Source organism: Nicotiana attenuata, unplaced genomic scaffold (assembly GCF_001879085.1).
Source record: "Nicotiana attenuata strain UT unplaced genomic scaffold, NIATTr2, whole genome shotgun sequence".
NCBI lineage: Eukaryota > Viridiplantae > Streptophyta > Magnoliopsida > Solanales > Solanaceae > Nicotiana > Nicotiana attenuata.
The window spans coordinates 66,768-138,856 of NW_017672666.1; the positions used below are offsets into that span (position 1 = coordinate 66,768).

Here is a 72,089-nt window from a genome sequence, read left to right on the forward strand (position 1 = left end):
GCTTTAAGGCCGAAGCAAACCATGCTCGGAAACCTTACCCAGCTCGGACTCAAAAGCCCCGAGCCAAAACTTAGCTCGAAGATCGAACATTAGGCAATGACCTATTATCGATCGATGATCAAAACACAAAGATTTGAGGGTTCTACTCTACCCCAAACTTGGCTCAACACTCAGAGGTCAGAGCACCAAAAATTTAACGAACGTTGAAGGAAAATCGAAGGCAAACAACCAAGGAAACTCCTTTTTATATATACAAAAAGATATTAAACGGGGGTCCTACAAAGCAAAATATACAAAAAGATAGAAAAAATTCTACCTACTCCAGAGGGGTGTTTCCCTCCCGACCTGTCGTTTCCCCGGGACCAACCTCTTCCCCGGGGGTAACCTCTTCGACAGCCCCCTCCTCTTCATCATCTCCAGCATCATCGTTGTCATCGGAGGAAAGGACAAATTTGGCATCAGCCTCATCCACCTTAACTTGCTTTATCACCTCGGAAAGATCAAAGCCCTTAGCATAAATCTCTTCGAGGGTCTCCCTTCGAGATTGGTGTCGAACATAGTCATTACTTTTTTTTTCCCGATCGGAAGACTCCCTCAACTCCATCTAAGCATCGGCAGCATCTTTCAAATAGATGTCCACCGTCCTGTCAGCCTTGGCCTGTATTACGCTGGCTTCGGCCCTGACTTCCACCACTTCTGCCTTGGCCTTCGCGAGACCGGCCTCGAGCTCAGTTATTCTGCCAGCTTGAACCGAGATGCTCCCTTGAGCATTTCAAAGTTGGACCTCGAGGGTCGTTGCCTTCGCCAACGCATCATTTTTAGCCACAAGAAGGGTGTCCATCTTCGTTTTCCATTCATTGCACTCGGCTCGGATTTGATCGACCTCCCCCTGGAGCTGCCCGATAGTATCTAGCTTTTGTTGCAGCTGAGACATTGAAGTATTAGCCTTCGAAGACGGGAGAGGTAGCCCGTATTTTTTCAGAACAGAGGTTACCCGCTTTTCTAGATCATTCTCGTATTCACGAGCTTAGGTTACCTCTAATCGAAGGTGTTTTAGTTCTTCCTCCTTTTCATTAAAGAGAAGCCTAAGTGTTTTCTCCTCACTCGAAGCCTTACGCAATTCGGCTTCACAATGGCGCAATTATGTCTTCAATTTGTCAAAGGCCTACACAAAAGAAAGGAATAACTAATTAGATAGGAAAAGAAAAGTGTGGAAGTGGAGAAATATCAGGGCCGCTAAAGCTTACGATTAAACAAACGCTGAGCCTCCTCGAAGACTGAACTCGCATCCGCTGGGTCGGTCTCATCTACCCCGGCAAAATAACCCTAGAAGGGGTCGTTTTCACTCGGGATTCTGCCGAGCTCAGACGTCTTTACATTCTGAGCATCCCTGATGGTATCCTCGGAGAATACCGGAAACGATAAAGGTTGACATGCTGTCATGGCCTCGGGGATATCACCCGACGCGTTCTGTTCAGGCAAAGGAGCTTCGAAGCTCGCTCCTTTTGGGGTATTTCCAGAAGTCTGAGAAGTTTTTTCCACATCAGATGGTGCAGGGCCTTCACTCCCCTTTTCTTTTAAAGTTCCTCCCTCGAGGATAGGGGCCCCGGTCTCAACAGGGTTGATAGCCTCGGAGGATTCCCCAGTTCGAGTCACCAGCGTCTAACCTTCCATCTTGTCACCATCCTCATCCAAGAATTGGTGGGCCGAGTCAATGTCCACACCGATAACGGCGCTTCTCCTACGCCTCCGAGCAGGCTCTGTTTGGCTTCGAGTGTCCTCTCTTGTCGAGGACCTTTTCCTCTTGTTGTCCTCCTTAGGCTTGGGAGCCGAAGATCCTAATTTCTCTCCGGATGGGGGCGGCCTCGTCTCGAAAAACTCACCAATACCTGCGATAAAGGAATCAGGTCGTACGAACAAAAACATTCTTAATGAGGAAAGAGACGTTATGGCACATACCGTGATGTTTTGCTTCCTACTTGCCCTTCGACAAGTCCCGTCATTTGCTTTTGTCATATGGTAAAGTAGCATCTAGTTTGCGAACCCAGTCCTCGAGGTCGAGGATCGCATTTGGCATCCACAGAACCACTGCATAGAGAGGAAAGGAGTAACTACGCAAAGTTTAGAAAAATTTATGGAAGAGGATTGAGAGAATTCCACTCACGTTCAGAGTTCCATTTCTCGGGTAATGGCAGGAATTTCTCGGGGATAATATCGACAGTCCTCACCCGGATGAACCGACTCATCCAACCTCGATCATTGCCTTCGTCGTTACTGGCGAGGAAAGACTTGGTTGATCGGCGTTGGAGTTTGATTAAACCTCGGAAATGTTGAGGTCGATATAATCGGATGAGGTGGCTAAGGGTGAACTCGAGCCCGGCCTTTTCACTGAAGAACCTTATCATTATTACGATCCGCCAAAACGACGGATGAATCTGGCCCAGGGTTACTTGATATCTTTGACAAAATTCGAGCACGAGCGGATTAAACGGACCCAACGTAAAAGGGTATGTATATGCACTCAGGAATCCCTCCATGTAAGTTGTGATGTCTTCCCCTCGAGAAGGTATTTGCAGAACGACCTCCTCTCCCCACTTGCACTCCGTCCTCATGGTATCGAGATGACTTTCCTCAATTGACCTTATGTACCTCGATGCATGCTCTCGACGGCCGGCAACGTCGGGAGGGTTTTCGACTATAAAGTCCTTCTCTGAGGAAAATCTGCCCGGTACGATCTCATGAAGAGCTGGCGGTTTACCACCGGCCTGACGAGAAGTAGAAGTAGAGTTCTCTTCTTTCTGAGGAACATACTTGGAAGTTTTCGCCATCAATGCCTTAGGAAAAGAAGGAAGAAAATGAGGGCACCAACAAGGTTTTGAGATGATGCAACGGAGGAACTGGGGAAAAGTATAGAAGAGAATAGATGATGTAGGGTGGAAAAATCCTTAATGAGAAGAGAAATAGAATATATATAGTAGAAGGCGGTGACGGTTCACTAGTATTGATGGCCGACCGGCTCTGACGTGCATTTATTATTTTTGGGGAAAAGAACTGACGGGACACTTCGATCATTTCAATGCTTACGTCATAAGAATGGTGTCATCATAAATGACTTCGGGAATCCAAATCGTTTCATATCATTTTATTCTAAGAAATGCGGGGACTATCTGTATACGGTCAAAATCGATGAGCATGATTTTAAAGTCTTAAATCGGGCTTTAGGTTCGAGTTCGGGAGACCCGAGGTGGAGGTCAGATCCGGCTAAGGGATACCCAACTCGAGGAAGTTGATTGAAGGCCTGGCATGACCTGTATCGAAGGCAGCACAATCTCGAAGTCAATCAAGAAAGAGCGGGAATTTCTCAAAGGACACGTGGACCAGGGCATTAGTTAAAGGATAGGGTTTGTACGAAATAGTACATGTCCGTACTAGGACGTTATACACCTGTACCAATAGAATTTTTTACCTTTATGAGGAATGTACTATATTGGGGTTTTCTCCTCCTATATAAAGGGGACCCCAATCATTTTGTAAGGCATCTGAGATCATTCACTGCAATAGAACATTCTATTCTTCTCTTTTTAACGTGCTCTACATTTATTCTTCAGCTTTATTGCCTTTACTTTATTGTTCATACTTTATTGGCCTCAGCTAACCTCGAGGTCCCTAAATAGCCAAGCTCGAGGCCTCTACTGTTCCAACAACATTGATTTGGTTCATTATTTCTTCTTACTTAAGCTCAATATTACTTGTATGATCACTAGTATTAGAATATATCACATATCTTTAAAACCACAAAATATCTTTAATTGTTAAACCCGTTTTTCGAGGTAAACAAACATAACAGATAGAAGTACCATAAACAACCCTGCGAAACAGTTAACAATTACTAAGAGGAATCACAATAGAGAATTTTTAATCTTTCCTGGTATAAGAAGTATGTCCAAAATAACATATCAAATGGCACGGTAATACCTTCGTGCTTTTATCTCTTCCTCCCCATATATGAATGATGAAGTTTCAATTAACTAGCACGGCAACACCCTTCGTGCGTTCATGTCATCCTCACCAAGTGTACGTATAACAGAACCAACCAGATGACAGAAATACCGATAACAGGAATTATAAATTAGTAGATACGCAAGTATCAATAATGAATGAGGATATACATGTGGACAACTGTGACAAACTAGGCGAAAGGCATGTGAATAATGACGGCAAATGGAAGACAAGGAATATCAACTTCATCTAACTAACATGGTAGAGACCTAAATTCAAGCATAACAAATAAGAAAAGAACACATGATCTTTACAAGCTAACAAGTAGAGGCATGACTAACTAGCATGGTGGAAGGCTTGTACTAAAGTGCAACGGAATAGATACGACATGAGTATAATTATAACAGTAGGAAATATGCATGGCATGTGCAATTTAAACAAGTAAAAGACATGGTCAACACGACAACAATTAAGATAGAGGTCAAGTACAGGACAATAACAATAAGTCACACAAAATATATAATTATGAAATAACAGCTCAAGGTAAAGGCATAAACATATACACGGATATCACATCATAATGCATGTCCCTCATCCTGACATGCATGGAAACACCCTTCGTGCCATGACCTCACAATAATAAAAGCATAACAATATAAATAAAATGGAACATCATCACCCTTCGTGCTTTTACTCTCACATGATATTGCACGGCATCACCCTTCGTGCTTTTACCCTCAATAATATGGCACGGCATCACCCTTCGTGCTTTTACTCTCAAATAATATGGCACGACATCACCCTACGTGCTTTACACTCTCCCTCACATGATAATGTATTAAAAATGGCACAACATCACCCTTCGAGCTTTACGCTCTTCCTTACCAAGTATATGTGTATCAGACAACAGGGTAGGAAGCATAAGTAAGATCAAGAAGAGTGTGCAAACGAATATTCCAAACAATTTCTCAATCCCAACTTTCCAAGCAAACAATGATTCAATAAACCCTCAAGAGTCGTATTATTCAAGTACTTCCACAAATCTCACAATAGATCAACAATACAAGTATAGTATCTAATCTCTCAAAATATCGGCCGTAGCAATGTATTAATGATTACGCATAGAGATGACCAAATTGGACACATCAATGTATTCTCAGAATTCTATCAAAATTTGATCAAGTTATATTAGGCTAAGTCTTAATTTTGTAACATTTAATACTACGTCCTTAATATCAAGAAATCAAGTGAGGCATCAAGCAAGGAGGTTACGTAATTCTGCAAGATAAAATTATAACATAATCTACCCCCGAGCATGATTAGCCCTGGCACATACATATACGCTCGTCACCTCATATATGTATCACCCCCGTATGTAGCAAACAATGTCAAATAGGAGGAAAAATTCTCTCAACAAATTTAGGCAAAACACTTACCTCAATTCGGCTAACTCAATACCCAGATTTAGCTTTACCTTTACCAATTCACCACCGCACAGCTCAATCTAGCCAAAGACGACTTGAATACATCACGCAATGCAAGAGAAAACAATTTCAATTAATAAAGCTGTGATTTTTATTCAATTTCTAAAAAGTCAACAAAAGTCAAGCCCCGGGCCCGCTCGGTCAAAACGCGGGTCCAAGGGTAGGTCTTGACTACCCATAGCCTCGCGAGTCCAAATATGTGTTTTGTTTTCAAATCCGAGTCCTATTTGACTCTCAAATCCCAAATTTTCACTTTTCAAAACTTTGCCAAAATTCCCAAATTTTTCCCGAGCTTTCTTATAAATTTGATATTAAATCTTATATAAAATCATGAAATATAGTTGGAAATTGATTAGAGGCATTTACCCAATGATTTGGTATGGAAATTCCTTCACAAAATCGCCTCTTATCGAAGCTAGGGTTCAAAATATATGAAAATGAAGCTAAGTCTCAGAATTCTCAACACTTAACAGGCTGCAGATGTCGCTTTTGAGACATGAATGCGAAAATCTTATCGCAATTGCGAACTAAGAGAATTTCTGTCAAGGTTGCATTTGCGACCAAAACTTCGCAAATGCGAAGACCAGCTTTCGCAAACGCGGCATGCTCATTGCAAATGCAAAAACTGCCCAACAACCCAGGCTTCGCAAATGCGATGGCCGGATTTGCGACCAAAACATCGCAAATGCGACAAAACTAGAACCAACACTCAAAAATCATGAAAAATTATTCCGAAACCAATCCGAAACTCACTCGAACCCTCGAGGCTCCAAACCAATCATGCGCACAAGTTTGAAAACATCATGCGAACTCGCTCGCGCGATCAAACCATCAAAATAATCTCTAAAACAACGAATCAGACGCCAAAACACATGAAGATCAACTGAAACTTCAAGAACGTCTAGAATCGCAACCGAGCGTCCGAACCATATGAAATCAACTCCGAATTGCGCCAAATTTTGCAGACAAGTTCCATATGATGAAACGAACCTACTTGAAGCTTCAAATCACGCATACAACCTCAAAACGACGAATCGCACCTCATGTCAAAATCAATTAACCTTGAAACTTCCACTTCTACAACTGATGCCGAAACCTATCAAATCACGCCCGATCCAACTTCCGGAATAAGAATCTGACCTCGATATCAAAAAGTCCACTCCAGGTCAAACTTCCCAAAGATCCAACCTCCGTTAATCCAAGACTAATTCCACTATGGACCTTCAAATTACAATTCGGATGCACTCCTAAGTTTAAAATCAACATACGGAGCTAACAGAACTGATGAAACTCCATTCTGAGGCCTCACACTACCGCGCGAAGTGCAGATTCCCAAAACGACCAGTCGGGTCGTTATGTCCTCCTCCACTTAAACATATTTTCGTCCTCGAATGTGCCAGGAGTCGTCCCAAAGCTGTCAATCCACGATGTAACCTTACTAAGCATAAACCAGAGGATGATCCCACGTCACCCTAATCCATACAAGCCTGCTGACGCAACATAACTAGAATCCATACTTCATTTTTTGTCCTTAAACCTTAAAACCCAATCTCTAACATTCAAAATTCGTACAAAACCTAAATCTCACATCTACACATTGTATAAGCCCGAACAAGATGTATTAAGCCATAACCATAGCCCCAAGATGTAATCACATGATATACCCCATCACTCAGATACTCACAGCAGGAACTGCTGACCATCATTGCTGCCTAAAAACAAATCTGGTGCCGGTAGCAAACCTCATATCGATTAGAACCTCATTCAAAATCTTCAAACCCTGTCGATGATGAAAGAAACAAGCATAACCTCTTAACCACTCATATGATCCCCAAACCAAGAAACTAACTCGTCCGACCAGGGCCATTACACGAGTCCTCCCCAGAAACATGGTATCATTCCTTCAAGCATTCCTTATCTCAATACGTTTGTGCAAATCTCAAGTCTGGAAACCTCGTCTCAGCCAATACAAGCAGCCCCACCAACAAGTATCAGTAATAATCACATGGAGCCCCCACACAACTCGGTTCCGAACACCAATAAGTAATAATTAAGACAGGACAGGTAACAGCAAGAGAGCTAATAAGAAGCCTACTAAACAAATTAAGCAGGTAGGAAAATTTTAGCACTTTCTATGATCTAGTTTCAACAAGGTGAAAGAAAAACTACACGAAGTAAACATCAAGTGTTACATTTCATCACCGTACCGTTGCGGGGTGCAACTCGATCCCATCATATCAATCCACATAGGGTACCCGTCGAGCCATAATACTCGGGCTCACTGATCACATATACGTCAATATCAAGCACAATAGAGTGCACAAAATATACCTGTGGGAGAATTATTAGGAACAAACAATACTGAGAAGGACAAGCACAGCTATGGTGCAATAAGCAAATCAACATCACGAAGGCCATCTCGCCCATAGTGCCATGAAGCCTAAACTGAATTACAATATGCGTGCGAAGAATCATGTAACCCTCATAATCCGTCATAGTATAAGAGAGAAACATATAACATAAACCAAGGCGCGAATAACATCTTTTTCGCCCGATGATATACATGTGGTAACAGCTGCGCAGGAGCAAGCAAATACGACCCGATAAAAAATACACATCCTCATTGGGCCTACTAATAGTCCCCCAAATCAACTCCGGTCATCCCTGAATGGGCAAATATCCCTCCAAAAATCCACAACGGCATATCCATAACACACACTATCATCTAGTTAGCTTTGGCCATATTTCACAGTCCACAACCACGAATCAATCTACTTATGAGAAATCCCAGTCTCCAGTCCATAGAACACACGAACCACCCTATCAGATCTCAAACTCCACCGCCCAAATGTCTAACACATCTCTTGAACACAATCATCCCACGAGGAATACTTCTAAGAATTCTTCCGTGCCATGTCGCGCCTCCTTTTTCCTCGCGGAGTCCGGGTTTCGACATTCATTGGGAACAACTGATTACCTTTTGGGAATTGGGTATGGAATTTGAAGAGTCACCACCTAACGAATTTAAGGTGTGTTAGGGCACCTAAAGCAAATAACTCATAAACCAGTTTGCATTACCAGAGATTGGGTAAGGGCTCGAAATAACCTTGAGGGGAAGGTGTTAGGCACCCCTCGAGGTCCACAATGGTGGATCCCGGCTGAACTCAAATTAGGTGAATTAGTCTTAAGCAAACAAAGTAATTAGACAAACAGACATTTTGTTTAAAACAAGGGGTAAAGGGGGTCCTAGGTTTTTTAGCCTATAGAATCACTTCTGTGCAATGCTTGGTAATCGTCCCCGAGTTGGGGTGCTACACATAGCATTAGCGCACAGGTCATCATATCCTTTACTACCCGATTACCCTCCCCTTAATGGTTATATAAGCGATTCTAATTTAAACGTACCCTATGCGTGCAATACCCGTCCCTTACTTATAGTCCTGGAGGTGTTTAGGACTTCTAGTTAAGGTGGATCTAGACTCTCCTATAGTGTTTAAAAGGAGAAAATCTAAGCAACAAGAAAAACAAATAGGACTGTCAGATGAAGGAACAGTTAAAGGCTCATATTTACCTCCACAAATAAGCAAAGCAACTGCATGTCTCAAACAGCAGTATTTCAGACACTTTAAAAGTCCTATAGCAGGATATCTAGGTGAGCACAAAGCAGAGCATATGCAGTGTTTCATTAAAGCGAAGCAGAAGGTACTTAATCAGTTGCCTACTGATTTTAGGACTACCTAAATCTGGGCAGTAAACAAAGCACGGTTTTATAATTTCAAGGTTTTAGTCGCTCTAAAGGCTTGCCTAGGCGTGGATCAGCGATGTCTTATGAACATGGTATCTAGTCATTAATCAGAAGTGCAATAAACCAGTAAATAATTTTAAGCAGGCAGGGTTCATTAGGTCCTGTAGGCATGCTGTCTAGGTGTGGAAACTAATTTAAACCTTGTTGGCATGTAAAGACTGATTTTAAGCTTGCAGGCATGGTGTCTAAGTAAACAAACGTAGCAGAACCTATAGGCATGGTATCTAGAATGCAGGACTGATTTTCAATTCACAGGCATAGTATCTGAATGTACACAAGCAAACAAACATCATAGCAACCTATAGGCATGGTATCTAGAATGCAGGGATGATTTTAAATCCTATAGGCATAGTATCTGAATATACATAAACAAACAATCATCGTAGCAACCTATAGGCATGGTATCTAGAATGCAAGACTGATTTTAAACCCTATAGGCATAGTATTTGAATATACATAAACAAACAAACATCGCAGCAACCTATAGGCACGGTATCTAGAATGCAGGACTGATTTTAAACCCAATAGGCATGGTATCTACCCTTTCCCAACAAACTATATATAAGAATCCCTCCCAGTTTTACTAATATTCCCAATATATGTTTACAAAGAAATTATTATTACAAACCAACATAAATAATGAATTACAGAAGTGGAACTGCTAAAACTATAGGGAGCCTGAACAGGCCCAAACAGTAAACCTGAAAAGTCAGGCCTTCAACCAAGTATGAACGTGCCAATACTCTCATATTGCACCCAATGGTATCTTGGTGTGTCAAAGTTCCCAAGGGCCTCAGGGACCCCGGGCAATGCTCACACCAGAAAACTTTCAAAGCAACCCTTTTGTGAGCAAGTTTGGAAAGCCAGCCCCAGTGTGTCAAAGTTCAGAGGAGTCTCATGGACTCCTAGGCAATGCTTGCACTGGAGGGGCAGGACCCTAGGTTTAAGAAAATAGTTTTGGATTCTCAGAAAGTAAGGAGCAAACAGGGTCATCCAATTCTTGTAACTCAAATAAAGGTCCCAACAATGAAACAGTATACAGAAACAGGATCATGTAAAGTTTCAACTTAGCTTACTAGTTGTTACTAGGTGAGCAAACACAAAACAAAGACATGGCATGCTGGGATCAATCAGACAGTCGCATACAAAGGGGGTAGCAGGGATCGGGAGCAATATTGTGAGAAGTCTGTGAGAGGTGAATATTTTAAAAATAAGATAGAAAGAACATGCTAGTGGAGAAGTAGACAGACATAGGTCTAATTTAAATATGAGCAAGCATGCAGATTTGCTGAAAGCAGAAGCACATAGGTCTAGCTGAAACAAAAGTAAACAGGTTGAAAGCAGGATACTCATAGGTTTAATCAAACAGAAGTAGACATGCTATTGTAGTAAACACATAGGTTAAATAGAAGTAGACATGTTATTGCAGTAAACACATAGGTTAAACAGAAGTAGACATGCTATTGCAATAAACACATAGGTTTGATTAAATAGAAGAAAGACATGTTAATTATAAGAAAACGCATAGGTCAAATTGAATAGCAGAAAACATATAGTCTAATTGAATAGCAGTAAATATGCTAATTAGGAACAATAAACATGAAGCACGGGGATCTAATGAGATGAAGTAGACATGCTGATAACAGAGCACATAATTAAATCGAATAGCAGTAAACATGCTGAGTAGGGAAACACATAGGTTTAATCGAATGGCAGTAGTGGAAGCATACCAGTTAAGAGATAGCAATAGAAGAGTGAAGCAAACAAAGTCCAAAGGTCTAGCCTGGGCTTCCAGCCGGCTAGACAATGTAATACCAAAGAGCAGAAGACTGTGATAGAGGAAGAGAGCAAGAATTTTGTGTACTTTTCTATATATGTGTGTGTGTGTATTAAAGAAAAAGAATGAGGCTTATATAGCTTTGAGCAGAGTAAACAAATAAGGCAAGGAAAATTAATGGCACATAAATAAAGTATGCAAATCAATTAACCAGTCAGTTAGGGCTAACCTAATCAATCAATATCACTTAAATTATGGAGAATCTCATATGAAATCAGTCAGCTGGCATGATTGAAGTTAAATAAGGTAAGCAATAAGTCTAAAGACCATAGATTAGACTGATTAATCTAAATAAGGCAAGTAGTACCAATTAAAAGTTATAAATGAGAAAAATAGGTAAAATCACGGGGAAGTACTAATTTCTAACAGGAAAATATGGTTCGAACCCTAAGTAAAATCAGTCAATCTATTTTGATTGATAGAGATAAACAATAACGGGAAAAATTAAAGCGGACAATGGGAAAAATGAACAAACAAAGTACTAGAACATAAGAGTAAAGATAATCAGCTTCAAACACTTAGAAACTTTTAGAAAAGTTTTTATTTTTTTGCAGAAACAAGAAGAAGTGGAACCCTAGTTCTGGGAAACCTTAGGATCGATCATCAGTAAAACAAAATAGAAGGAAAATGCTACAGAAACTCGAAACCTTTTCAGATCTACAGAGATCTGGCCAACACATAATAAGGAAGCAAAAACCCTAATATAACAAGATACTAAAATCGATTAACAATAAAGAAGACAAGAGATCTTAAAAAGAAAACTACTGATAAACTCAATCACTCAAGATCTACAAAGATCTGGACAGATTCGCGTTTAAAAAGGTTAGGGTTTTGAGAAAAAAAGGGTGGGGTAAAGAAAATCTGATTTTGAACCAAAGATTTGAACCATAAACACAAAATAATAGCACTCACAAATGGAGATGAACGTAGGCAGACTCTTAAGCGATTTCGAACAAGCTCTGGGTTGGATCTCTTAGAGATCCCTTCACGAAATAACAAAATCGAACAACCAGAAGAAGTAAGAGGCCAGTAGGGGCCTCAATTCACCAGGGAATCCCATGGAGTGGGTAAGAATCGAAAGGTTTGGGGAAGAATTTAGGTGGCGGCGCTAGGGTTAGGGTTGGTCTTGGAGAGAACCGGAGAAGAAGCGGGATTCAAGGGCGGCTGGGTGTGAAAAATGATTAGGGTTAGGGGGTCTTTATGAGTTAAAAAAGGAAACAGTGAATGGGGGTCGTGGATCTCAGAGATCAACGGCCAAGATTAGAGGGGTTTGGGGCCGGGTAGAGTTCTTTAGGTTTGGGTCGGGGTGATTTGGGCCTGGGTTTAATTAATTGGATTGGTTGGGGGGTCCGATTTTGGGTATAAATTAGGGGATATTTGTTAAATACCCATTTTTACCAAATAAAATAATTTAAAAAATAGCTAATTAAATGATAAAAAATAATTTTCATGCATGAAGGTAATTTAAAATAATTACTTAATATTTAAAAAATATAAAAATTTATTTTTTATATGGATAATGTAGTTATGCATATGTATAGGCTATTATTACAAAATATGCAATTAAAGTCTAAAAAAATGCAAAATGTAATTGTAAAAAACGCAATTAAAATATTTGAACACCTATATGAGCCTAAATGATGGATTTAGATGATTAAATCATCATTAAGTAATATGACGGATGATTTTTGTATATTTATATAATAAAAAATGCAGAAATAAATTGATTTAAGGCCCTTAAAATTATAGAAAAATCGTAGAAACATTTGTGCATGTATGCACAATATTTTGAAAGTATGCATGCACATTTAAAAATATATGAGGGAAAAATTGGGTATCAACATGCCACATAACAAAATCTAAATCTCAGCAGTCGACTAACCAAGCGAGCACCGCAATATCAATGATGCATCCGTAAGTCAAATCACAATGTGCCCTATGAAATGTACACCCTTCTTAGGCAATACCAAGTAGTAATAACATCCATATAGACATCTGAAACTGTCTGTGCTGTCTAATAATTCATGACCTTCCCTTCAAAATGGAACCATGACCTTGCACATGCAAAACTCAATCCCGATTAGTCGAAGACCTCCTATTTGATCTCATCCCGAAAGAAATCCCAATACACAACATGTTCCTCACACCAGTAGGAAATATCCACCTCGAACCGTGATAGAAATCATCGAGAACTCCTTGAAATCCATTTGCACCTAATCAATCTATTAAAACTGAATCCCTCCAACTCAACCAGCCACTCAGTTGCCCAAAACCCATTAGCATTGCCACGAAACACCTGTGGAGACTAACCACATCGCAAGTACCCAAGGAACTGATCATATTATTACGGTGTTGACCCATATTTACTATCAAACTGCCCTGTTTCCTCCGAGTTCCTTTCAAATTTACCCTCAAGTTGATACCCCTTCTTGCGAGAACACCATGATCCTCACCTCAAAGCTCGCCATAAGAGATTCTAGCATAAAATCGCACCACCCTAAGGGCCATAAGTCGTTGCATTCCCTCTTAGCACCCCCCAAAGTACCACAACCGAGGCACCCGCTCTGAAGAGACCTTCTGTGAATCTAAAGCAGTTTCCTCCACCACTTAGTTTTCCTGTTAATGAAATGCATAATCCATAATGATATAGAAATATCGCGAGGCTCGACACCATCCAATGTAAATCTTAAACTCTAGCCACAACCATTATGTTATCACTTAAGCTTCCTAAGTCTAAACTCATCAATAATGCATGAGAATCAAATTCGTTCCACAACTAAACAACATGAAAACCTTTCAATACACTCATAACTCGAGACTATACGCCACATCAAGACAAAAATCAACACCCCTTAGCCCTTTTTACACCTCAAACCGACTCTTTTCGTCACATCCAAACCATCCGATTATTGCCCGCAGTCACCTCCTACTCGTCATTTAGTCATCCAACCATCCGCCTGCCACAATTTCCACTCATAAGGACACTATCGGGCATATAAGCCCAAAAGCACATGCTTACCCAACCGAAATATCGGTGCTCAAGCTGAAGTTAAAACTCGGACTCAAGTTCCCCAGACTGACCCATCATCAGCACACAGGCCACATCTTGCATCTCACCCGGGGACTCACAAGTCGTCGATGCTCCGTCGATATCGAGCGCTCGCATGTGCATACGGATGCGTGGAAGGAATTCAAAGAGTTACGCTCCAAGCTGAATCAATGTCGCACGATAAGGAAAGAAAGACGAAAAGTTTATCCTAAATGCCCTGTAGCCTCTCAAAGATAGGCATGGACGTCATCATACCGATCAGCAAGACTCTACTAGACACTTGCTCATGACTTGTAGAACCTATGAACCTAGAGCTCTGATACCAACTTGTCACGACCCAAAAAAATCACAAGTCGTTATGGAACCTAACTCGACCTGCTAGGTAATCCAACTAACAAAAGATACAATCCAAATGAAATTATCGGAGAAATAGAATAGGATTATCTGAACTTTTACAAATTTACCCAAGGACTAGTAGTACAAATCATGAGCTTCTAAGACTTAGAATTTACAAAGCTGATACAAATAATTACACGATCTGTTTGAAAACTACATGAACAGATTAACAAAGTCTAACACTACCAAGGATAAGTGGCAGCTTTTATCCAGAATACACGAGCATCTTCAGGGTCAGCTCCCGACTTCACCAGCAGCTCCGCTCTAAAAGTCTGCACGCAATGTGCAGAAGTGCAGTATCAATACAACCGACCCCATATACTGGTAAGTATCTTGTCTAATCTCGTCGAAGTAGTGACGAGGTTTTCAGTTAAAAGATGTTTATTATTATAACCTATACATTAGACTAGCAGTATAGGCAGTACAAAACATAACAGATAGAAGTACCATAAACAACCCTGCGAGACAGTTAACAATTACTAAGAGGAATCACAATAAAGAATTTTTAATCTTTCCTAGTATGAGAAATATGTCCAAAATAACATATCAAAATTGCACGGTAACACCCTTCGTGCTTTTATCTCTTCCTCACCGTATGAATGATTAAGTGTCAAATTAACTAGCACGACAACACCCTTCGTGTGTTCATCTCATCCTCACCAAGTGTACGTATAACAGAACTAACCAGATGACAGAAATACTGATAATAGGAATTATAAAGTAGTAGATACGCAATTATCAATAATGAACGAGGATATACATGTGGACAACTGTAATAGACTAGGCGGAAGGGATGTGCATATAACGGCAAATGGAAAGACAAGGAATATCAACTTCATCTAACTAACATGGTAGAGACCTAAATTCAAGCATAAAAATTAAGAAAAGAACACATGATTTTTACAAGCTAACAAGTAGAGGCATGACTGACTAGCATGGTGAAAGGCTTGTACTGAAGTGCAATAGAATAGACACGGCATGAGTATAATTATAACAGCAGGAAATATACATGGCATGTGCAAGTTAAACAAGTAAAAGACACGGTCAACACGACAACAATTGAGATAGAGGTCAAGTACATGACAATAACAACAAGTCACACAATATGCATAATTATGACAATAACAGCTCAAGGTAAAGGCATAAACGTATACACGGGAAACAGATTTCGCATCTTCCTTAAGGAAACACTGTGAATTCAGTAGGCTCGGATTAATTTTTGTTCTTCTACATTTTTGTTTATACGTTATTTTTCCTTCTCCAAAATTATTTTACAAATACAGTATACTAACAAGCTTAAGGAACTTAATTATTTTCTGTATCTATGTTATACTCACTGTTCTAGAGACTAAAACCTTTGTGGTTTTCTACTCCCGTTTTGGAGATTAAAGCCTTCGTGGTTTTCTACTCCATTTGTTTACTTTAACGTTTATTTTATTTTGGTTTATTATTTGTTATTCGGAGATTAAAACTCTAGCTTTTTTCTACTCCGTTTGGAGATTAAAATCTACGTGATTTTCTATTCCAGTTTTATTCGGTTTGAATATAAAAAATTTGCCGTTTATTAAACGTTTGTTTGTGTCATTTTTTTTACAGAAATGACGACTGAGAACGGAAATCAGGTTGTTCCTATAGTGACTGCCAATGCATCGACAAGCCGAACAACACCGGCATTGGCACCGGCAGAAAAGCCTGGAAAATTTGCGGGATTGATTTCAAGTAGTGGCAACAGAAGATATTCTTCTACTTGACGACTTTAAGTCTACAGAAGCTCATTACGGAAGATGTTCATGTTTTGCCCGACGAAACTCCAGACAATGAACGCTTTCTTGTGACTGAGGCGTGGATGCATTCTGATTTTCTGTGCAAGAATTAAATTTTTAGCGGACTGGAGGACGATCTGTATAACATCTATAGTAACGTGGAGACGTCAAAAGAACTATGGATTGCGCTTAAAAAGAAATACAAAACTGAGGATGTCGGGTTGAAGAAATTTGTTATCGCTAAATTTTTGGATTACAAAATGGTAGATAGCAAGTCTATTATTACCCAAGTCCAGAAATTGCAAGCGATTATTCACGATCTCCTTGCTGAATGTATAAGTCGAATTAATACTTATGTTGAAAGTATTAATTATATTATTATTACTAATAGAATTTTCATGAAGGTCTTGTCATCAATGAAGCATTCCAAGTTGTAGCGATGATTGAGAAGTTGCCTCCTTTGTGGAAGGACTTCAAAAATTACTTGAAACACAAACACACACTACAAGAAAGTATGGAATTTGCAATAATGTTTTAGCAACAACTGAAATATTGTTGGCTAAAATGGATAAATGGAAACAACTCGATAAAATTGTTGCTATAGCATAGACTTTTGGCAACAAAATTTTCTTGTTGGAAAATATGTTAGTTTTGTTGCCACATGATTTAGATAATAAACTTTAAATTTTAAAAAATAGCAACGACGTTCTAGCAACAACTACAGTATTGTTGCCGAATTTTAATAAATGGCAACAACTAATTTTAGTTGTTGCAAAAAATTAAACTTTTAACATAATAAAGTTAAATTATAAATAGAAATAGCAACAATAAAGTTTTTTTGTTGGCAATAAATATTATTTTAACATACGTGGGTTGTGGCCTAAAAATTTTTGATTTTCCGCCAAAATCAAATGCGGCAAACCTTTTCTTTTTAATTACTTTTTCCCATTTTTTTTAGCCCACACTCTAATAACCATTTTGGCTAGGGTTCTTTTTATCAGCTCTACTTGAAAGAGCTCCTCCCATGCTGCGTCCTCTTTGTTGCTTCTTGTTGCGGCTGATCGGAGAAGAACCGGTAAGAATTCAATCTTTAATTGCTTTACCCGATTGCTTCACTAAATTATGAAAATACCAACTTTTGTGATTTTATTTTGTCAGTGAAGTACTTAATGGTTATGGGTATCTTAAAATTTTCTATGCTAGATAATGATTTGCAATGTTTTCTCCTCTATTTCCTTATGCTACAGAAAGAAACTTTGCATAAGTTTTTCTTTTATTGTTGTCCGATTTGTTTTTTTTTCAATTCATCTTCTGCTAACATCTTTATACATGTTACTCTACATATAACAGAATGAAACTAGTATTGAACATGTATATTTTCCTGTCATTCGTGAAAATTTGACAAGTAAAACGAAGTTGCAAAGAGATTTTTCAGACATATAATTTGATCAGTTTCCAAAGGTCATCATTTGGAGGTTATCAGTTTATGCTTAGTGTAAATACTTATCCTTTTTAATTTAATAATTAATTTGATTGTATAAATATCTTTCATTAGATAAAAAGTAAATAAAAGATATATTGAATAACTTATCCTTTGATGTAATCAGTTCGATTTTATGTTTCTTACCATTCAATTCTACGACCTTGTGAGGGAAACTGGAAACAGAAATGAACCATGGCATCAATCAGAAATTTATGTGAAATATTATTAGAGATTAAATTGAAGGTCAATAGTTCCACACTTCTAGTTTTAAATACCAATTTCATGACAAGTTTATCAATTACTTGTTGTTATTTCTGGTATTGGATCTGTTTGGTTCATCAAAAGCTTGCTTTATATCCCCTGTCCAATTTTAGTTCTTTGAATATTTTATTCATGTATATGGCTATTCGTTGAATCCGAAGAAAAGTAAATTTTGGATTAATCATCAGATGCATAAAATTATTACTAGAGTCTGGTTGCAGTACAAGTGATTTACAATGGTAGATGATTTTCAACTTTGGGAAGAATGCATTGTTTTACTGGAACGGGTTTACGTTTTGAACAATGGAATCTGAGATAGGTTTGAATACTCAAGCGGTATAGTTGTAAAGAGTGATGAACATACAAAATTCAACTTAAAAATAGTGGTATACTTTTAAGGTAACTAATTACGAATATGCCAAAAATAGATTTAACTTTGCATATAATTTATTTTCTTATTTTGTTTCTTATAGTTCATAAAAATAAATATTTACGAATTCAATCCCAATGTAGAGAATGAGTGAGCAGAAAATCATTCCAGGCAATATCTTTTGAACAGGTAACATATGTCTTTATTTTGACGAGCTTTGGTTATTCTTGATTTAATAACAAAATTTGATTTGCTTTGGTATATAAATACAAACACTAGTGATAGTAGACTATAATTATGCATTTAGATACTATTTACACTCTAATTTGGCTGCACTTTATCAATGTTTGAATGATAAAAGATAACAAAATGCTCTAATAAAGGTTTTATGTTTTGCAGGAGCCACTCTGAGCTATGAGGAAGCTAAAGAGTGTTTTGGATTCAATAAGGAGCGTGGAAGGTCAATCGGAGGTTAGCACAGTCGAAAAGGAGAAAAAGCAAGTGGGAAAGTCCCCTCCAGGTGCGCGGCCGCGTATTGAACCGTGGATTGGCCGCGCACTGAGGTAGAATACTGGGCGAAATCCGCCGTTAGATCCGCGGTCCAATCCGCGGCCGCAGACGAGTTGATGGAAGCCAATAACCCAGGGTCAATTATGTAATTTTTAAGGCGACTAACCTAAACCTATATGAAGCCTAATTCGCCCAGAAGAGAAGGATAGCTATTTTTAGAGGGATTTTGAAGGCAAGAAAACGGGAGAAAGACAAAGAATTTTCTTAGAGTTTTCATCTTCTTCTTTTTAATTCCATTGTTGATTATGACTTTCTATAGTGAATTTTTATCTATTAGTATGAGTAGCTAAACCCGTCATCTAAGGTTAATGGAACCAATTGTTGGATGAAATCTTCACTCTATTTTGATACAATTGAGCCTTTTTTACTCTATGATTGTTTAACTATGTGTTGTCTTGTGATTAATTGAAAGGGCCCTTGATTAATCGTGTCTAGTTATCTTGTGTTGCTTGAGAAAGAAAACTTGGTTAGATTTTTGTTGAACAACATCACTTTCGGGTAAGTTAAGAGATTAAACTTGAATTTAAAAGCAGGGTTAGAGATAACGAAGCTTTGGTGGGATAATTCTGAGTTGCATAAATTGTTAACTAGAGTAGTTCGAGAGAATGCTTCTAGTAAATTATCGTAATTGATCGAGAGATAATTGCGGTAGCCCAGAACTCATATTCCTTATAGAGTGTTACGACGAGATTATAGCTAACGTGTCAGGAATTAATCCGACAATTGGGAAAATCAATAACCCTAGACCATTTTACCATTGAATTCAACTCTATTCTTGATTATTGCTAGTTTTATTGTCATTTTTCCTTAGTTAACTAAATTCGACTCGTTATCCATTAAAAATCTTGCATCCGGGAATTGTTTGAGCTTATCATTAGCAATGTTAAAAGTTGTAGTAAATAGGTTAATTCCCTGTGAGATTCGACTCCGCACTTGAAACGGATTATATTTGCAGCGATCGCTTAGTCCTTTTTATAAGGCATAGTTGGGTGTGATCAAATTTTGGCACAAGAAAGTTGGTTTTTGGGCAGGTTGAAGATATACAGGCCGCACCATAATTGTGCGGCTGCAGGATGACAAGTGCGGATGCACTTACAATTATGCGGTCCGCAGAAGAGAAGAATCAGAGAGTCATGGTCCAGTTCAGGTTCAAGTGTGCGGTCGCACTCAGAATCGTGCGGTCTGCACAATCAAACAAAGTGCGGCCGCATTCCACTTTTATGCGACCGCAGAAGGCCCAGTTGACCAGTCAAGCTCAGAGTGCGGACCGCACACAGAATTGTGCGGCCGCATAACCTCCGCAGGGGCATTTTTGTCAGATATTTTCAGCTTAGCATAAATAAAACTTTTTGTCATTTTTAGGGTAAGTTGTATCAGTATAGATCACTTGAGTCGTTTTCTTTACTGTTTTGAGTAATATTGTACTAGATTAGCTTCTAAACATTAGATTTTCTTTCCCTAATCAATTATTATGCATTCTATCTTAATTTCTTCTTTAATTTCTTCATTTTTCATCAGTAGCTAAATTTCTAGCCAGGGTTGTGCCCCAACCCTAGTGTGGGAACTTAATGGGTGTTTGATTTAGGGCTTGTTTGAGATTGGGTTAGTGATATTTAGCCTAGTTCTTGCTTTAATTCAAGAATTAATGGTTGCAAATATTGATTCATGCCTAATTGACTTACTCTCTACTTGAGAAAGAGAGACTAAGTATAGGAAAACTCGGCTAACAAGAATTTAGGGTGAACTTAAGAAATTGATAGCCCCAATTAAAGGGTCAAATCTAGAGATAGTAAGACCCATCTTGAGACATATATCACTTGTTTTGTGCAATACCCATTTGGACTTGAGAAGGCCAAATTGGGCAAAATCACTCAAACTACCGAGAGGTATAGAGTGGGTAGTTGCATGTGATTGCTATATTACAACCCCGACCAATCAAACGTGCCCTAGAGTTTACAACCCGTTAGATAACCACCTAGGTGGAAGTCACGACCCTAGATCTTTTACCATTTGAAAAACAACCAAAACCAAAAATATTGTCTTCTAGTTTTATAAATACAATCAATAGCTTAAGTAGAAGTAGAAACAACAAACAAAAATGTGGAAGTCTAATTTGAGGCACATCATCCAATTATACTAAATATATACCTAATCCCAATTCTAACTTTCTGTGGATTCGATCCTGACTTGCATTGGGTTTTTATTATTGCTTCGACCACCTCACAACCTATATTTGTGGTGTGAGTTTGGGCGACATCACAGTTCCTTATATATTGTGAGATATAAGCTTCCAAAGTCAACCCTGTGTAGTAGAGATTTTTTCTTCGCGATTTCAAAACTCTTCCGGACAACCTCTAGTATAATGATCATAAATTTTTGTAAAAAAACTCCAAATGACAAATGGTTTAACTTTCTGAAAACTAGACACAAAGGGCTACAACTTTCATTTTGGATCATCTCCAAATTCCTTATAGATTGCGAGATATAAGTTTCCAAAGTCGGGTCAGTGCAGCAAAACTTTCCTCTACGCCATCGCGAAAAGGCTTCCGCGATCGCGATTCGCAGTGTCCAAATAGCAAAATTGCTCTTCGCCATCACGATTGTTTGTCCACGATCGCGATGCATACCCCTGTAGCCAAACACCAGCAACTAAAAATGGCCTAGAAATGGTCCGAAACCACCCCAAAACTCACCCGAGCCCCTCGGGCTCCCGTCCTAACATACCAAAAAGTCCTATAACATAACGCGGACCTGCTCGAGGCCTCAAATCACATCAAACAAACATCAAAACTACGAATCGCACCTCGAATCGAATTATGAGTTTATGAATTTTCCAAATTCTATAATTTGCGTCGAAACGTATCAAATCAATCCGGAATGACTTCAAATTTTGCATGAGAGTCTTAAATGACACAATGGAATTGTTCCAATTTCTGGAATCGAAATCTGACCCTAATATCAATAAAGTCAACTCCCAGTCAAACTTTCCAAAAATCTTCTATTTTCCAACTTTCGCAAAAATGCGCCGAATTGTCCTATGGACTTCCAATCCAATTCCGGACATACGCCTAAGTCTGAAATCACCATACGAAGCTATTGGAATCATCAAAACTCCATTCCGGAGCCGTTTGCTCAAAAGTCAAACTCCGGTCAATCCTTTTCATTTAAGCTTCAAAAATGAGAATTGTTCTTTCAATTTAATTCCGAATCTTCCAAAAATCAAACTCCACCGCACACGCAAGTCATAATACATATTACGAAGTTGATCAGGACCTTAAGTCGCTTAATGGGGCGTTAGTTCTTAAAACGACATGTCGGGTCGTTACACCCCGCCCCGCCCTAACCTGCCCCTGCCCCATTTACACCCCTAAAAGTAGGAGTTCATGCCAATTTACCAGTACCATAAGCTCGTTTTACTTAAAAGAATGAAGATAGAGGTTTAAAATAAAATTGAAGATAGAGATTATCAAAGCAAAATCTATCTATATGATTTAAAGGGATCTTATGTAAGCAATAACTTACTCAACTTATATGCCGCATTTTTTTATTTTAAAAATATAAAAGGACTATTGGTATCTTCAGTTGACAATAACAACTTCGCCTCATGGTGTTATGTTTGGGCAATTTGTTTGTGGAAATCCTATGGAAATCATAGAAATAAAATGGTTAATGTGGTTGTTATGTGATTATGTGTGTCATTTTAGGAATGCCATTATTAAAAACTCGTTATTCCACACAAAAACTTCAAGTAACACATTGATTATTGAATTCAATGAATTAAAGTTGTCTATGCCAAATATGAACAAATGTTAAAGAAGAATCCTTTTTTTTTCTCTAGTGTCTGGAACTCGCTTTAAGATCCGAATAGTCTGAATTCGCATAAGAAAATCTCACTTGAAAGGTAAAGAACCAAGAAATCCCATTTGCACGATTTCATTCCGAGGAATCAAACCCAATTTTAATAACTTAAAAGTTTTCAAGTTAACTGTTGAAAGTTTAAGTCTCGTGTTATTCTTGAAAAACCAATATGTGACCAAACTTAATCAAAATTCCTGTGCTTTGGCGCCCAAACAACCTTTATTTAAATTTTCCTTAATAAAATAGTACTTCAATATGATTGGAAAGATCAGAAATTTTTAAAGGATCCCTAAGGTAGCTCTTTTAAATTATTACTCAAATAACGCCAAAAAAGCAAATCTAATCACGTGATTATGCATGTGGTCATCATCAGATTTCCCACTTCTGCTGTTCTCTACGAATTTCCAAATCTATCCTCACTGAAGCGCGCGGACCAGAGATACAATGCGAGGTCAAAAGCGTCAATTCATAGAGTACAGGCGCGCTCCTTAACAAAATGGGATTCAAATTCCCGCTGTGGAATCTGAATTTCAAACTTTCAAAAACCCTCCAATGGCTCATTTTCACCCCGCCAAAGTCAACAAAACCTTTCTTAACGGCTCCTTCTTCTTCCTAAAGCACGAGTTTTCTCTCTCTTTATATCGATTGCGTTTCAGAATCCTTACAAAGCTTGGCCATACACGCACACACACAATTGAATTCATTCCGTCAAAGAAAACAATTATGTCGTTAGCTTCAGATCCTTCAAAAGATTCTAGATCTACTTATTGTCGTAAACAGAAGTCTCTCGGTCTCCTATGTTCCAAGTATGAATCTGAGGTTTTGTTAATTTTATTTTGAGTATGAATCTAAACATTTGCTGATTTTTCTTTTTAAATTTATCTATTTTGTGAATTGGTGCAGTTTTTTGAGCTTATACAATCGGGAAGGTATTGAAACCATAGGGCTTGATGATGCTGCGCGAAGATTAGGTACTTATATCTTCCTTAATTTTTTTTTTAATTTTTTATTTTGGGGTTTTTGATATTTATGGGTTTGTTTTGGCTCCTTTTATATTTAGGGGTGGAAAGACGGCGGATCTATGATATTGTGAATGTACTGGAAAGCATTGGTGTAAGATCTACTTATATATTACAACTCGTAACAATTTGAATTTTGTTAATTGTAAGGTTCTATTTTCCTAAATCTTATAGTTCTAGGTTTTTGTTAATTCAGGTTCTTGCAAGGAAGGCTAAGAATAGGTATTCATGGAAAGGGTTCGGAGCAATTCCTTGGACATTGCAACAATTGAAGGTAAATGCACTAGTTTAGAGTTTGGATTTAAGTTATACACATTGACATTTATTTTTACACTATCAATGTAATTTAACATGATAGAACATGTTTATTACCATTTGTTCTAGAATATCAATCAATGTAAAATTGAATATAGTTGCTTTCAATTATTCTTTAAGTGGTATGATTGTGTAAATTCTTTTAGATTGTTTGTGTTTGGACTATAAACTCTTCAATTTTTGGCTTACCTAATTGTTTTCTTTTTGGTCTCAATTAATAATTGGTTAGGAAGAGGGTCTAAAAGAGAATGTCAGTGGATTTGATGGATCTAGCTCTGCCAAGGTAAGTTCTTGACTGCTCTCATTTTTAAGTATTGTTTAGTTTAAGTCCTTTGTCTAGTGAGATGGTATAGTTTCCTTATTTTGCTTCATGTAATATCAGGGTTCAGATGATGATGATGATGATTCAGATTCCAAACCAATTGTTTTGAGTCACACAGAGACACTAAACCCCAATTCCAACTCTGCAGCAGCGTCCAAATCTGGTGTGTTTGCTTTTTTCCTTCCTTTAAGTGTTGCTTGTAAATGACATTCAATTGTTTTAATTAATACAGCTATTCTGAGACATCTTGGGCTATGTTTTAACAGACAATAGAAGAGAAAAATCATTGGGACTACTTACACAGAATTTTGTCAAGCTCTTCCTCTGCACCGATGTAAGAAAAAAACTTTCCACTATCAATAACTTGTTTCTCTATTTGGTTTCTATATATTTAGTTCTTTGTGGTGATTCTGTTCAGGTTGATATGATTTGTCTTGATGAGGCAGCAAAAATACTGTTAGGAGATGGGAGACCTCCAGCGATGACAAGAAGTAAAAATCCACATCTTATTTTTTTCTTGCTTAAGAATAATCTGAAATACTAATGTAGATGAATGAACTGTTAGCATCTTTTAACACCACTGTGCTGCCTATCGATGCTCCTTCAAGTAACTTTGTCCTTTCTTATCTATGCAGCCAAGGTTAGGAGGCTATACGATATTGCAAATGTATTGTCTTCTATGAAGTTTATTGAGAAGGTCATTATCCTCAAATGTTATTCATCAGGAAGAAAAAAATAATTAGGCAGAAAATTGAAAATATACTTAAAATTTTGTATAAGAAACTCTAGTTACTAATATTGCTGCTCGCATAACTTGCTGCAGACCCATCACCCAGAGACAAGGAAACCTGCTTTTAGATGGTTGGGGATGAGAGAAAGATCGGATGACAAATCAGTTGATACTCTTGGTGCTACTGAGTCCAAGAAGAGGGTATTTGGGACTGAGCTTACAAATACAACTATCAAGAGGAGCAGAGGAGCACTACCTATGGATGGTATTTCAGATGAAGCAACTAGGAAACAATTGCTAATTGAAGTCAAATGTGAAAACCTCGAAAATGAGATTCACTGTCCTAAACAGGAACCTGGTTTAACAGCAAGCAAAAAGAGTTACCACTTTGGTCCTTTTGCTCCTCCAAGCCTGGCCCAGGCTGAAGCGTCTGATGCTGACAGGATGAAACGGGTTCATGACTGGGAAAGTCTAGCCTCCACTTACCGTCCTCAGTATCACAACCAAGGTATGTTGATTTTCACTTCCTCAAATACGTTAATGATTCAATTGATTATCATTAAGAAGATGTTAAACGCCAAAAGGCAGGCCAATGTGTTCTACTAGGGATATACTTGTAAATATCAAATTGGTGTCTACTTTTAATGTGATCTACCAGGGCTACTTGGATTAATATGTTGAATCACTTTTTCCTAGTGCACTGAAACAGCCACTTATGTAATTTAGTGGTCTGTTTCTATTCTTAATTTGCTGATTGGTTACTTGCTCCATGCGTGTGTAATTTGATGTGTACACCAGTTTATCTTCTTTGGCCAAATCTTTTGCACATGATCCGATGTTCACCTTTTCCAATTGCATTTACTGTTTAATTTGCCACAAGGATGAAGCATTGAATATCTTGGCTCAAACAAATAATTGGTTTCATTTTTCACATGGCTCAGTACATTCTTAATAATGGGTTCATATATCGTTGCTTATTTGATGTTCTTGAGCTTAAGAAAAAACTCACTGGCAAATTTGGTTTGTCTGCTATGTTTCAGCACTGAAAGATCTTTTTGCACATTACGTGGAAGCATGGAAATCATGGTACTTGGAAGTTGCTGGGAAGAACCCAATTCAGCTGATTCCCTGATGTGCTCTTTCCAGATAAGAATAAATTTCGAAGATAAAACTGCCTTCACATACGATAGATGGTCCGACGTTGAATGCACATTCTCGTTGCATCAACTTTCAATGAAAAAGTAGATGCATTATTCAGTACTCTGTTGGCTTATTGGCAGATTATTGAGTTCAAATGTAGACCAACACTAATTGAATGTACATTTTCTGATACTTGTTCAGTTAATATGATTCTTTGAAAGTCTTGAAAGGAGGGTTCAAATGCTTTTGCTCAGTGTATACTGTGATGCTGCCAACATAACCCCTTCTGCCCAAGTATCTCAAACCAACCGACTTGTATGCTTGATGAGCTCCAGCAACTTATCTTTTGGCGAGGATACACCTGTACTTAGCCCTTTGAACCTATAAGCTATTCGTGTGCTTCCCTATGAAAGTGAAAAAGGAAAAAAGAAGTTAGATCAAGTTGGATGGTCAATATAGAAGTTATTGATCAGCTCAGTTTGATACATCATCCCATCTTGACCCCTTGAGTTGATTGAATCATAGTATGTTCACAAACAGCTACATTAATTTTTTTTTATAAAAGATATTACAAAAGCTGTCGAACGTTCAAGAATGGTTACATTTGGGAGATTATTAAGGCAGAATGCAAAAAGGGGGATGGCAAGGGCAATGAGTAAGTATTTTACTGAAGTGAATGAATTCTCGCATGTCCTTGGAGGAAAAAGCAAGGATTTTGGCGTTCATGCTTTTACTAACTATGCAACTTCAGAATCTAGTCAGTCACAAGATTATGTGCTAAAACCTACTTGGTTAGTAGAAGTTTCCATCTTACTTACTATGGCTTTTATGCAAATGTGAGGCAGAATTAACCAAAAAAAAAGTATAGAACATTTCTAATTACTTTTCTTGATCTACTGTCTGTTGCTCCATTTTCACTCAAAGTTTACATCATCTAAAAATGCAGTTGGAACAGACATAGAAAGCCATTTTTACACAGATCTTAATGACCTGAAGAAGGAAAAGGAAACAAAAGACTAATCCAAAATAGAAGAAGGGCCATAATAAACAAATCAGCACGGATATTTTTTTATTCTCAAGGAGATATCAGCAAGTAATTCACGATATATACACAACACCCAAGAAATATTACCTCCCAACGGCTGTAATCAGAAGGGGAGACAAGAAAAAGACATATCTAACTGCTTGCTGCCTGTCATGCCCTGATGCATAATTTGTCAACTTTCAACGAGCGCAAGTCACAATCAGGGGGCAGATCCACATTGGTTCAAGGGAGTTTAACTGAACCCGCTTCGTAAATATTTTGTACTTCCTCCGTTTCAAATTAAATGAGGTAATTTGATTCGGCACTAAGTTTAAGGAAAAAAAGAAGACTTAAAATTTGTGGCCTTAAAAGTTTAAGGGGTAAAGCTTGTGGGCCCATGACTTTTGTGTGGTTATAAAAGCTTCTCATTAAGGTAAAAGGGATAAAATGAGGAGTTTAAAGTTGAATTATTTCTAAATTTAGAAATGTGTCATTTATTTTGGAACAGACTAAAAAAGAAAGTATCTCTATTTAATATGAAACGGAAGGAGTACTATATTTGTGTGGAAATTATTTTTTGAAGAATAAAGCTAATATAAGAATTCATCAATTGAACCCGCCTAACCAAAGTTGTGCCTTGGTCGGGTGGTCCAAGCGGGGTCTAACTAATGCTACTTGTTGCGTGTTCGAACCCGGAAGAGCATTATTTTATTTTAATTCACTTGTTCAAGATGCTGACAGTTTAGTTGCTGGCCCTCCACGTTATCACCATGCACTTCTTCTTTTTCTTTTATTGCTTATTTTAGTTTAGTATCTTTCCATAGTTATGGAACTTTCTATATGATATCATTAATTTATCTTAGCTCTCTTCTGTTTTTTGGGCTAATAGTTCGTGCAAAATAAATTAGAATTAATAAATAATAATAGAGTTTAGTATCTTAATATAGATCAAACTTATGTTTGTTACAGTGAAATTTGTAAAATTTTCTGAAGTTCAATAACTTGTTCAATTGTAAAGGTATATATATATATATATATATATATATATATGTCTGAAAACAGTATGGCTTGCAAATAAAATAAAGAGTCACGGGCAATTTTTTTTTTTAACGCTTTGTTAGAACCAAAATAAAGAGCACTAGGTAAACCCTATTTGTTTGTTAACTCAATATCGCTTTTACAAGTCGATTATTTTTTTGGACTTCAGTGTATGTTCGAAACCCGCTTGTATAAAAGTCTGGATCCGCCACTGGTCACAATGAAGATGCTGATTCTGCTAATGGTGGGACTAATCTGTGAATTCTCCATACTCTTCTTCCATCAATCTCCTCCATAGAATAGCGCAATCTGTTAACAACAGCACACTTACATGCATAAGTCAACAGCAATTAATATCAGAAATCATTTGTGAATTATCAAAGGCAGATCCTTTGAAACACGACTTTAGTACTACTCGTAAAGTTGGTAGGAGCCATTATAGAGATAAATTGTGAAGGATTTTCCCATTTATGCCTGTATAATTCTGTTCTCTTCTATTAATACAGGAATGCAGGAGATTGTCTTTCTGGACAAAGGTTCTGACTACTTTTTAAATAAATCTACAAGTACCCATTCCAATGCAATATATGAACACCTAGAAAGAGGTAGTCAAGTGTTTAACATTCATGATCCCAAAATTTTTAGTGATCTTTCTGTTGAAACCAAATCACTTTATTTGCAGATTCATGATTAATTGAATTTAAAGAGCGATCAATTTAAGCTCAATAGTCAATACAATCCATTATGTTGAAATAAAACAAAGATGGAACTGGGACCTACTTGAGGTGCACCTGAGATTCCTCTCCCTGCCAAAACTCGAAAAACTCTGGAATAAGCCGGTAACCACCCCAGTGTTTGGGTCTTGGTATGGAAGTTCTGCATGTTAGGAAAAAAAGGATTACTTTGGGGTTTCACATGAATCAAGACAATCACATTTTTTCCTGAGAATGGAAAACAAAAGTATGAATAGGTTGTGATCAACAGGTCTTAGTCAAATACTTTTCCAAGAACATATACACTAAAGGTATGACTTTTACATGTTCGAACAAGGAGACAATTGCAACTATTGAAGAATTCTATCTAAAGATTGTAAATTCAAAAAGTCATCCTTTTATTCTTGGCACGGGATAGCAATCACATGACTGAATGCATTTTACCTGTATCCCAATCAATAGAATACTTCCGCTAGGCACCGTTGGTCGGATACGGGTGTGGTAACCCGACAAGGATGCGGATCTAAAAGTTGGATTCTTCATCACCTAATTATTAGGATTCGGGATACGGATAGTAGTATGGACATGCACACTAAGATATAACCAATAAATGTATATTGTGACATATCTAAGTTTATGTTTCGACAATTAATTAAAAGTTAGCAAATTAAAGCTAGTCTGTAATTAATCTTTGTGAACGCTTAATATGTTATACATAAGTTATCTCATATAATAGCCAAGTGTTCAAGTACATAATGTGAATATATATATGACATAAATCAAACCAAATACCCAATCAACCTATATTTCTTGGTCATAGATGTAGTCAAAGAACCCAAGTTAGGTTGACCAGATCCAGTGTGAATTCCACAATAACACACAAAATCACACCCAAACCCATATTGTGTCGGATCGACATAGGTGCGGCACGGATTTTGAAGAATCTGAGCAGCATAGGCACTAAGCATAGATGGAATATTGAAACCAGAGTAGAGCTAGTCACAGATTAGGACAAACAAAGAAGATTTCAGCAATGTGTAAAATTACTGACCTATCATGGTACTTCTCCTCTAATTCTCTGTACTGTTGACGGAGAACCTCTCTTTCATGAATCGGTCTGCTCTGTACTTGCAGAGGAGATGGAAAATTAGCTGTTGATGCATGTATACAAAATCATAAAAATATTGGAATCTAGAAAATCCATTTGTGTAAATACTAGACAAACCTGCTTACTAACTATTGGTCTAATCTGGATATCTCGAGAAAGACTAGAGAAGTATTGTTCTGATTCCTCCTCAGAAACTTGCTCCACAAATCCCTCCACTCTTACCTACAAATGACTTCGTAGTGAAGCATAGCAAGACAATTATATAAACGTAGGTGCCTTATGTAGTCAGTTATTTACTTATATTTCAGAGAGTGATGGAAATATCATCTACAAGGTCTATTTCTAGGTGTTGGAGTTAGATTGTGCAGCATTATATGAGCTATTGGATTGTTGGGAATACAGCTGTAAGTCCGCATCACAGAAAGCAAATCTTCGTTTGAGGTTCTTTTTTTTTTCCCCTTCCTGCCCATTTGAGGTTTTAAGAGAGTCGTCAAAGTAATCACGGCACTTTCTCTTTAACTTCATTCTCTCTCTTTTACATTTTATCTTAATCATAGCGAAACTGAACCTTGGACTCTGAGCACGAAATACCACAATCCTGCAGATCACTCTTCAGCACCTCATCTAGTCTAAATGCACCTCTTCAGCAACTCATCTAGTCTATCACAATCCTGCATATCACTCTTAAGTAATTGAATGCATATTTAGGACAGGATTTCTGAACTGACATTTCCATATATATGTTAACTATGAATATTCTAAACGAAGTCTATGTCAATTATGATTAGTGGTCACACCAATATAACACAATGTCACTAGATATAAGTGCTTTCCCAAAATCCAGGAAGTGTTAGAGGTGGAATCAGTTTTAACCTGGCGCTTCAAAGGACCCCAGTAAAAGAGAAGTGATGCTTGAGGATTTTCAAGAATTTCACGAGCTTTTCGGCTCCCATAGTTGGTTTGCCTGCAGAAACAAGAAGGATTTCATTAAATAAACTATATATACTAAAGGCATATAGAGATAATTATCCAACCATATACGTCAGAAATAGTCATGGAGCTCACCAGACAAAACCATCTTTATTTACTCCTTCTAATGACATCATTCGCGATGAACTGGGAAGAAGAAATACCACATTTTCGAAATCAGGCAAAAATCACTTGATTGCACAATACTTGCACACCACGTAAAAATGAGAAAATTGAAGCTAGAAAGACTTACGGTTTTGCATCTATATCAGCTGTTGATAGGACCATATAATGGGGTTCTTTGATTCCAGCTGCCAATGCATTACTAAACCACTTTTGAAACTGCAGAAAAAATGAGGCTTACCACAATAAATATAAATATACTGCATTGCTTTTAAGAAAAGAAGTGTGCATACATATCTGGATTATGGAACAAAGTTGCAAAAAAAACTAACAAGGGAGTCAAAAATATGGTATGATAGATGTTAAGCCTCTGCTTTTTAGACAAACTCAACCTGATAAATTGGATCTTCCTCCACCTCCTCAAGTGATTCAGAAGATGCAAATATTCCTTTTTGTGCCGATAAATTGGTTTGTGGAAGATTTCCAATTCGAACACACATGGAAGTGCCAGGATAAGGAGGGGGTTTTAACTTGAATTTGTCTATGATAGACTGTGGAACGAATCTTCCTCCTATAAAATGATGTGTGCCAAAAAACATTTTGGCGCACAATTTTGGAGCAGTCAAAGAGACCTACACAGTAAATGTCCAAAATTTTCTTAGGTATTTCACTTGATAAACAGAGGACAAAAAGAGTCGTCAATGGAACTACAGCATGATAATAATGTAATGTGAGTACTTAACAGCTGCATACCAACATATCAGGTTTAATGCCGACACCAAAAATGTCTCCGTCTTCAACATGCCACCCTGAAGGCACATCTACAGATATAATAACAGCAGCTTTCTGATGTGTGCACTGCTGGTTTCTTACAGAGACCAGCTTTCTAATGAGGCTGTCAAACGGTAGCCTTGGGGTGCCTGGATAAAATCAATGTGCTCAAATGACTTTTTACATATTTCAAGACCTAGAGTTTATCCTCATAATGACAGACGACTTTTGTGTTTGAAGGAAAGACATAACTAGCTAGCCCCAGGCACATTTAAACTGACTACTGCATATGAAACAACCCTAAATAAATTAAACGGATAAGGGAAAAGAGAGGAAGGATAAGAGATCCGCAAGGAAAGAAGAAGCACTATATTCTATAAAGGCTTAGAATAATGACCAAAATCATCCATAACAACAAATTACTTCCAATGCTGCACAGAAGTGTTGAATGGTGGATAAAGAGTGATCAAAACCAACTTATGCAGAAAATAAGACTAAAAAGTTTGGTATAATAGCTAGAAAGTTTATAGAGCTTCCAATGGCAGTCTTAGCCTTCGCAGCAAAGAGAAAAATTAATGGGAAGGTCAAATAGAAAGTGAGAAGAAAGTATTACCATGGAATGAGAATCCAAAAATTGCATCCACAATAATATCATAGTCACTTGAAAGTTGCACGGATAGTTGTTCCTCCGACAGGAATGGAATTGACAGTGATTCAAGCTACAAAAATTCCCACATCCATTAACATCTCAATAAACTAGAAATATTGAGGTTCAAGAATTTCATGCCATATCCTTTACCTGGGTGACCAATGCAGCAAAAAGAGGTTTAGTATTTCGTTTTGGATAACAAATGGAAGGCTTATAACCAAAGTGATGCAAGTGTCGAGCAGCTACAAGACCATCCCCGCCATTGTTACCAGGACCACATATAACAAGCACGCGAGTATAGTCACTTGAACTATAGACCTGGAGAGATAACATGTATTTAGTCTTATCATCATCCCGCAGAGAGCAAAGAAATAAAGAAACGATACTTTCACAAATCAAGCGATTACTTGTTCATACACTACCATATGTTATGCCTTTCCTGTCAAGGCTTTACTTATCGCAGATACCAAATTCTCCCTAGGTTACTTGTTTTCATGTTAATTTCTTCCTTAACTAACCCTATCACAAACAAATGATCTTTAACCATGGCTTCTATAACACTATGCACACATATGCTTTTATTTCAATGAGGTGATAAATGAATTGATATATGAAAACAGTTATGGTCATCTAGTTTTATCAAAAAGGTTATATAGCTGCAGTCGATGACTACATGAGCTCTAGTCGACAAATTTGTCTGCACAGCCGAACAATGAAATTCTATTACAGCCAAAAGCACGAGCAGAGGATTTCCAATATCGAACAATCACGTCAAGAATGTTCCACTTTCAATATACTAAAACTAGGTGCAGAGCTAGAAGGTAAGCCACGGGTTTGGCCAAACCCGCTAGCTTTAGTCTAAACCCTGTATTTGTACTAAGAAATCCACTAAATATGCATAAAAATTAACTTAAGAACCAAGTCACCAACACCTAATATCGTTCTCCTAAAACTTAGAACCCATAAAACTCAAATCCGGGCTCTACCTCGGACTAAAACCCACCCTCTTGCAAACATATTGTTTTCCCACTGGTGCCAGAGTCGAAAATAGATGGAGAGTTCAGATGGACTCTGCGCAGTATAGAAAACTAGATACAAGTGGAACTGGCCTACGTAAAACAATATTATAGCAGTATGCTAAGATAGCCACTTACCTCTCCAATTGCAGAGGCAACACTCAAGCCCGCCAATTCCTAAACTCAAAACAAGTAAACCCAATTTCAGGGGATAAGTAGAAATTTAGAGAAGTATAAGAAAATTAAGAAGACAAACCATGAGCTGATCCACACTAAAACCAAGAGGACCCATCAACATATCATCAATTTCTATAGCTTCTTGCTGGCTCACATATGATATCTCCTCTGTGCAAGACTCCATGCTCTGGGCTTGCTGCTGTGACTTCACCACAAGAAAGGACACTGCTTAGTTCCTTCTACACCCACTGGAGTGTCAAAAGCTGTTCGGTTCCTTCTGGACATCTGGAGTGTCAAACATAAGGGATTAATATTACTATATTCTCACTTTTGGAAAGACTAAGCTAGCGTTTCTTTATATTCTTTTATTTATCACGAAATACCAACGCATAAGATTATTTATCTTGAGTGATATATTCATATTTTTGAATTTTGAACGTTAAATTGTATTTAATTGATAAACTCTAAATCTTATTTTGGAAGATGATCTTGAGATTGTAGACCATACTTGAGGGGCGTAAATGATTTTGACCCCTTTAAATTTTGACTTTCATATGGATTTAAAAACTTCGCAAAAGATCATTTAGTATCATCATTTAAATTGAAGAAAGTCACTCAAGAAAGATCAGATGCTTTTGAAATTTGTACATTAATCTTGCTTAATTATGTAAATAACTGATTTACCTGACGAAAAGACGAATGACTTAACATCATTGACGCCTTGCACGATGATTTTATACTCTTGAGATGCTAGGAATTTTTGTTTTTTGTTCACAAAGTCACAACTCAAAAGCCAAGTGGAACAAAGGTTGCATTCCTTGACGTACTCCTTTTTCATTTCATAAGCACGACAGTGGTTTTGTTACGTAACACGAAATATAATGTTGTGAAATCAACAGCATTGGCCAAATTTGTGACTGCACTACTTACTTGGCGTTCTAGCTCTTTTATCTTCCAAACAATCCAATGAAAAACGCAACTAGAAACAAACTTAACGGCACTAAGTCGGAAAAAAAAAACAGATAAGAGAAGGAAATCATATTTGTGTTGAGTTTCCAGAATAGATGAATTAATTTATAACATGATAAAAAATGGTAAATAGCATATTTTAATGGGTTAAACTACACTGGCCGTATAAAAAATCTTTACATCATCAATGTATATAACTTAAATCATATCTGCCGAGAAATTGCTGGACTTTATTTGGACCCTAAAAAGTTGTCTCGACTCTGTGCAATACACAGAAACATGATCAAATATGCGCTGAGAAGAGAAAGAAAAAGCTAAAGAGAGTACAACAATTGGCATCCTCATAATGAGGATGCCCTGAACATAAGTCATGGAGCTAATCGCTCAATTCTCCACTCTCTCCTTCCATCAACTGTTTCCGGTATATAACACAACCTGCAATTGTGAAACCATCGAGTTTAGCCATAAACTATATGGGAAAGAAGAGCAACCTAAAGTTCTAAAGAGGCAGACATGCTGAAGTTAATGTGGAGATCTCAGCAGATTGCAATTCAAATATGGAATCACAGAGTCTTGGATACTTGTAGTTTTAAAACGTAGACAACATTCACACTCCTAACCTATGGGAATTGAAGAAATAATTTGCCAATATCAGGTGATTCTTGGAAATCTGTTCCACAGAGCATTCAGTATCTGAACTGCTGATGTTCCCTAAAGGGTCACTGGACATTTAAATTCTCACAAATATATTTTATGTCATTCACTCTTTTTTAGTTAAACTCTTTTCTAAATTGTTTGTTGTATTGCTAAGCATTCCATATATCTTTTTTAGATTGTTAAAGGCATACAAAACATTCCATCTCTGATTCCACTCTGTTGATGTAGTTTTTATATCACATTCCTTTTCCATATGACGAGCTACCCAGAAAATTGCATCTGTAAAATTTCTCTTACACATTAAAAGGAAATCTGCTAAAACTTGATTTCTAGTTGGATATATTCCTAGCATAAAATGTATGTCTTCAGAAGAGACATCCTGGAGTAAATACCTGTCATGCAAGCGAGATTGCTGTCCTTGCCAAAATTCAAACATCTCAGGTTTAAGCCTGTAGCCTCCCCAGTGCTTCGGTTTGGGAATCAGACTTCTGCAGATAAGTCAAAACAGGTTCTCAAGTCTATACAGGATATGGGAGTGAAATTTACAGCGCATGAGGTAGGAAACAACAAATGCTCAAGTACTGAAATGGTTATATTACAAGATACAAAATTCTTTGGTTTTAAGTTAGATAAAAACATGAAATACTGAAATGCATAATAGGACATATGACAAAATAGGAACTGAACAATCGAATAGGGGTCATTTAGCACCATTGCTGAAGCAGAGACAAAATTGAACTTGAGAAGGCTAAGTCAAAAGTCAGCATAAGGCAAGTTTGAGCATTATCAGGCTGGAGTAAAGTTGTTCATACAGCCAAATGAAAAAAATGGTATTGCTCTCTTAGTTCTTTTTTCCTCCCTTCATGATCGATTTGTTGTTCTACAATTTTCGAATTAATGTCATTACACTTCACTTAACATATTAATTTATTGATCTACAATTTTCAGGTTAAATGTCATTAATTTTTAACAATTTAAAGATATTAAATTAGCATTCTCATGCAGGCTGGCCTTTGGTTGGACCTACTGATGAAATCTAATTCGAGCTGCATCTAAGCTAAGGTAGGCATCAATTGACAGCCTACTCAGTAGACACATGCATTTCTACCTACCACTGCAAACAAAAAGATTTAAATCCAGTTGAGATGAAATTGTAAGGGAAGAACCTTAAATAGCAACTGGGAAGTTTAGAGCGGAACATTTCGGATTCAACTTTGCAACAATTTCCTATTGCAGAATGAGGAAACTTTTAAATCTATAAAGGGTATGATAACTCAACTTATTCTCTCCCCAATGAGTTTTAGTTTTTCCTAGTTCTCAGCACCACTTTTGAATTTTCATCCCCTCTTCATGGATCTTTTCTGATGGGGTTCCCTCGTTATGCGTATTATTTCTACTTCATGTCCTAGCTAGGCACTTCTACAAAACTTATTCCTCCAGTTTTCTTTTCAAAGGGACTGTGAATTGGGGGAAGAAATTTACTGTGCATTACATATTTCCTGAAGTATGGTAATGAATTACAGGAGACAAATTTGAGCAGAAGTATGAGAACATGAAGAAACCATGGTTTGAATGATGCAGATATAGAAACATCATAGCATTTGGCTTCTTAACAGTTTGCACTCCAGGGCAGTTGATTAGTTAGGCTAGACACTAACCCATCAGAGTATTTTGCCTCCAACTGTTTGTATTCGTCAATGAGGAATTGCCTTCCAGGAATAATTGTGCTCTAGGAAAAGCAAGAGACAAATGTTCGCAAATTATATGGGCAAATAAAAGAAAGTTATGGAAAAACAAAGTGAAAGAAACAAGTTCAAGAATTAGATTAACTGGCGGACCTGCTTGCTAGCTATGGCACCAAGCTGACTTCCTCGAGGACGACTGTGGAAATATTGCTCAGATTCCTCATCAGAAACTTTTTTCACAGGCCCTTCAATTCTTACCTAGAGACCACACTGTTGTTTTAAGATCCATGCAGAAAAAAAAACACCTTTTTATAATCAATAACAGTATTTCATCAGCGGCAGGGGAACCAATGTAGCTTGCACATGGATTGAGTTCTTTTTTAATAGGCAACTTTTACTCATAAACCACACCAAATGAGTGCTTAAGATAAACACTAGAAAATACGAAAGCAGTTTCCTTTAATCCGGCAGGCAACTAAGAAGGTCTAGTAAAGTATGAATATCATATAGATTTTCCATCTCCAACAAAATGCTAAGAGAGATAAACACTTATATTATTAGTCTTTGCTAACAATAGAAAATAAGGTATTGATAGCTTCCTAACTTCCTAATTAGACTGCTTAAATTTTTCTCATTGAAGATAAGAACAAGAACACCAACAGATCCTCTATTATAGCTAGCTTAACTCAGGATATACCTGGCGATTCAAATCATCCCAGTAAAAGAGGAGCGCGGCATGAGGATTTTCAGCTATTTGTTGACCCTTGCTGCCTTCATAATTGGTGTACCTGCACAGGGAAGACCCAATGTAAGAATGAAAAAACAAAGTAGTGTCTTCTGAAAGACATTTAGCATGTACTACCACAAAAATGATCAGAACTAACCAGACAAAACCATCCTTGTCAAACCCTTTCAGCAATACGATCCGTGATGAGCTTCAGGCACAAAAAAAAAGTCATAATATGCCATAAGTTTATGGTCCAAGTAAGAGATAAAAAAAATTATCTAAGCATTTAAAACGAGAACCAACATGCATATAAACAATTTGAGACACAATCAGAGATTCAGAATATAAGCTATCTGTAGACATGTCTCATTCAAATGAAATTATAATCTTAGCAAAAATTCCAATGATCTAGCATTTTAAGGTTACAAGTATCACAAAGTTGGTTTATAAAGTTAAGAACCAATGAGAAAATTAGAGTCACTTGCCATATAATGCAAATGGACAGCATTCTTAGCAAGCAAAGGGCATGGGAAGGACAAGCAGAAAATTGCACAAAGAGACAACAGTTTCCAATCTTCTTAAAAGTGTAAAGAGAGGGAGAGAGAGAGAGAACAATTTTCCTTAAATATCCTGCTAATTCTCATATCAAAACTGTTGCTAGTTTCACAATTGAGTGTGAACCAAACTGTCATATGAAAGTTCTCTAGAAGTTATAGCTCTCATCACAATTTCTTGAACATTCGATAATTCAAGAGGCAAGGAAGGAGGTAAAGTCTTAGTCACGTATTATTCCAGCGGATGGGTTCAAAACGAAAATGAAATGATTAATTTTTTGGAATAGCCATGTGAGACTCACGGCTTGCCATCTTTGCCAGTAGTTGACAAGGCCATGGCATTCGGTTCCTTCAAGCCTGCCGTCATTGCATCATCAAACCACTTTTGGAACTGCATAAAGCCAAGGGTGATCTCATTATAAAGCAACAAGGGAATTTAGAAGTTAAACATAAAATCACAGAGAAAATTCTAGAAACATGGGTTAGAATTAGTGACACCTGAAATATGGCCAACCATCTATTAATATTACAAGGGAAATAAAGTTCTCGGTCATCATCCCCTCTGCTTTAATCAACTTATACCTGATCAAAGGGGTCAGCGGCGACCTCCTCCTCAAGCAGCGCAGGTGAAATATAGTTCTCCCTCATAGATGATATGTCAATTTTAGGAGGCTTTCCAATGCGGACGCACATGGAAGTGCCAGGATATGCTGGTAGTTGGAGATTAAATTTGTCTCTAATGGACGGTGGAACAAATCTGCCACCTAAAAAGTGGTGCAGGCCAGAAAAACTTTTGGCACACAACTTAGGGGCAGTTAGAGAAACCTACATTCGAGAAATTTTACTTGTTAGGTGGCTCAAAATTAAAGAAAAGTCAAAACAGTAAGGCGATCCAGATATTTAACACAAAAAAAAAAAAAACAGATACATACCAGCATGTCAGGTTTAACACCTTCACCACTTAGATCTCCTTCTTCCACGTGCCATCCAGATGGAATATCTATAGAGACGATGGCAGGTGATTTCTGATGCTTATCGTCTCTAATCTTTAGTGCCACCAGTCTATGAATTAAGTCGTCAAAAGGTGGCCTTGGGCTACCTGGACAAGTTTTAAGAGATTACCAGACATCTTACAAAAACTAAAGAAAGATTGCGGTGCACACACTTCACTGCCAAAACTTCTTTTTTTTTTTTAATCTTTTAAAAAGACGAAAATTGCTTTTCGTAATCTAGGAATTTTAAGATTGTTTCCATAATTATTCGGAAGCAACCTTTGCAGAGGTACTTGGTAGTTACCTCTTTCAGTTTTTTCTGTTCCTTCATTCTATCCTAGAACTTCTCTTCTCTATGGTTCTACCCTAAAATCCAATGATAATCAGACCTAAAGAGGAATCTCATTTTCTCCTCATTTTTATATATTATCGATTCAAGCCATCCACCTGAGGGACAAAAAAACCCTCCTTTTCTGATTTATTTCAGGTATCAAACAATTCTATCCACTTCCAGACCTTAAAACAAACTAAAATATTTGTAGATTTTTCTTCCTAGGAAATAACGACAAAATTTGACCCAAAAACCATCCTTTATCCTGCCTCAACACTCCGCTCCCTTCATTTCAATCTATTTTTGGTTTCAATCCATCCACCTAAGGAATGTAGAAGGATTATTATTATTACTATTTTTTCCTTTTCCTGTTAATCATGGACAAAAAACCCTCCTTACTAATCTATTTTGGGTATCAAACCATTCTATACACTTTGACCTGACCTTAAAACAGACTAAAATATTTGTAAATCTTTCCACCAGGAAACCTCAACGAAATTTGATAAAAAGACCATCATTATCCTGCCTCAACACTCCACCCCCAACAAGAAAATGCCCTATATGTTTAAGAGATTACATTTTATATTTCTCTGTTTCTCTGATACCAGCTGCGTTGTCATCTCATCTGGCAATGAAGAAGATTCTAGTTTTTTACAGATCAAAAGAAAGGATTATTATATGGCTAAAGATATAAGCAGTTACACCAGAATTCTTTTCTTAAATAAACCCCACTGCTCCCATTCTTTTCCATGATAAAAGGAATCATTATACAAAGGTAAAGCAAAAGTAACTTATCCACAAACAACGTAAATGACATGAAGAAAAGAAATAGAAAGAAATATAAATGAAAGGCTTCCAACCAAAAGATTCTTAAAGTTGAGTGTGACGATTAGAAATCATCACTGCTAAGGAAGGAGAATCAAGAATGTTTTGGGAGTTAGTGAAGTACTGTTAATATCAGTCATTGTAATTAAAGAATTGAGTTTTCATCTTTAATCCTTAAGTTTAGCTTTTTCCGTTTTGGTCCATAGAGAAGGGCTAGGAAGGGTTCTAGAAGATTACACGCGTCTATTTCTGGTCTGGGGAGTACAATTACAATAGCTGTCTTTTTCATCCTTAAATGGATAGATCTGAGTATTGTAAATAGCGTAATATGATGAATATCAATCCTCTTTTTCTCTAAATCTTCTATTTCTCTGTTAATTTCCTTTATTTTGCAAGTAGTATCCAGAGCCTTTGATCCTGGCATTACCAGACTATGGTGGATAAAAACAAGAATGCTTCTGGCAGTAGTCGGACGCCAGATTTACCTATTCCGGCGACGCCGGGTGGAGCTGAGCTACGTATGACTCAGTTGGAGGAACGACAGGCTTTCCTCGAAACGACGGTCATGGAGCTTTCCGATTCTAGCAAAAGGGTTGAATACCTACTTATACAGATCGATAATGACCGGAGAGCTGCCGCTTCACCGGCGTTACGCTCTACGGCAGCTGTTACTCAAGGTGACTCGATTCACGCTTCTGGACACTCATCTGTGGGGGGGAATCTGCGAGGTTCAACTCCATTTATCTCTCCGAATGTTTCAACTGTGACCCATGGTCTGACCTTTCCTTCTACAACTTTCGTTTCAACCCCTGTTCTCCAACCCTTATCTTACCCGGATAACATCACCACCTCACAAACCTTAAAACCGTCTGCTCATGCTTACAGACCCTCAGCCCAAACTTTCCCTCTACCTGCCACCCATTTGAGCTTACCACCACCACCTTCTTTCTATAATACTACATCTCACATACCTTTTTCTCTTCCTTCTCTTCCGCCTATGTCAATTCCTTATACCTCCACTATGACATACTCATTGAATCCCTCCATTTCATATCACCCTACGCAGACTTCTGAGTATGGGAATCAACCTTTCTCAGTACCTTTTGGTTCTTTCCAACCTCAGCCCTTCGGAGGAGCCATGCCACCCTTCAACGGGTTTGACACTACAAGGTCTCGCTCGAAGGGGCCGAAACCAAAAATGCCATTCCCTGAATTTGATGGAAAAAATCCACGCGCGTGGATTCGGAGGTGTAACAGGTTCTTTGAACTTTATGAAGTCGATGAGGTTGAGAAAATGACGTATGTGTCAATGAATCTGAAAGATGAAATAGACATGTGGTTTGATAGCTATGTTTTGGACAAAAGGGAGAGAGTGACATGGCCTATGTTTTGCCTAGACGTGTGTATTTGTTACGGCAACATTAGGCCCACTCAAATTATTAGAGAATTCAAACAAGTGCAGCAAGTAACAGATGTAGAAAGTTATCAAAAGAAGTTTGAGGAATTACGTTGTTTGATGGGAGTGACAAATCCAAATCTGGATGAGGCATATTTTGTGGAATGTTTTATTGGGGGTCTCACGTTAGACATCCAAGACACTGTTTCATTAGCTAATCCACATACCTTGGTTGCTGCTTATGACTAGGCAAAAATCCATGAAAGGAAGGTGGAGGCCAATAAAAAGTTCACTGCAAAAAACACGCAAAGGGCCAATCAGGTGGGCCAAAAATTCAGCTGCCCATTTTCAAGTTATGTTACTCCCATACTCAACCTTCTCAACCACTAAAAGCCCAACCTATTAATCCCAACAGAGCTACTACTACCAAGAATTGGTAGTATCTTTCTTATGAGACAATGCGAGCTCAAAACCTCTGTTTCCATTGTCATGAAAAATATCACCCTGGCCATCAATGTAAGGCTAAGGCTTTGAATGCAATAGCAGGGGAAGAGGTGATTGGGGAAGTAACAGAAGGAGGAGTCGAATTGGAGGAAGAGGTAACGGAGCCTCAGGACCAGGAGGAGGGGGAAGTCTCAATTAATGCTATACTGGGTTTGGGATCCAATACAAAAACCACTAAGATTACAGGCTGGTCAAAGAAGGAAATGATTGGTTTTAATCTGACAGTGGATCCACCCACAGTTTTGTGGATCCACAACTGGTTAAGAACTTGAGGACTCAGATTAGTTGGCTTCGTACGCCCATGAAGGTGAAAGTTGCCAATGGGCAAATCGTTGATTGTCAGGAAGTTTGCAAAAAATTTAAGTGGAGGATGGGTGATGAGTACTCTTTTGGTTTTGGATTATTAAAAGTTGGGGGGTGTGATATGGTATTAGGAATGGATTGGCTTGATACCATCGCTCCAGTGGTGTTACATACTCGGCCATTGAGTATTACTTTCATCAAGGATAACAAAAGAATAACACTCGTGGGGGACCAGGAATCACAAACCTTGTCCATAGCTGATGCTAAAACTATAGATCGATTGCTAGTGACGGGCCAGTGCAGCTGTGTGGGCCAACTTTTTGAAATGGCCCATGAAGATCCAGACCAGAACATGAAAAGCATTCCTGTGGGGGTCAAAGGTTGTTAAATGAGAACCGCGACATTTTTGATGAACCTTACCACCTCATAGGGCTTGTGACCATCATATCGAGTTACTACCAGGGACTAAACCCATTAACCTCAGACCTTACAGATACTCGTTTGAGCAAAAAAATGCTATTGAAAAGATAGTATCTAAAATGTTAGAGGCCCAGACCGTAGCTCCCAGCATCTCTCATTTTGCTTCACCAGTAATACTAGTCAAGAAAAAAGATTCAAGTTGGCGCATGTGTGTAGATTATCGAAAATTGAATGAAGCAACCGTGAAGAACAAATACCCCATTCCGGTGATAGAGGATTTGTCAGATGAACTTTGTGGTGCCAAGTTGTGTTCAAAATTGGACCTACGATCGGGCTATCACCAAATACGTATGAAGGATGGGGAGGAATACAAAACGGCCTTTAAGACCCACCACGGGTTATGGGAGTTTAGAGTTATGCCCTTTGGGCTAACGAATGCCCCGGCAACGTTCCAAGCCTTAATGCATAATATTTTTTGGGCCTTATCTCAGGCATTTTGTCTTGGTATTTTTTGATGATATCTTGGTCTATAGTTCAACATTACAAGACCATGTGAAACATTTGGATACTGTGTTTAAGGTTCTGAGAACAAATCAATTGGTGGCCAAGAGATCAAAATGTACTTTTGCTCAAAAAGTGGAGTATTTGGGCCGTATCATTTCGGGAGATGGGGTGAGCACTGACGAAGCAAAAGTTGCAGCTATGGTTAAGTGGCCACAGCCCAAAACATTAAAAGAGTTAAGGGGTTTCCTTGGGCTCACGGGCTACTATAGACGCTTCATCAGGAATTTTGCTACCATCAGTAAACCCCTCACAAGTCTGCTTAAAAAGGGGAACTTTCATTGGAATGAAGAAGCCACAAATGCTTTTATTGAATTGAAGCAAGCAATGAGCAACGCTCCAGTGTTGGCTTTGCCAAATTTCACAACACCTTTTGTGATCGAGGTCGATGCTAGTGGTAAGGGAGTAGGTGCCGTTTTGACTCAAAATGGCGTACCCATAGCTTATCTAAGCCAAGCCTTGTGTCTGAAACACCTGGGACTCTCAACTTACGAAAAAGAGCTCATAGCATTACTGATCGCGGTGGAGAAATGGAGGCATTATCTTCAGCCTAGACCTTTTGTGATCAAAACAGATCATTTCAGTCTCAAATTCTTACAAGACCAAAGGATCACTACCACGTTACAACAAAAAGGGGTTACAAAATTGTTGGGATTAACGTATGAGATCCAATATAGAAAGGGAGCTGAGAACTTGGCAGCAGACGCTCTATCAAGGAGCTTAATAGAATGCTAGAAAAGGCCAAGCAATTGCAATGGTTGAAAGGTTTTGAAGGGGGAACATCTCGGGCTCATCAATCTCCATATCCCACCTCTTATTTGCAGATGACACCCTTATTTTCTGTGATGCAGAAAAAACTCAAGTGCAATATCTTAATCTTACTCTGATGATTTTTTAGGCTATTTCAGGACTTCAAATTAACATGTCCAAGAGTATCATTTATCCTGTTAATATGGTACCTCACTTGGAGGAGCTGGCTGATATTATGTTCTGCACCACAGGATCATTTCCTACTACCTACTTAGGTCTCCCCTTGGGTGCTAGACACAGGGCAACTGATATTTGGAATGTGATCATTGATAAGTTTGAGAAAAGATTGGCATCATGGCAGCAAGAGTACCTTTCTTTTGGGGGTAGATTAACACTCATCAGTAGTGTTTTGGATAGTATACCTACCTATTTTATGTCCCTATTCCCAATCCCAGTCAAAGTGCAAAAACAACTAGACAAACTTAGAATATCTTTCCTATGGGAAGGTAACAGTAAAGAGCATAAGTTTCACTTAGTCAAATGGTCCAAAGTTACAATGCCCAAAACACTTGGGGGGCCTTGGAGTTAAAGATCTGGTACTTCACAACAAAAGCATGCTTATGAAGTGGCACTGGAGGTATAACCGGGAGTAAGCTGGGGTCTGGAAAGAGATCATCTAAGCAAAGTATGGGACTTCTAGTCACTAGTGCACTAATATGGTTAGAACACCATATGGAACTGGGCTGTGGAAGAATATCATGAAACTTTGGGAGGATTTCTCAAGAAACACATCACTGCAAGTGGGAAATGGTGCACACATCCAATTTTGGAAGGACAAATGGTTGGGGCACACTACACTAAAGGAGGTCTACCCAAGATTATTCCTAATTGCAACCAATCCAGACTCTACTATTGCTCAAAACAGGGAGGACAATACATGGAATCTAAACCTAAGAAGGGATCTTAACGATTGGGAGATAGAAGATCTGGCTTCACTTCTTGGAAGCTTGCATAACAACATAGTCGTCATCCAGGGAAGAGACAGGCTTAAGTGGGGCAACAACAAAGAGGGCACTTACTCCGTCAAAGCAGGCTACTCCCACTTGAGCTCCAATAAAGAAATGATTGATCAATGGCTTTGGAAATTAATCTGGAGAATTAAGCTGCCACCAAAAGTTATCTGTTTTAGCTGGATCACTCTAAAGGGCTCCTGCTTAACACAAGACAATCTCATCAGGAGAAATTTTCAGCTTCCTAATAGGCGTTACATGTGCCTCTGCAAGTCTGAGTCAATTAATCATTTGTTTCTTCATTGCTCAGTCGCAACAAACATGTGGAACATGTTCCTAACTCTTTTTGGTCTGCATTGGCCTATGCCATGCAGTGTCAGGGAGGCTTTTGTGAGTTGGTGCTCATGGAAAGTTGATATAACCATCAAAAGGATCTGGGCTATGGTTCCTGCTTGTATTTTGTGGTGTATATGGACCGAAAGGAATCAGAGATGCTTTGATGGGGTCTCAACTGCCAACCATTCTCTTAAAGCCAAATGTTTAGTTAATCTTTTTAGCTGGGTTAATCTTACCCCTGTTTATAACCCTGAATCCTTTTTGGAATTTATCAGCTCCTTAGTCTTATGATAGATCTTTTGTTGATATTTTTGGGCTGATACTTTCTGTTTGTTTGTAACATCTGCATCTTCTTGATGCCTTTTGTTAATAAAAAATCAAGGAGCTTCGAAGAAAGAGGTGAAGGAGAGTGTTTGGGTTTGTCCACAGTTCAACCTAAGTGGATGTCGGAGGTGATCAAAAGCTACCAAAATGATGCTAAGACACAAGAACTACTCACCAAGCTCACTTTAGATCAAAATGCAGTACCAAATGTTACCCTTCAACCGGGGATTTTAAGGTACCGCAGCAGAATATGGGTGGGTGGTAATGGTAATTTGAGATCAAAATTAATCATTGATATGCATGCCACTCCATGGGGAGGGCACTCTGGTCCATTAGTAACAGTACAAAGATTAAAGGCCTTGTTTTATTAGCCTGGTTTGCCTAATGAAGTTAAAACACAAGTGCAGAGTTGTGAAGTCTGTCAACGCAACAAAGATGAGAACGTGGCATAACCCGGCCTCCTACAACCACTGCCAATTCCCTCAAGAGCTTGGGAACATGTGGCAATGGATTTCATTGATGGATTGCTGAAATCTGCAAGCAAAGACTCCATCTTGGTGGTCATTGACCGTTATACCAAGTATGCTCATTTTTTCGCGCTTTCACATCCTTACTCGGCTAGCCACATTGCACAGTTATTTCTTGATAATATTTGCAAGTTACATGGGAAACCCAGTTCAATTGTCTCGGATAGGGATCCTATTTTTGTAAGTACATTTTGGAAAGAACTCTTTAAAGGATTGGGGGTGCAGTTGAGGATGAGTTCTGCTTACCATCCTCACACCGATGGGCAATCGGAAAGATTGAACCGATGTTTGGAAACATACTTGAGGTGCATGACCGGTCATCGACCATCGAAATGGAGCAAATGGATGGCACTGGCAGAATTTTGGTATAATTCGAACTTCCAATCAGCAATTGGCATGACCCCTTTTAAAGCACTATATGGATATGACCCTCCGCAACCATCATTTGAATTGGTTGCCCAAGCCTCATTGAGTCCAGCTGACCAAGTCATCAGAAGCAGGCAGGTGATGTCTCGAGTTCTCAAATATAATCTCGAAAAAGCTCGGGTTAGAATGAAACAAAATGCAGATAGGCATAGAGTTGATAGAAAGTTTGAAATTGGGGATTGGGTTTTCCTTAAGCTGCAGCCCTACCGTCAAGTCTCTGTGGCAGTGAGGAGAACTTGAAGTTAGCAGCCAAGTTTTTTGAACCCTATGAGACCACTCAGAAGGCGGGACCAGTAGCTTACAAGCTTAAGTTACCTTCAAATTCTCGGATTCACCCAATTTTCCATGTCTCCCAACTGAAGAAGCAGATTGGGAATCAAGTTTTCGCAGCTCAAGATCCTCAAATTTGCAACCAGGATGGTCAAATGTTAGCTGAACCAGTGGCTATCCTCGATCGGAAAATGGTGAAAAAAGGGAACAGAGCTTCAACTCAAGTACTCGTTCAATGGGCGAACTTAAGCCCAGATGAGGCAACATGGGAAGAATACTCTTTTCTAAAATCTCAATTTCCAAACTTTGATGAACCTTGTAGAAACCAAGGTTCTTGCTGAAGAAGAGTGGAATGTGACGATTAGAAATCATCACTGCTAAGGAAGGAGAATCAAGAATGTTTTGGGAGTTAGTGAAGTATTGTTAATATTAGTCATTGTAATTAAAGAATTGAGTTTTCATTTTTAATCGTTAAGTTTAGCTTTTTCCGTTTTGGTCCATAAAGAAGGGCTAGGAAGGGTTCTAGAAGATTACACGCGTCTATTTCTGGTCTAGGGAGTACAATTAGAATAGCTGTCTTTTTCATCCTTAAAAGGATAGATCTGAGTATTGTAAATAGCGTAATATGATGAATATCAATCCTCTTTTTCTCTAAATCTTCTTATTTCTCTGTTAATTTCCTTTATTTTGCAAGTAGAATCGTTACATTGAGTAATTACATGTTGAAGCTCAATGACAAAAAGAATTCAAGAAAAACTATACCATGGAACGAGAATCCAAACATTGCATCAACTAGAATGTCAAAGCTGTCAGACAAGTCCTTTGGCAGATCTTCCAATGACAAGAAAGGAACTGACAGCGACTCGAGCTAGAAAAAGATTGATCCATAAAAAAGCTGAATAAATGAAACTTTTAACAAAAATATGGACGATAAATAGTTCATTCATAAAGTTGAACAAAATTTGGTACCTGAGTTATCAAACCATTATAAAGAGGCTTAGCAGTACGCTTAGGGTAACATATGAATGGCTTATAGCCAAAGTGATACAGATGACGAGCAGCTACAAGACCATCTCCACCGTTATTGCCAGGACCACAAATAGTAAGAACGCGACTGTACTCACTTGGTTTGTAGACCTGTCAGAAGAATTAAATTAGTGGCATAAAGCCTCAACGAACCAACCCCTAAGTTCTATCAACCTACACTCAACTCAAAAATTGCTAAAATGGCAGAGGAATGATGACAAAAGTTTTAATGTCCAATATGCAAACAAATTACTAAAAGCTCAAAAATATGACGCGCTGCGTCAAGGTCTAACGTAACCAAACCACACAACCCAATACAAATGAAACAAACTGCAATTCTATCATAGGAATGCATCTTCAATCATGCCAAATTATCATTAATTGAAACAAAAAATTTGATAAATAAAACAAATAGAAATCTTTATAAAAAATTGCAAACCGGAATTCCAATTACGCACCTCTGCAACAGCAGTGGCAACACTCAAGCCAGCCAGTTCCTACAATCAAAACCACAAAATCACCCAGCATACTAGAAAACATGACCTAATGAAAGTCAAAAGATATTACAATTATCGAATAAAATAAAGAAAGAAAAAGGGGAAATTAAGAGGCTAACCATAAGTTGATCAACACTGAAACCGAGAGGGCCCATAAGTATCTCATCAATTTCGGCAGCTTCTTGCTGATTTAAGTAAGATATGGACTCTGGGTTTTGCTGTATGCTATCCATTTTTGTTGCCATTCCTCTCACTAAACCCCAAGATTTCCCACTATATCCAATCTTGGGTCTTAAACCCAACAACCTCTTTCATTCACAACATTTAACAAGTACGTCAATTCATTAGCTGACAATTCTACACGTAGCGAAGTAAAGATCATACGCTCACACGCGTGCATATAATAAAATAAAGAAAGAGAATTTACCGGAAGAAGAAGATGTGAAGTGGTGAGAGAGCGAGTGGCGTTGAAATTATGGACAGAAATAGGAGCAGAAGGAAGTAATATTGGGGTGAGAAAACATGACATTCTTTTGGCTTTGCGCAACAAAGGAAGCATTTTATAAAGCTCCGAATTATGACAATTAACAACGGCGTTTTGTGGCATTGTTTGTGGCCTCTCGCCTTGGCCATTTTTTCTTGATTTATTAGTAGTTGGAGTATTTATTTTGCCCACCCTATTAATTCTTTCTTTTACACGTGAAACCTCTAGATAAATTGTAGCAGCTACGTTTTATTTATTTCCTATTTTCTATTTTCTTCCTGGTATGGGGCCATGAAAGTGGCTTATAAATATTGAAAGATTATTAGTGAATAATAATGTAAATTATGGTGTGTAAGGATTATATGTAAGGATTTATAATTTAAAAATATTTTTATCTTTGAATACTCTCATATCATATGTATGCTAATACATATATATATATATGTATTCTACATTTTATTTCATATAAAATAATATATAAATTTCGTGAAAGTTATACTAGCCTTAGTAATATAACTTCTGTTTTCTTAGTATTATTCGCATAATTTATGCAAAGGTTAATACCAGAAACTAAATATTGTATTAAATATACTTAATTATTGTACTAATGCAAAATTTTGTATCAAATGTTATAAGTTATATTTGGAAATTAGATTTTCTTACCTCAAACCAAACAATTCTTAGTGAATTTGAACATGGGTGGCTCCAGGGGAAGGCTAGTAAAGTATTTGCTTTATGCCTCAAATTTTTGGGCCCCCTAAACGTTTTAATATAGTTTTTGATGTTATTTTGGCTTAGAAAATATTAAATTCGCAGAAAAAATGTACAAAATCTTTATGAGAAAGATAGAAATGCTGACACACTTTAATAGTAAAAATTTAGAACTTTGCATTAAACTACTTAAATTTTTATATTACTAAATAATATTTTTTAAATAAGATCCGGGATAACATATTACAAACACATGACTTACACCTTATTAACTTGAATTAACCCTTCATATATAATTTTAATATTACTATCAGATGTTTGTTGTGGATTTGAACGTTTTATATCTTGTAAAAGTACTATGCTATAAACAAAAATTATATTAGATTGCGGATTGCATTAGGGTAGCTGCTGGAGAGGTCTTAGGGGCCACGAAGGGTTCTCCTGGGGGGTCATAAAGGGGACTGGTGGTGGAATGGAGAGGTTCAAGGTAAAGTGGAAGCTAAGAAAGCTGCTTATTTGAAGCTAGTAGAGAGTACAAACGAGGAGGAAAAAAGGACTTTTCGGGAGTGTTACATAAAGGCAAAGAAGGAGGCAAAGTTAGCAGTTACGACGGCTAAGAACGCAGCGTTTGCTCGTTTGTACGAGGAGCTCGAGGGCAAATGCGAGGATAAGAGGTTGTACCGGTTGGCCAAGGTGAGGGAGAGGAAAGCCCGTGACTTAGACCAAGTCAAGTGCATCAAGGACGAGGATGGAAAAGTGTTGATGGACGAGGCACTCATTAGGAGAAGATGGCAGACATACTTCCATAAACTGTTGAATGAGGAGGGGGATAGACGCATTGTTCTGGGTGAGTTGGAGCACTACGAGAGTCGGCGGGATTTTAGGTACTGTAGGCGGATTACGGTAGAGGAGGTGGAAGGGGCGATGCATAAGATGTGCAGGGGCAGAGCAATGGGGCCAGACGAAATTCCGGTGGAATTTTGGAAGAGCGCGGGGCGGGCAGGTTTGGAGTGGCTCATTGGGCTGTTTAATGTTATTTTTAAGACAAAGAAGATGCCCGAAGAATGGAGGTGGAGTACGATGATTCCGCTTTACAAGAACAAGGGTGATATCCAAAATTTCAATAATTATAGGGGTATCAAGTTATTGAGTCACACTATGAAGGTTTGGGAGAGGGTGGTGGAGCCCAGGGTGGGGAGGTGCGTGTCTATTTTTGAGAATCAGTTTGGATTCATGCCGGGGCGTTCGACTACGAAAGCGATTCATCTGGTAAGGAGATTAGTGGAGCAGTACAAGGAGAGGAAGAAGAATTTGCATATGGTGTTTATCCCCAAGAGAGCGAGTTTTAAGTATCTCGGGTCTATTATCAGGGTAACGGGGAGATTGACGAAGATGTCACACATCGCATCGGAGCAGGGTGGATGAAGTGGAGGCTTGCTTCCGGTGTTCCATGTGACAGGAATGTGCCGTTAAGACTTAAGGGTAAGTTTTATCTAGTGGTGGTTCAACCCGCTATGCTGTATGGGGTTGAGTGTTGGCCAGTCAAGAACTCCCACGTGCAGAAGATGAGAGTAGCAGAGATGAGGACGTTGAGATGAAAGTGTGGGTGTACCAAGCGAGATAGGATTAAGATGATGCTATCCGGGACAGAGTAGGAGTGGCCTCCTGGGAGGACAAGATGCGGGACTCGCGGCTGAGATGGTTCGGACATGATAGGAGAAGAAGCATTGATGCCCCTGTCAGGAGGTGTGAAAGGTTGGCCATGGAGAGTTTGAGAAGGGGTCGAGGTAGGCCTAAGAAGTACTGGGAGAAGTGATTAGGCAGGACATGGCGCTGCTTCAGCTCACTGAGGACATGACACTTGATAGGAGGGTGTGGAGGTCGAGGATTAAGGTAGAAGGTTAGTAGGTAGTTTATAGTGTTCACCGATAGGCTTAATAGCATGCATGTCCCTTCATATTCTTAGATTTTTATTACGTTATGTGGTTTTGTTCGCCTCAGATATTGTATTCCCTGTTGCTATTATTTGATATTATTTATCCTTTATCTGTCCCTTTTTTTCTCTTCCATCTTTCTTCCTTCCTTGCTTCCCTCTTCTTCTTCTTGCCCTTCCTGAGCCGAGGGTCTATTGGAAACAACCTCTCTACCTGCATTAGGTAGGGGTAAGGTCTGCGTTGCATTAGGTAGGGGTAAGGTCTGCGTACAGACTACCCTCCCAGACCCTACATATTGGGATCAAACTGGTTTTGTTGTTGTTGTTTGCCGCTAATTTTGTTGAGCTGCCATTGAATTTGAAAGGGGAAAAGGCAGGAGTACCTATAAAAATTAAAATATTTACCCTGCTCTACCCATAATTTTTTTTACCCATTAAATAATTACAATCCCCTACCCAATTAATAAACAGACGAGTATCTCAAAATAACTACCACGCTAATGCCCTACCTATAAAAACGGAAAAGTTGCTCAAATTTGGCAGAATTTTACAAAAATTAGCGCACAAAAATTGAGATTCCACCTGCATCACAGAATCGTTGTTGAAGATTTGAAGATCGCCAGCCTGATTTGAAGATCGCAAGCTTGAAAAAACAGAGCGAAGATGCTGATTTCTCTTTAAAATTCGACTTTTTCTCCTTAAAATTTGTAGAAGTATCAATCTGTTCAAATCATAGAAGCTGATTTGACTTTTGAAGATACTGACACTTTTGATGCTCAAATTCACATTGTGTTGTTCAGATTTTGATTTTGTAGATTACAGAAGTTTAGCGCTCAAACTTCTGAATTTTTAACTGAAAATTCTGTTCTCAGTTGGAGATTTGGAGATCTGGAGGTTTGAATCATAACAGCTGTTTGAGTTCGAAAAATCTTCTATTGAAATTCAGTATTTGACTTAACACTTGTAACGACCCGGCCGGTCGTTTTAAGAATTAACGCCTCGATCCCCTATTAACTGCCTTCCCCGTGTTATTTTCTGCTATTGTGAGTTGCCGGGAGGATTCGTTTGGAGTTTCGGAGTATTTTGGGACACTTAGTCCCTAAATGAGAGCTTAAGCTATAGAATTTGGCCCGTGGTCAGAGCAGTGTGAGGACGGCCTCGGAATGGAATTCCATCGATTCCGTTAGCTCCGTTAGGTGATTTTGGGCTTAGGGGCGTGTTCGGATTGTGTTTTGGAGGTCCGTATCTTATTTAGGCTTGAAATGCCGAAAGTTGAATTTTTTAAGTTTCCGGTTCGATAGTGAGATTTTGATATAGGGATCAGAATGGAATTCCAGAAAGTTGAGTAGGTCTATGGTGTCATTTGGGACGTGTGTGCAAAATTTCATGTCATTCGGACGAGGTTTGATAGACTTTTTGATCAAAAGCGGAATTTGGAAGTTTTGGAATCCTTAGGCTTGAATCCGACGGTGATTTGGTGTTCCGACGATGTTTTGAGTGTTCCGAGGGTTGGTACAAGTTTGAATAGTGTTATGTGACTTGTTGGCATGTTTGGTTGAGGTCCCGGGGGCCTCGGGTGAGTTTCTAGTGCTTAACGGAAATTGAATTGGACTTAGGATAATCTGAAGCTTTGCTGAACCTGTCATAATCGCACCTGCGTGTATGGAACTGCAGGTGCGGCATCGCAGAAGTGGTTAGGGGACCGCAGGTGCGGTCTGAGGCTCAAGGGGAATTGGTCGCAAATGTGGCCTAGGTACCGCAGAAGCGGTACCGCATCTGCGGGTAAGGGGTCGCAGGTGCGGAAGTTGGGCTTTAATGAAAGTCGCAGGTGCGGTCCATTTGCCGCAGAAGCGGGACCGCAGGTGCGGTCCCATGGTCGCAGAAGCGGATTCGCTGGTCAGAAAAAGGGAAGAATGAGGGTTTGAACTCAAAACTTGGAAAAATGATTTGGAGCTCGGTTGAGGGCGATTCCTCGAGGGTTTATGAAGGAGAAACATTGGGTAACGATTTCTATCTTAATTTTGATCCTAGAACTATAATCTATTGTTGTTTTCCTCTTCTAATTAAGGAAATTGGGGGTAAAAGTTTGGAAAATGGGAGAAGGTTTCCCCAATTGAAAATTTGAGTTTTGAGTGGGATTTTGACGTCGGATTTTGGTGATTTTTGTTCGAGTGTGTTCGTGAGTGGTCGGGGGTTCTGAAGTTGTAAATTTTATCCAATTCTGAGACGTGGGCCCGGGGGACTTTTTGGGCTCTCTTAATTTCGCGTGTTAGCTTCGAATTAATTAGTTAAATTAGTTACTTGAAGTTATATTTACATTATGCAATTAATTTGAATAGATTTGGGCCCTTTGGAGTCGGGTACTCGTGGCAAGAACGTGATTTCGAGTTGATTGAGCTGGTTCGAGGTAAGTGGCTTGCCTAACCTTGTGTGGAGGAAACTCCCCTTAGGATTTGGTATTGTTGTTATATGAGTGTCGTGCACGTGAGGTGACGAGTGCATACACTTGCTAATTGTTGAAAATCCCATTTTCATTAAGCTAATACCATGTTTTCTTGTTGTTTAGCAAATACTTGTACTTGAAGCCTCTTGTTTAGATTAGGAAAAGCATGCCTACGTGACTTAATTGTCTTTCCTGCTTTAATTGCCTACTTGTACTCTGTGCAGCATGTTAGAGTAGAAATTCCTGTCTAATTCTTGAATAGAACTCTATATTTTTTTCTCTGAGATAGTTGTATATTTACTTTGGGACTCGGGACGATATCCCGGGAGATCCCCCTGCTTGTTTACTTTGGGACTACGAATCGATATTCCGTTAGATCCCCCTGCACATTTATGATTGGGACCACGGGACAGCACCCGATAGATTCCCCGTACTGGATATTTACTTTGGGACTACGGATTTGGTATTCCGGGAGTTTCCCTTGCACATTTATGATTTGGACTACGGGACGCTATCCCGGGAGATCCTCTGGATATCTACGTTTGGGACTAACGGGACGATATCCCGGGAGATCCCCTGTTGCTATTTCTGTGTACTGAGTTAGATTCTTTCTGTGATTTCATTCGTTATAGACTGTTAGCACTTTAATTATATTGTCGTATTCTATACGGCTTTACCTTGTTTTTTCATCTATAACCAGTAGGGCCCTGACCTTCCTCGTCACTACTCGACCGAGGTTAGGCTTGGCACTTATTGGGTACCGCTGTGGTTTACTCATGCCCGTTCCTGCACATGCTTTTCGTGTGCAGATCCAGGTTCTTCGGCTCAGCCGTACCATCAGTGAGGCGAGGCGATCTTCAGAGACTTCGAGGTATATCTGTCGCGTCCGCAGACCGAGGAGTCCCTCTCTATTCTTCCCTCTAGCTTTTGCTCTCCTGTATTTACTTTTGTTTAGACATTCTGGAGTTAGAACACTTGTAGTTATTCAACAACTTGTGATTTCATGAGATTCCGGGTTTTAGGAGTTGATTCAGTTTGAGAGTTTATATTTGTATATGTCGAGCGGCATCTTAAACGTTTTATTTATGTTTTATCCGCAGTTTTTGTCTTGTTTTATCTTCGTTTTCTTTTTCCGCAAATTTTTAGGCTTACCTAGTCGTAGAGACTAGGTTCCGTCATGACAGTTCACGGAGGGCGAACTCAGATCGTGACAACACTGTTGAAAGTCGAGATTCGATTTTGGACATAAAAGTAGTTATAACTTCAGAATCTGTATAATCATGAAAAATATACTAATTCTGCTACAGCATACTAGAGAATGAGATGATAACCATAATTTCATAAACTTTCATGTTGATGCAATTCTAATAAAGACATGTTGGAAATTTGAACAACTTCTCAGAGAGATTGCAAAGCAACTGCAAAAGGACAATAACACAATAGTTATTCAGTATGCTATTACTAAAGGATATCCGCCTATAACAATTTGTAGCGATATGAGTGTTAGTGTTTACATTGAATTGAAAAAATCAAGTGTAGGGATGACAACACTCCCACTATGTGTGTCGTTTGCTAAAAATATTATAGCTGCAAGCACCTCCAGTTTCGATGTTGCTACAATTTCAGTAGAAATTGCATAATTTGAAAGCAGTGATACGATCAGGACTTTTAATGTGCAAGAAGGAGATGACACCAGTATAGAACTTGATGATGCAAACATCATAACTAATTAATTTCATCAAAAAGTTGAAAAAGGACAGATTTACAAAGACAAGAACTTGCTGGCTCTCGTTATAAAACAGTATCCGTTAGAGAAAAATATCAATATCGGGTTAATAAATATGCCCAAGAAGGCTCATCTGCATTTTTGAAGTAAAAGACTATGTGATACCTATATAGTACATCAGGATGCTATATCAGTATAGAATTGTACTGGTTTTGTGTGTGTTTTTTATCCGTAAAACATGATACCGATATAGTATATCACTCCGCTATATTAGTATACTATGTGAGTGTAGAATTGTATTGGTTTTGTGTGTGTTTTTATCAGTAAAAGATGATATTGACATAGTATATAAGTATGCTACATCAATATATTATGTGAGTACAGAGTTGTACTGGTTTGTTTATGTGTTTTTTAATCAGTAAAGCATGATACCGATATAGTATATATGTATGCTAAGTTAGTATACTATGTAAGTATTGAATTGTATTGGTTTATCTGTATTTTTTATCATTAAAAGATGATACCGCTATAGGGATATAAGTATGTTATATGAGTATACTATGTGAGTATACAATTGTACCGATTTGTGTGTGTATTTTTTAATTAGTAAAACATGATACCGATATAGTATATATGTATGCTAAATCAGTATACTATGTAAGTATAGAGTTATACTGGTTTGTCTGTATTTTTTATCATTAAAAGATGATACTGATATGGCATATAAGTATGCTATATGAGTATACTATGTGTGTGTATTTTTTAATCAGTAAAATATGATACCGATATAGTATATATGTATGATATATCAGTATACTATGTGAGTATAGAATTGTATTGGTTTGTCTGTATTTTTTATCAGTAAAATATGATACTTATATAGTATATAAGTAGGCTATATCAGTATACTATGTTGAAAGTAAACAACGACATAAATATGTAAACATTATATATATTTAGCATATGAGTATACTATTTGAGTATACAATGATTTTGATCATTCTTCTTCTCTGTACATAACTGTATTTGTATTATAAACAGGTATACCTTTGATTGCATGGATGAAAGATGCACTTGGAGACTTAAAGCATCAAGCCTACGAGCATCAGATCTTTTCATAATGACGGATTTCAATTCTGTCCACAATTCTTTAAATGATAAGAGATTTTATCCACAAAAGCAAGTTGTCTCAACTTTTGTTGCAGCTGTGATACAAGATAAGCTTGTTGGACCAAAAATTATATATACACCAACAAATATCCAGAGAGACATCCAAAAAGCATATGGTATGGACTTAATCTACATGCAAGCATGGAGATCAAAAGAAAAAACAAAACAATTGTTAAGAGAAACACCAAGTGAGTCATACAAAAAAATACCACCATATTACATGTTAGAGTACGCTAACCCAGGATCAGTGACACGACTATACACTGAAGTAGATGGGAGCTTCTTGTATGCATTCATAGCTATATATGCATCGATTAGAGGCTGGATCTATTGTAGGCCAACATTTGTAGTTGATGAAAGTTTATTAAAGTCAACATACAGAGGGAGCATACTCACGGCTTCCACGCAAGATGCAGAGGGTAAGAAAAAAAGTTGTCTCAGAATCAGTATTGAATAATTGATGTACTTTACTATTTTAAAAATGCAATCCAATTACATTCAGTTAAAGCAGCAAAAAAGATCCTCAAATATCATATGATACCAATATGGTATACAAGTATACCAACAGAGTATAATTATTTTGCTACATACCTGCACCTACCTATGACTATACTACTATATGAATTTAATATTGTGTTTTGTAACTAATATTTTTTCATGTGGTTTTACAGGACAAATTTTACCCCTCGCATATGCAAATGTTGATTCGGAAAACGATACATCGTAGGAGTGATTTTTCGTGCAGTTCAGAGAAAACTATGGACAAAGAGAGGGAATGTGTATTGTATCGGGCATGCATAATGGTATATAGAGAGCAACTTCAATTGTTTATCCAAAATTCCCTCATTGTGCATGTATGTTCCATCTATGGAACAACATAAAGACGAACTTCGGAAAGAGCCAAAAACAAATCAAAGAAGTATACTTTGCGTTAGCAAGAGCATACACTGTTGAAGAATTCAACAGGCATATGGCAGAGTTATAAGCTGTTAATAGTAGAGCGAAAACATACTCGATTGATATTGGATATGATAAATGGTCCCGAGCACATACCAAGGCAAATAGAACCATGACCATGACATCAAATATTGCAGAATTAGTAAATGCAGCAAACAAGCATGCAAGAGACCTCCCAGTTGTGAATTTGCTTGACTTTATGACGATATTGATTAAGAAATGGAAATACACCAATCACAATGCCATAAAATCATTTATGAAGATTGGTGAAAAGTATGAAAAAATATTGGCAGATAATACTATCTTATCACAGACGATGACGATATGCATTTTTAGAATCATAAAAACACTGCATGTACTGTAGTTTTACTTCTGCACCTTAGAGGTTTCACTAAACAACTGCATATTGTTATTAAAAAATATTACTACTTCATATAGCTAATGACTTTTCTTAATTAAAATTATACTAGGTGTTGCCATCAACTCAATTCTTATATTTAGTAATTAATGATCAAACAAAAAATATGGTGTGCCTACATGAAAAAACTGCATTGTGGAAGGTTTCAGCTAGACGATATTCCATGTCCACATGCAATGGCAGTTACAAAAAAAATTTCATATGGATTATACAAGTATTTCTCGGATTACTACAACGTAGACTACTTGCTGAAAACATATGAGATACCAGTAAATCCTTTGCCGGATGAAACAACGTGACAAAATTCAGAATATGTCTCTTTGCAGGTGGTACTGCCACCAAAAGGAAAAATCAAACAGAAGACCTAAAAAGAAGAGAGGCATAAGAGGTTGGGAAGGAAATACAGTTACATGTGCACTATGCGGGAAAAAGGACACAATCGGAGAACGTGTTGAAATTACAGTTTCTGTTTTCTTGTTGGCTTGGCGGTGCTTTCTTTCCTCTGTGAAAAGAATATTCCAAAGAGAGAATTATATAATGCTTCAATATTTTTATAGAACTGATATATCGTAGAATCATATCATTTGAATTGCAAAGAAATAAAATGTACGTCTTACACTAGACATATATTTGGTATGGTGATTCTTTGCCAAATTAATTTTTGGCAAAATATTTATATGGCTACTTGTGTTTTAATAAGAATCTGTTTATTTGCTGTTTTAGTATATAAAAGTGGGATGCATGTGAAACCCAAGTGGTATATCTGTATACCTTATTTGTATCAAAATTTGTGTAGAAATAGAAGTAGTGCCACAAATGCAACATCTGTACATACATCATTAACAAAATGGGCATGCTTTGCAGCTCATGTCAGTATTGAAGTATAACAAATTGGAAGCCATTTATATGAAGTTACTGTAGGAAAAAAAGGTACTCAAATACAATGTGATACCCAAATGGTATATTTGTATACCTTATTGGTATATAGTTGTATTGCACTAATATGGTTAAACCAAAATATGTGTAGAAATACAAGTGGTGTACCAAAAAAATGCAACATTTGTACATACTTCCTTATTAAAATGAGCACACTTTGCAACTCATGTTAGTATTGAAGTATAAGAAATTGGAAGCCATTTACAAGCAGTTGCTGCAGGAAAAAAGTTACTCAAATACAATGTGATGCCCGAATGGTATACTTGTATACCTTATTGGTCTATAGTTGTATTGCACTAATAAGGTTAAACGAAAATAAGTGTAAAACCACAAGTGGTGCACCAAAAAAATGCAACATCTGTACATACTTCCTTAATAAAATGGGCACACTTTGCAACTCATGTTAGTATTGAAGTATAACAAAAAAGTACTCAAATACAATGTGATACCCCAATAATATATTTGTATACCTTAGTGGTATATAGTTATATTGCACTAATATGGTTAAACAAAAATATGTGTAGAAATACAAGTGGTGCACGAAAAAAAATACAATATCTGTACATACTTCCTCAACAAAATGGGCATACTTTTCAACTCATGTCAGTATTGAAGTATAATAAATTGGAAGCCATTTACATCTAATTACTGCATGAAAAAAGGTACTCAAATACAATGTGATACCCGAATGGTATATGTAACGACCCGACCGGTTGTTTTGAGCATTTTCACTTTGCTCGATAGTTTGAGGGCATGAGTAACTCCGTATGATGTAATATGACTTGTGTGAATAGCCTGTTTTAGTTTCAGGTTATTCAGAATTGATTTGGAAGGATGAATTTCGTGATTGAAGCTTTAAGTTGGAAGAGTTGACCAAGTTTGACTTAGTATTCGACCTCGGATTGTAGTTTTGATGGATCCGTTAGGTCCGGATGGTGATTTTAGACTTGGACGTATGCCCGAATTTGCATTTGGATGTCTAGAAAGTTTCGGCACTAATTGGTGAAAGTTGAAAATTTGAAGGTTTGAAAGGTTCATAAGTTTGACAGAGAGTTGACTATGATGATATCGGATTCGGAATGTAATTCTGGAAATCGGAATAGCTTCGTTATGTCATTTAGGATTTGTTTGCAAAATTTGAGTTCATTCCGGGTGATTTGATATGTTTCGGCGCGAGTTTTAGAAGTTGAAGATTCAAAGTTCATTAAGTTTGATTTGAGGTGTGATTCGTCGTTTCGATATTTTTTATGTGTGATTTGAGGCTTCAAGTAAGTTCGTATTGGTTTTAGGACTTGTTGTATGTTTGGATGGGTTCCGGTGACCCCGGGTGTGTTTCGGGTGAGTTTTGAACAAGTTTGGGCATTTCGGCACTTTGATGATGTTCTAGAGTGAGTGAAGTGCGGAGGGAACATTTTGGAGCAAAGCCTCATGTGTGGACGCAAACTCCCAGAGTGCGGGGGCAGAGGAAAATGTGCGGACCGCAGAAGGGGGCCGGGAAATCTGCAGGTTGATGGTCTGACTTCGGAATCTTATTTCTTTTAATCTGTAAGGAATTTGGAGATGATCCAAAAGAAAAGTTGTAGCCCTTTGAGTCTAGTTTCCAGAAAGGTAAGCCATTCATCATTTGGACATTTTTACCGAAAGTTATGGCCAATTTACTGAAACCTGGTAGTGCAGTCACTACTAAAGTGCGACCGCACAATTTGGATCGCGGCCGCGGAACTTGGAATGTGCGGAACACAAAAAAAATTTGCGGTCAGCACTTTGGGAGATTAGATGGGGTACTATATAAACGAGGGTTTCATCTCATTTTTCATTGGTGGACTAGAGAGCTCGGTTTGTGGCGATTTTTCGTGGGGTTTTCAAGGAATTGATTGGGATAAGTGATTATAAATTGGATTTGGTTATATTTCATGAATATATCCTTGATTGCATCATTTGATTAGCGATTTGGCTTGAAAAATTGGGGAAAATGGAGAAAACTTCTTAGGCCGAATTTTGGGGATCTGAGCGAGATTTTGGTATCGGAATTGGGTAATTTTGGTATAGTTGGAATGTTGGTTGAGTGGGTGTTCGAATTTTGTAACTTTCATCGGATTCTGAGACGTGGGCCCGGGGGTTGACCTTTTAGTTGACTTTTTGACTTTAATTTAAGAACTTAGCATTTCCATACGGAATTGATTCCTATAGCTCGAGCTGATCGTATCGAATTGTTTGTGGCTAGATTCGAGGCATTCAGAGGCCTTTTCGCGAGGCAAGGGCTTGTTGGCGTAGAATTTGGCACGGTTTGAGGTAACACTTCTAAACTTGGTGCTGAGGGTATGAAACCCCGAATTACGTGCTATGTGATGGATGTTGAGGTGAAACGCATGCTAGGTGACGGGCGTATGGTGTGAACCATGTGAATTGTGATTTAGTCGATTCCATGGAACTGTGTAGCTATCTTATCTGAACATTTTTATCGTACTCTATATGTTAGAGCACTTGCGTTGTAATTTATGCTAGACATCATGTTTAGGCTATATGCTGGAATTATTGGGACCCACATTGGTCGTTCTTTGCTATTGAGTTATTTTCTAATTGCAGTTAGGTGCTCAGTCGCATTCATCATTAATCATATCTTAGTCTCTGTTATCGTATACTGTCACATCTCGTATCATTGATTAGGGCTGCTTAGCATGAGTGTTGTGAGCCCGAAAGACTGGAGATATTGATGACAGAGTGAGGCCGAGGGCCTGTTGTGAGTGATATTTGTGGGATCGGATTGCACGCTACAACAAGCTTTATTGATTCATACCATGATTTGGCTTATTATAGCGCTTGGGCTGGATCAACCTCTCTGGAGTCTGCACATCCACAGTGGGCGCAGTTGATATGAATTTTTTGGCTGGATCTGCCCTAGATTCATTTGCATTAGGCTGGATCCGCCCTAGATTTATTTATGTTTGGGGCTAGATCTGCCCTTTATAGTACTGACTGACTGAGTGTGCTGAGTATTGAGCATGGTGAGTGAGAAAACGAGATAGGGAGATTGAGTACTCTGAGAGTGTGAGTACATGACTTCATCACTGAGATGCATTGCGTTTGTAATGCGTACTTGAGATACGAGCATAGAGATGCATTTTCTCATGCTACCCAGTTTTGGTGACACTCATGATTTCACCTGCATATTGACATGTAGGCATAGAGTTGTACTTTCCTCATGCTATTTGAAAATGAACCATCTTATTTATTGTTGAAAGGTTTTTGGAAAAAATCACAGTTTTAAAACTTCCTCATATGTTCTTGGTGTTTTCGATGGAAGATTTGGGATTTATTGTTATACTTGAAAAGCATGCCCATTTTCCATAACTGTGAACGAGTTGAGCATCTTACTTTTGAGTGATTTCTTGTACCATTTTTATTATGTTGTTATGAACTTTTGCTGGTTATTGGAGTTGGTGTAATGACCCGACCGGTCGTTTTGAGCTTTTGCACCTTGATCGTCAGTTCTCGGGCATGACTTGCCCCGTGTTATGTATTATGACTAATGTAGATCTTTGGTTTTGGTTTTCAAGAAAATTTGGAATGAATTTGAAAGAACAGTTTCAGTAGAAAGCTTTGAATTGAAAGGTATGACCGAGAGTTGACTTATCTGTATACGAGCTCGGATAGGAGTTTTTATGATCTGGTTAGCTTCGTTGGGTGATTTAAGACTTAGGAGCGTGATCGGAAGTAATTTGGAGGTCCGGTGTAGAATTAGGCTTGAATTGGCAAAGTTAGTATTTTGGCAAATTCCGATGGGTAGGTGAGATTTTGATCCGAGGGTCGGAATGGAATTCCGAGAGTTGCCGTAGCTTCTTTATGTGATTTGGGATGTGTGTGCAAAATTTCAGGTCATTCGGAGGTGTTTTGGTTGGGTTTTTGATCAAATGCGTGTTTCGTAAGTTTTAGAAGAACTTAGGCTTGAATTCGATGTGAATTGATGGTTTTGGTGTTGTTTGAGGTGTTTTGGCGATTGGGGCAAGTTTGAATGATGTTTTAGGATGGGTTGGCACTTTTGGTTGAGGTCCCGAGGGCCTCGGGGTGATTTCGGATAGCCATCGGGATGGATTTTGGAGTTGTGAAATTTGCTGGTTTGCTGATATCTGGTATTTCCGCATCTGCGGAAAAGGGACCGCAGAAGCGGTTCCGCAGATGCGAAGATTCGGTCGCAGGTGCGAGTGTGGGCTATGTGGAGGATTTCTGCAGAAGCGGAGGGGTTCCGCAGGAGCGGTCACCGCAAATGCGGTTGCTGACCGCAGAAGCGGTCCGTGTTGGTGAAGGGTGTTCCGCAAAAGCGATAGGTTGTGCGCAGATGCGGTCACCGCAGGAGCGGGATTTGGACCGCAGAAGCGGTCCTGGGCGTATTAGTAAGTTCCGCACAAGCAGATGGAAAACCGCAGAAGCGGTAGTCGCATATGCGGAAAGTTAACCGCAGATGCGAAAAGGACTATTCAGAGAAGGGTTTTAAAAAAAAAACTCATTTGGTTCCGCGAGCTTAAGTTCATTTCCTCCTTTTTTGATCGACCTTGAGAGCTCTTGGGCAGAAATTGAAGGGGATTTCGACTAGGTATGATTGGAGGTGAGTTCCTTGACCTTAATACATGATTTAATGGGAGAATTAACATAGAAATTTGTGGAAATTCATCAAAAGAGGGTAAAGCTAGGGCTTGGAAATTTGGTATTTCAAAATAGGATTTGATGGGTCATTTGGGCTCGGATTTGGGAGTTTTTGGTATGTATAAACTCGTGGCGAGATGAGGAATCCGATGATGTTAATTTTCTAATTTTTCGAGAAGTGGGCCCGGGGCTCGGGTTTTGCAAATTTCATGACTTTCGATGTTTTTTGATTCTTTTTGATTGGGTTATGTCCCCTTAGCCTATTTTGATGTATTCACTCTGATTTTGGATAGATTCGACGCGCGTGGAGGCCGATTTGAGGGGCAAAGGCGTCGCGAGCTAGAGATTTCACCGGTTCGAGGTGAGTAATGATTGTAAATGATATCCTGAGGGTTTGAAACCCCGGATTTGCACATCATAGTGCTATATTGAGGTGACTTGCACGCCGGATAGCGAGCGTGGGGTAGAGCACCATAGGGGATTGTGACTTGGTCCGTCCCGATTGATGATTTTACCGCGTATTTGACTGAAACTTATTTGTTATTATCATGATTTGGGCTGATTGCCATATTTGGGCTTCGCGCCAATTATCTGAACCCTTCGGGGATTTTTTTATCACTGTTTCCTCACTATATTGATATACTACTTGAACTCAGTCCTGTTGATCATACTGTTTTACAAACTCAGCCGCTTTAATTGAACTTTGAGACTTAAATGATGTTTCCACTGTTGTTTGGGCTGAGCACTACTATTTTATTGATGCCCGAGGGGCTTATGATGTTTTTTGGACTGAGTGAGGCCGAGGGCCATATGTGAGGATATATGTGAGTGATGTGAGGAGGCTTTCAGGCCTCGAGTGTTATGTGAGGAGGCTTTCAGGCCTCGAGTGTTATGTGAGGAAGCTTTCAGGCCTCGAGTGTTATGTGAGGAGGCTTTCAGGCCTCGAGTGTGATGTGAGAAGGCTTTCAGGCCCTATGTTATATGCCACTAGGTGGCTTGATATTGCGCTCGCCGTAAGGGGCCCCTCCGGAGTCTGCACCCCCACAGTGAGCGCGGGTACCCATATAGATCGGGTTGCACGCCGCAGCGAGATATGGATCGGGCTGCACGCCGCAGCGATATGTGGATCGGACTGCACGCCGCAGCGGTTACTATATGATACTGTTCTGAGAGTGATCTGAGAGAGAGAGAGAGCCCGAGGGGATGAGAGTGTTTCTGAGAGTGAGCCCGAGGGGCTGGTACTGTTTTGAGATATTGCCCGAGGGGCGAACTTTTACGTGCTCATCTTGCATATTTACTTACCCTTTTTCCTGTTATACTGTGGTATTTGTGCCCGAGGGGCGAATTTTCTGTGCTTATCGGCACTAACTATTTTGAAATCATTTCGTAACTGTTGGAAAGATCATTTTCAAAAGAGATTTAAACTGAGCCAAGAGATTTCCAAAGAATTTCACAGTTTCACTGTTTTCTCAAAGGATTGTACCCTGCTTCTATACAACATATTGGTTGCTTTATGTGATTTCTTACTGCTCAGATGTTATTTACCTTTATTACTCACTGAGTTGGAGTACTCACTTTACTCCCTGCACCTCGCGTGCAGATGCAGGTATTTGTTCACCCGGTAGCGGGTTTTGAGCTGATTAGAGACTATGCTATCAAAGTTGGGCGAGGTGACTGCCAGCGTTCGCAGCACCGCATTTCTTCCTTTTATTTATAAATCCTATTTTGTATATTTCCGGCTTGTAGTTGTAACTTCACTCTAATAGATGCTCGTGACTTGTGACACCCCGGTTTGGGCTGTGTCGGGATGGTTCTACTATTATTATCTATGTTTCCGCAAATTATTATTATTAAATCATGTTTCATAATTGCTTAAATGGTGATTTATTGCTTAAAAGAAGTGTCCTGTATTGGTCTGACTGGCCTTGTCTTCACGAGAGGCGCCATCACGATCCGGCTTGGGAATTGGGTCGTGACAGTTGGACTCTAACCCTTGTCCCAACTCGTCACTACTTTCAACCTAAGCTTAGGTTTGTTACTTATTGAGTACATGAGGTCGGTTGTACTCATACTAAACTTCTGCACCTTGCGTGCAAATGTTGGATACTGATGTTGTTGCGTACAGCGGGAGCTGGATCTGAAGATGTACCTGCGTTCCAGTTATGGCTATCATTTGTCCTTGGTAGCATTAGATTCGAATTCTGTCCATTTTTATTTCAAACAGATGTTCTAATTATTTCAATTCGGTCTTGTAAAAACCTAAATCTTAGAAGCTCATAATTTGTACTATCAGTCCTTGGGAAATTCTTGTATAAAAGAAGTTGTATTACCATTTCTTCTCTCAATAAATCTCATTAAATTAGATAGTTGTTAATTGGCTTGCCTAGAGGGTTGGGTTAGGTGCCATTACGACTAGTTGGATTTTGGATCGTGACAAGTTGGTATCAGAGCTCTAGGTACATAGGTTCTACAAGCCATGAGCAAGTGTCTAGTAGAGTCTTGCGGATCGATATGATTACGTTCATACCTATCTTCGAGAGGCTACATGACATTTAGGATATACTTCTCATCTTTCTTTCCTTATCGTGCGGTATTGATTCAGCTTGAAGCGTAACTCTTTGAATTCCTTCCACGCATTCGTATACACATGTGAGCGCTCGGTATCAACTATGCATCGACGGCTTGTGATTCCATGGATTATGTGCGAGATGTGATTTTTTTGTGTTGATGATGTGCCAGTCTTGAGGACTTGAGGCCGGGTTTTGGCTGTAGCGTGAGCACGGGGATTTCAGTTGTGTGTGCACGTGCTTTTGGACTTATAAGTCTGGTAGTGTCCTTATCCGTGGAATTTATGGCTCGATGAGTGGTTGGATGACTATATGATGAGAAGATGTGGCTGCGGGATGTGTTCAAATGATTTGAGCGTGACGAGAAGGGTTTGTTTGAGATGTGAAAAGGACTATTGGGTGCTTGAATTCTGTCTTGATATGATGTATAATCTCGCGTTATGAGTGTATTGAAGGATCTTTTCATGTTGTTTAATTGTGGACAAATTAGATTCCCAGGGCTTGTTGATGAGTACGAACTCAGGAAGATTAGGTGATTGCGTAGTAGTTATGGCTGTGAAAGGGTATAGAGAGATGATAGCTTGAGGCTAAACATGTGGGTTATGACCTGCGGGGGTAATCTACGGATGTGTGGTCTTTATGATGTTGTATGAAGGCTTTCTTTTCTACTAGTGGGTATTAGCGTTGCGATTTGAGTTTGAATAAGTTATAATAGTTGACCTGGCCATCACGAGAATTAATGCGAGCTTATCAGATGATTTGAGGTATTATATGGTTTGTATTACATGAGCTTATGAAGGATTGAGTTGAATCTCACTATGGTATTATGTCAGTAAGAGAGTATGGGCATTGTGAGTTATCGAGTGTTTTGATCTATGGCTTTCAGCCAAGTAGGTGAGTCGGTTATGTGTTGCATGGTTATGTGTTGTACTAGTGTTGGTTTGAGGCATACTTGTGAATCAGTTATGACTTGCAGAGGTTGAGATCGAGGATGACTCGAGTAAGGGAATTTCTGGATACGGGGTATACTACACTTTATGGGTATATGAAAATCGTTGAATTATTTGAGTTTGTTACTCGTGATGGATGTAGTGTGCATGGAGTAGGGGTTCACTCAGTTGTTTAGAGGTATGGGTTACTTCTTTGGATGTTGTTGTGATAATGGGGCATAGGTCATTCAGCCCGTTTGGGCGGTGAAATTGAGAATTGAGCAGAGGAAATGACTCTCGAAAAGATGTTAATGGATTCAAGATTTATATGTAGCAATTGAGAATTTTCGGATTTGTATATGGCTAGAATCCGAGATTTACATTGGATGGTTTCAAGACTCGCGATATATTCTATATCACTATTAATTCTCCGTTTCAGTATCAGGAAGGTGAAGTTAACGACTTTAGATTCATGGAAGGTCTCTTCAGAGTGGGTGTCTCGGTTGTGGTACTTTTGGGATGCTTAATAGGGAATACGACGGCTTATGGGCCTCAGGGCGATGTGGTTTTATGCTAGGATCTCTCGTGGTGAGCTTTGGGTGGGGATCGTGATGTTCTGGCAAGGAGAAGTGTCAACTTGAGGGTAATTTGGAAGGAACTCGAAGAAATGGGACAACTTGGTAGTAGGTTGGATCAGCATGGCAATGGATACGATCGGTCATTTGGGTACTTATGACGTGGTGAGTTTTTACAGATGTTTTGTGGCAATACTCTTGGATTTGGTGACCTGCTTGGCTTGGTTGAGTTTGAGAGATTCAGTTCTGATGGTTTGTTTTTGTGCAAATGGGTTTCGGAGAGTTCTTGATGGTTTCTACCACGGTTTGAGATGGATATTTCCTACTGGCGAGAGGAGCATGTTGCATATTGTGATTTTCTCCTGGGTGAGATCAAATGGAAGGTTTCTGACTGATTGAGTATGTATTGTGCTTGTGACTCAGAGTTGATTATGATATTCTCGTACTTTTCATATGATGGCATGATAGATGCAATGTGTTGTGTAGGATTAAGATTGGCATGTGCAAGGTCCCGATTTCATTTTGAAGGGAAGGTCATGAATTCTTAGGCAACATGGATGGTTTCAGATGTCTAGAGGAATGCTATTACTACTTGGTATTGCCTAGAAGGGTGTGCATTTCAGAAGGCGCACTGTGTTTTGACTTACAGATGCTTCATTGGTATTGCGGTACTCGCCTGGTTGATCGACTGTTGATATTTAGATTTTGCAATGTGGCATGGAATAATTATAGAAATATTTCTCATGGGTATGATCATGTATGAGAGATGTATTAGACATTCGGGCGGTAGAGTTTGGATCATACATGGTGATTCCTGTGTTCTATGGATTTGGAGACTGGGAGTTCTCAGAAGCAGATTGTTTCGTGGTTACGTATTGTGAATATGTGGCCAAAGCTAGCCAGATGATGGCATGTGTTATTGTTAGGGTCATTGCGGACCTTCAGAGGGTTAATTATCTATTTGGGGATGGCCAGGGTTGAATTGGGAGCTCATGGGCAGGCCTAATGAGGATGTGTATTCTACACCGGGTCAGATTTGTTGGCTCAGAACTGTTAGTGATGAGGGGTGTGTCGTTTGGTTAGAGTTGAGCTTATTCGTGTTATGATATGATCTATGTGTTACTCTTCTATGCTATGAGGGGTTGTGATTTGTTGGCTATATGCGCACACGCTGTTGTTCTATTTGGGCTTTATAGCGGACTTTGTGTGATTTGGTGATTGGGGTGTGGAATGGTTGATTGCGCTTTGGTTATGGTCCTTTCGGGTTTCTAGTATTATGTTATTTGCTTCTATGTTGTTACGGTCATGCACCTTGTGTACTTGATGCCAAATTGCGTGTGGTTGATTTAGAGCATTGTGGCTTGTGGTATTTCATATGGACCAGTGTTTGGATGGGGTCACGCATTGCAACTAGGTTATGTCAGGATATGATCCTTTGTGTTAGATTCGTGTGTCTTAGTTTCAATAGGTATGATGGGTTCGTAGCATTGCGGCTGTGGTGGTGCTTGTTGATCTTGCAGGACGGTTCTCTCATTTGAGTCATTTTCCATTTTGGGTACATCTGAATTGTTGCTTATTTGGTGCACGGATTGGACGGTTTGTGATTCTAGGTAGTATTGGGTGGCATGTCAATAGAATAGTTGTGCTTGATGAGGTAAGGTAATTGGACCTAGAATGGATACTATCAGACTGGATTATAATATGTATGGAGGAATAATAACAGAAGTCGGCTTAGGACTTGGCTTTGGTTCCTGACGGAAGAGAGAGAGCTCCATGACTTGTTAATCTGATGAGTGGTTAAGATTTTTTGCGTGTCTCTTTCATCATTGGCAGTGTACAAAGGTTCAAAACAAGATTTTAGTTAATATGAGGGTTGTTACTGGTGTCCAGTTGGTTATCGAGCAGCTATTGCGGTCGGAAGTTATTGCTATGAGTATTTGAGTTATGTGGTATATCATGTGATTGTGTCTTGGGTTATGGTTACAGCTTGGTACAACTTATTCAGACTTATACAATGTGTAGATGCGAGATGCGGGTCTAGGAAATTCCGGATGGTGGACATTGGATTCTAAAGCTTATAGGCTAAGGTTGAATTAAGGATTTTAAGTTATGTTGTGTCGTCAGGCTGATATGGATTAGGGTGACGTGCGATCACCCCAGGGTACGTGCATGGTAAGGTTACACGACGATTTGATGGCTTTGGAACGACTCTCGGCATGTTCGAGGACGAACGTATGTTTAAGTAGGGGAGGATGTAACGACCCGACCGGTTGTTTTGAGAATTTGCACTTCGCTCGGTAGTTTGAGGGCATGAGTAGCTCCGTATGATGTATTATGACTTTTGTGAATCGTCAGTTTTGGTTTTAGGTTATTCGGAATTGACTTGGAAGGATGAATTTCATGATTGAAGCATTAAGTTGGAAGAGTTGACCAAGTTTGACTTTTTAGTATGACCAAGTTTGACTTTTTAGTATTCAACCTCGGATTGGAGTTTTGATGGCTCCATTAGGTGCGGATGGTGATTTTGGACTCGGGCATATGCCCGAATTTGCATTTGGATGTTTCTAGAAGGTTTCGACGCTAATTGGCGAAAGTTAGAAATTTGATGGGTTGTAAAGTTCATAAGTTTGACCGAGAGTTGACTTTGATGATATCAATTCAGATTGTGGTTCCGAGAATTGGAATAGCTTTGTTATGTCATTTGGGACTTGTGTGCAAAATTTGAGTTCATTCCGGGTTGATTTGATATGTTTCGGCGCGAGTTTTAGAAGTTGATGATTCAAAGTTCATTAAGTTCGATTTGAGGTGTGATTCGTCGTTTCAATGTTGTTATGTGTGATTTGAGGCTTCGAGTAAGTTCGTATTGTGTTTTAGGACTTGCTCGTATATTTGGATGGGGTCCTAGTGACCCCGGATGTGTTTCGGGTGAATTTTGAACAAGGTTGGGCATTTCGGCACTTTGATGATGTTCTGGAGCGAGTGAAGTGCGGAGGGAACATTTTGGAGTGCTGAGGCAAAGCCTCATGTGCGGCCGCAAACTCCCAGAGTGCAGGGGCAGAGGAAATGTGCGGACCAAAAAAGGGGGAAATCTGCAGGTTGATGGTCTGACTTCGGAAGCTTATATCTTTTAATCTATAAGGAATTTGGAGATGATCCAAAACAAAAGTTGTAGCCCTTTGAGTCTAGTTTCTATAAAGGTAAACCATTCATCCTTTGGACATTTTTACCGAAAGTTATGGTCAATTTACTGAATCCTGGTAGTGCAGTCACTGCTGAAGTGCGACCGCACAATTTGGATTGCGGCCGCGAAACTTGGAATGTGTGGACCACACAAAAAATGTGCGGTCAGCACTTTGGGAGATCAGATGTGGTACTACATAAACGAGGGTTTCATCTCATTTTCATTGTTGGACCTAGAGAGCTCGGTTTGTGGCGATTTTTCATGGGTTTTTCAAGGAATTGATTGGGGTAAGTGATTCTAACTCAGATTTGGTTAAATTTCATGAATATATCCTTTATT

General features: G+C 38.7%; 3 protein-coding genes across 5 annotated transcripts; 1 reads left to right on the forward strand and 2 right to left on the reverse strand.

Moving 5' to 3' along the window:
• The first annotated feature begins 23,416 nt into the window (after nucleotides 1-23,416).
• LOC109214035 (E2F transcription factor-like E2FE) lies at nucleotides 23,417-26,625 on the forward strand. Its single transcript, XM_019377905.1, has 11 exons — nucleotides 23,417-23,681; nucleotides 23,779-23,846; nucleotides 23,936-23,988; nucleotides 24,091-24,168; nucleotides 24,439-24,492; nucleotides 24,592-24,694; nucleotides 24,798-24,865; nucleotides 24,950-25,022; nucleotides 25,167-25,228; nucleotides 25,355-25,769; nucleotides 26,302-26,625. The coding sequence occupies exons 1-11, from the start codon at nucleotides 23,428-23,430 to the stop codon at nucleotides 26,391-26,393; spliced, it is 1,320 nt and encodes a 439-aa protein (XP_019233450.1). The 5' UTR covers nucleotides 23,417-23,427; the 3' UTR covers nucleotides 26,394-26,625.
• Nucleotides 26,626-28,505: 1,880 nt separating this feature from the next.
• Nucleotides 28,506-34,353, reverse strand: LOC109214033 (pyridoxine/pyridoxamine 5'-phosphate oxidase 1, chloroplastic-like). Of its 2 annotated transcripts, none has more exons than XM_019377904.1 (13): nucleotides 34,069-34,353; nucleotides 33,951-33,989; nucleotides 32,947-33,114; nucleotides 32,761-32,866; nucleotides 32,130-32,296; nucleotides 31,769-32,008; nucleotides 31,507-31,595; nucleotides 31,350-31,400; nucleotides 31,158-31,248; nucleotides 30,402-30,506; nucleotides 30,228-30,298; nucleotides 29,255-29,339; nucleotides 28,506-28,772 (listed from the first exon to the last, which is right to left on the reverse strand). In XM_019377904.1, the coding sequence occupies exons 1-13, from the start codon at nucleotides 34,171-34,173 to the stop codon at nucleotides 28,746-28,748; spliced, it is 1,344 nt and encodes a 447-aa protein (XP_019233449.1). In that variant the 5' UTR covers nucleotides 34,174-34,353; the 3' UTR covers nucleotides 28,506-28,745. The 2 variants fall into 2 exon arrangements, with proteins under 2 accessions (XP_019233449.1, XP_019233448.1); XM_019377903.1 differs by having other exon boundaries at nucleotides 29,244-29,339; nucleotides 34,069-34,351.
• Nucleotides 34,354-35,056: 703 nt separating this feature from the next.
• On the reverse strand, nucleotides 35,057-49,701 carry LOC109214032 (pyridoxine/pyridoxamine 5'-phosphate oxidase 1, chloroplastic-like). Of its 2 annotated transcripts, XM_019377901.1 has the most exons (14): nucleotides 49,507-49,701; nucleotides 49,199-49,387; nucleotides 49,041-49,079; nucleotides 48,526-48,693; nucleotides 48,319-48,424; nucleotides 39,514-39,680; nucleotides 39,164-39,406; nucleotides 38,884-38,972; nucleotides 38,185-38,235; nucleotides 37,998-38,088; nucleotides 37,454-37,558; nucleotides 37,274-37,344; nucleotides 36,008-36,103; nucleotides 35,057-35,393 (listed from the first exon to the last, which is right to left on the reverse strand). In XM_019377901.1, the coding sequence occupies exons 1-14, from the start codon at nucleotides 49,684-49,686 to the stop codon at nucleotides 35,327-35,329; spliced, it is 1,662 nt and encodes a 553-aa protein (XP_019233446.1). In that variant the 5' UTR covers nucleotides 49,687-49,701; the 3' UTR covers nucleotides 35,057-35,326. The 2 variants fall into 2 exon arrangements, with proteins under 2 accessions (XP_019233446.1, XP_019233447.1); XM_019377902.1 differs by lacking the exons at nucleotides 35,057-35,393; nucleotides 36,008-36,103; nucleotides 37,274-37,344 and having other exon boundaries at nucleotides 37,485-37,570.
• Between the last annotated feature and the right edge of the window lie 22,388 nt (nucleotides 49,702-72,089).

What these genes read in the sequence shown, in the direction of transcription:
- LOC109214035 (XM_019377905.1), top strand. Translation starts at nt 23,428, where the DNA reads ATGGCTCATTTTCACCCCGCCAAAGTCAACAAAACCTTTCTTAACGGC. An exon ending in TGCAGCAGCGTCCAAATCTG is followed by an intron (nt 24,695 to 24,797) that starts GTGTGTTTGCTT and finishes ATGTTTTAACAG; the next exon opens with ACAATAGAAGAGAAAAATCA. An exon ending in TCCTCAGTATCACAACCAAG is followed by an intron (nt 25,770 to 26,301) that starts GTATGTTGATTT and finishes GCTATGTTTCAG; the next exon opens with CACTGAAAGATCTTTTTGCA.
- LOC109214033 (XM_019377903.1), bottom strand. Translation starts at nt 34,173, where the DNA reads ATGGAGTCTTGCACAGAGGAGATATCATATGTGAGCCAGCAAGAAGCT. An exon ending in TTTTGGATTCTCATTCCATG is followed by an intron (nt 32,297 to 32,760) that starts GTAATACTTTCT and finishes GATTTTATCCAG; the next exon opens with GCACCCCAAGGCTACCGTTT. An exon ending in GAGGAGAAGTACCATGATAG is followed by an intron (nt 29,340 to 30,227) that starts GTCAGTAATTTT and finishes CCTAACATGCAG; the next exon opens with AACTTCCATACCAAGACCCA.
- LOC109214032 (XM_019377901.1), bottom strand. Translation starts at nt 49,686, where the DNA reads ATGCCACAAAACGCCGTTGTTAATTGTCATAATTCGGAGCTTTATAAA. An exon ending in TTGCCACTGCTGTTGCAGAG is followed by an intron (nt 48,694 to 49,040) that starts GTGCGTAATTGG and finishes TTCTTCTGACAG; the next exon opens with GTCTACAAACCAAGTGAGTA. An exon ending in CCGCTGACCCCTTTGATCAG is followed by an intron (nt 38,973 to 39,163) that starts GTATAAGTTGAT and finishes GGCTTTATGCAG; the next exon opens with TTCCAAAAGTGGTTTGATGA.